The 70,118-nt window shown below is 46.6% G+C and overlaps 2 protein-coding genes across 5 annotated transcripts; one reads left to right on the forward strand and one right to left on the reverse strand.

The window, feature by feature from the left end:
- Window positions 1-6,126: 6,126 nt before the first annotated feature.
- Window positions 6,127-20,052, reverse strand: RWDD4 (RWD domain containing 4). Of its 4 annotated transcripts, XM_037055141.1 has the most exons (8): window positions 19,749-20,051; window positions 17,512-17,592; window positions 12,879-12,988; window positions 12,638-12,788; window positions 11,081-11,198; window positions 8,877-8,926; window positions 8,740-8,742; window positions 6,127-7,933 (listed from the first exon to the last, which is right to left on the reverse strand). In XM_037055141.1, the coding sequence occupies exons 1-8, from the start codon at window positions 19,770-19,772 to the stop codon at window positions 7,901-7,903; spliced, it is 570 nt and encodes a 189-aa protein (XP_036911036.1). In that variant the 5' UTR covers window positions 19,773-20,051; the 3' UTR covers window positions 6,127-7,900. The 4 variants fall into 4 exon arrangements, with proteins under 4 accessions (XP_036911036.1, XP_036911037.1, XP_036911038.1 ...); XM_037055142.1 differs by lacking the exon at window positions 8,740-8,742 and having other exon boundaries at window positions 19,749-20,052; XM_037055143.1 differs by lacking the exon at window positions 19,749-20,051 and having other exon boundaries at window positions 12,879-12,984; window positions 17,512-17,594.
- A 163-nt stretch (window positions 20,053-20,215) lies between these two features.
- On the forward strand, window positions 20,216-55,859 carry TRAPPC11 (trafficking protein particle complex subunit 11). Its single transcript, XM_037055144.1, has 30 exons — window positions 20,216-20,390; window positions 22,256-22,480; window positions 24,330-24,499; window positions 25,144-25,214; window positions 26,003-26,117; window positions 27,062-27,161; window positions 27,642-27,715; window positions 29,802-29,898; window positions 31,538-31,671; window positions 32,319-32,466; window positions 34,544-34,637; window positions 35,328-35,407; window positions 35,511-35,589; window positions 35,672-35,726; window positions 36,257-36,402; window positions 36,779-36,840; window positions 37,190-37,322; window positions 37,867-37,997; window positions 39,636-39,791; window positions 41,201-41,388; window positions 41,506-41,654; window positions 41,806-41,927; window positions 42,434-42,553; window positions 43,844-43,909; window positions 44,015-44,171; window positions 46,650-46,761; window positions 47,524-47,615; window positions 48,555-48,688; window positions 49,903-50,070; window positions 55,006-55,859. The coding sequence occupies exons 2-30, from the start codon at window positions 22,277-22,279 to the stop codon at window positions 55,048-55,050; spliced, it is 3,402 nt and encodes a 1,133-aa protein (XP_036911039.1). The 5' UTR covers window positions 20,216-20,390; window positions 22,256-22,276; the 3' UTR covers window positions 55,051-55,859.
- Window positions 55,860-70,118: the final 14,259 nt, after the last annotated feature.

The following is a 70,118-nucleotide window of genomic DNA, read 5'->3' on the forward strand; positions in this document are numbered from 1 at the left end:
ACAGTAAAAGTGGTCCAATCTGTTTCTTGCGATCTCTCAGACCGAACTCTCTAGGGGTCTGTCAGGTGGGTTGGTGTGAGGGACAGCCAAGCGCTCTCTGGTCGGCTGATTTTGCCAGAATCCTCTCCTACCAGCCCCTGCCCTCTTTGCTCTCATCTAAGCAGTATTCAGGTGAGACACGGGACTGTTTTACCTGAGTCCACTGAAATGCCAACACACCTTTAAGTCAAGCAGCGATTTAGGGTTTAGAAAAGTGATTTTCAGTTAAAAAAAAAAAAAGCGAAACCCACAGTACATTTTACATGGCAACCCAGCACATAAACACACACTGGTTCTAGAAGAAGCTGAGCTTGTTTCAGAAAACAGCGTCTACTCGAGAACAGACAGTACTGTGCTCTGAGCTCTTCTATCCTACACTCTTCTGCTCGTTAAAAGGAAAAACGCCACTGAAAGCACTAAATTGACTTTATACCCACTAATGGGTTTGCGAACCAATTTGAAAAAGACAGGTTTAGAAATGCAATTTTCCTCTATCTCAGTTATCTATATAGGGGCAGGATAGCTAGCCACGATTATAAACTGGAAAACATTTGATACTGATATTCAAGGACACCTGGTTGGAAAAAAACAGGCGACAAAGGTATTTATTTAAAAAACAACTACCACCTATTGCCTCCTCTGTACCCATTACAGTATTAGGCTCTTTACACGCTCTCCTCTGACCTTCAAAACCACCTTGTAATCCAGGGCACTCCCGTCAAGGGAAGAGCCCCGACCCCACAGAGCGTGGCGAGAAGTAACAAGGCTGCAAAAGAGATGAGGAAGGGAGCAAGCTGATCGACCTGTCTAGCTCCATAGTTGCTGGGCACGAACAAGACCCCGTGGGCCAGGGTGAGGCAGTAAATGACCCTCAGCTGCTCAGTGTGACAGACCAACACCCTGTAGAGGAGCCCAAGGGGCCCGTGGGTGCCCGAAACCGCGGAGGGTACCCAGTCCTCTCTACACTGTGCTTTTCCCTACACGTCCGTAGCTATGATGTAGTTTCATTGATAAATTAGGCACAGGAAGAGATTAACAAGAATAATAAGGAATGATTCTAACAATAGCATAAGGGTGACTTGAACACAAGCACGGTGCCACTGCAGTAGGTGATCCGGGCTCAGAGACCGCAGCTCCTGAGTGACCCTCGGGCAGGGAGCGGCCACAGCCTGGAGATGCTGGATGAAGGGAGGGGTCACTCCCCAGGTGGGAAAGAACGGGACATGAAATTGCATCACACTGCACAGAACATCATGCAATTTGAAAGTTATGAATTGTGCATTTCCGGAATTTCCCATTTAATATTTTTGGACCACGGTTGACAGCAGGTAACTGAAACCATGCAAATCAAAACCGCGGACAAGGGAGGCCTACCGTGATGGGAGGTATGGGGGCTGAACCCTGCCAAGGGCTCAGCACTCAGTACAGCAAGAGCTATCCAGCCAGCCTCCCACCTGTGGGGCGAGCAGAGAGCCCGGCAGTCCCCCTGCAGTGGCCCATGTGACTCCCAGCTCAGGGGCTGAGGCTGGGAAGGCCTGGCAGGTGGGCATCTCAGCAAGGATGGGCAGGGCCCCCGAACGTTTGTAGTTGAAGTAATTGAGGCTGAGAAGAATCATTTTCTTAAATTCACATGCCTAGTGTGGTAGGACATGCATTCTAATATGTTCAGTTGATTCTGTTGCAAACGCTCTTTTCATCGGCCGCCCAGACTCTCACTGGGTCCCTAGTCCCGTCTGGTGCCTTTTGCTCAGGAGAGAGGCCTGGACGCACTAACAGGTGCTGAGTGGGGGCCGGTGGTGATACTCAGGACATCACCCATGCTCACAGACACTTCCCACCCCAGCAAATACAGGAGTAGGAATGACTCCGAGCGGTGGAACCACTGGACCACACACGCCTGGGCAATTTGGGTAGACATTGGCAAACTGTCACAGAGATTGTATCAACGCACACTCAAAAACCTTGGTAGTAGAACGGGTTTCCTCACATCCTTACAAATAAATGGTGTCATCAAGCTTTCCAGTCGTTGTCAGTCTCATGAGAGAAAAATAGAACTTACCGCCATTTTAATTTATCTTGTGGGTGAACATCTTTTTAAGTCGAGTTTCCTTTTCTGAAACTGTCACATACTGTGCTCATTTTTCTATTAAGTTGTTCTTTTTCTTGATAATTTCCAAGAGCTTTACATATATAATATACTTATTGAATGTAATTTTTCTTCCAAAAAGAAAAAGACATTTGTTCTTATTTATGGACTTTTTTAATCCAGATTTTTTTTTTTTCTGTCATCAAGCTTCATATGTTTTCAATGGCCTCAGAGTTGAGGACAGTGGTCTCATCCTGAACGTACATGTTTAAGCATCTACAACATTTCCTTTTCCTTGATCTTCTGGAAGTGTCTGTTATGTGAAGTGGGAGGTGGGAATGCCTTTCCTTCCCCCCCCCCCCAACAGTGGCGTAGCAGTTGTCCTAATACCATGTATTGCAGACCTTAGGTTTTCTACAGAGCTATCATGTATCAAATGCCCACATCTATTTAGGTCTGTTTCTGGAGTGAAGATCTGAAGGTGAGAGAGTTAACCCTCTGACCATCTGAGGGACAGTTCTGGTGGAGGCCAGAGCTGGTGTGAAGGCCACCAGGCAGGAAGACGGTGGGGTCAGGGGCGGAGGCCACAGGCAGCAGCAGACGGGACCAAGGGCTTGTGGCCAGCTCAAACTGAACACTGTTGCAAGCAATTACCTTTTTGGGGTGGGAATTAGGAAGAAGAGCATGGCAGAGAAAATGATCTTTTTACATTAAAATCCTTGTAGAACTATTTGACGTCTAAAACTACATCTATGTATGACTCTGATAAAAATTAAAAATTATTAATTTTAAATTCCTTATTAGGAATTTAAAACATCGCCATACAAAAGAAAAATACAGCAACAAAGGGAAAAATGTAACAGATGGCATTTGTCAGCATGTGGTGGGAGTTAAGTTTTTCTTTCTTTGTCAGCAGATGGACGGACATCGTTATTACCAAACTCCGCGATTTCCCAGTTGCCACGAAGATGCTAAATACCCAACACCCCTCAAGTTAAAACTATCAGGAATATCTAGTTGGTGTGTTCAGCATTAACCAACTGAAATGGCAAATGGACAAATTCAAGGTTTAGTGATCTTTAGAGAAACAGAACAAAATAAGGAAAAGGTTTCTACAGCTTGTCATTTCTTTCACTTTTGTGTTGGGTGGAATTTGAAGAAAAGTGATTTTAATACAAAAAGAGACAATAATAAGAATGTGTAGACATTAATAAAGTGCTTCCACTGAAACCTCTGAGGGATTATTGTCCCAGGAGACAAGCGTCCAACACCCCCGCCCCCCCCGCCCCCGCTTCCCTCACAGATGGTGTGACAGTGATTTGGGATACCTATCGCCCCCTGCAGAATCCAGGGTCCAGGCCACCTTGCCGTAGGGGCAAGGCAAAGTCTTCACTCCAGCCACGTAGGGGAGGCTTATCCTCTGTAATTCCACCTACTAAAGGAAAACCTTGCTCCTTCTCTCTGTCTATATGCTAAAAACTGTCCTGATATCAGTCCTTTCAGGGTTGATTTCCAAGCACGTAATTATGAAGCGAAAATGTTTTCATCAGCGCCCCCTGCCCCGTGGGCAGTGTCTTCCTTTCCTAATTTGCGTTCTTTTTTGTTAAAGAAGGGAGAGGGCACTGGGCACAGGGGTGGGTTGTTCCTGAGACACCGATAGTGTCCCAATGGGCCAACTCTTTGCAGAAACCCCGGGAAAGGACACGGTGGCTCCAGAAGGCCTCAGAGGAACATACAAGGTCGCCTAACACTTCCCAGACGCCAGCAGGAAACTAGGGAGAAACGCACAGGGGAGGGGATGGTTCCTGTTTTATCGCCACCATCTGCCGATTATGACAACTAAATTTGGAAGCCAGATTTATACAGGAAACTCGGCAGGAAAGCAATTATTCCTCTAGAAATGGTGGGCTAATTGAGCTAATTTTCTTATTTTTGGTTCATATCAATAAGAAACTGAAGTCATTGAAATTACATGTTTATTCAGGCATTTGCTTTTCTATGTTCTCTTCAGGTCTCCGCGTTAGCAAAACCCGTCAGGCAAGGGTTTTCATCACTGCAAGTGCAGCTGTTGAAGGATCTGCCTCCGAATCAAATGTTCGCTCCTCCCGTTACACTACGCAACGTAGCTTTACGGAATCAGTTGACACGAAAACCACAAAATCAACGATGAATGTTCTTGACATTTTTAGTGGCATGTTGTATTTTTAAAAAATAAGTCTTCATACAACATTTTTTCCATCTTGCATGCTCTGATCCATGGCTTTCAAGCCCCTTGCTCACCGTTACTCCCTTTGAGACATCAGTTTTACACGGTACCCACCCCCACACACAAATACCCTGACCCCATGCAGAAGACACTGGCATTTTCTGTTAAAGCCTCCTCTTCTGTCCCACTAAGAACTGCTGGTCAAGTCCCTTAATGGCCTGGGCACTAATGGGTCACACACTGCAGTCTGACAAATACTTTGGGATTTGGGTCATACATCCCTTCCTTGTTATTGTCACACAGGGTTCAGGGCAGGAGGTGGGGCACATCTAGCGTCAGGCAGCTTTGTGAAGGCACGAACCACCCAACCAAGCTAAAATGTTGGGGTCTAGGCACCTGGCTCCGTTGGTAGAATATGAGATACTTACAATGTTGGGGGCCTGTGCCCCCTGACCAGTGTGGCTCAGTTGGTTGGAACATCGTCCTGCAAAGCAAATGGTTGCTGGTTTGATTCCTGGTCAGGGCACTTGCCAGGGTTCAGCCCCCAGTCAGGGCACATGTGAGAGGCAGCCAATCAAAGTTTGTGAGCACATATTCACAGCCAATCAAAGCTTCTCTCCCTCTAATGAAATAAAATGTTGAGGCTTGTGAAGAAATGACATGGAATGACTGAGATGCTGATACTATAATCAAAAAGAGAAAATCCACCCCAGCTGGTGTGGCTCAGTGGATTGAGTGCTGGCCTGCAAACCAAAGGCTCACCAGTTTGATTCCCAGTCAGGGCACAGGCCTGCTTGGCGGGCCAGGTCCCCATTAGAGGGTGTGTGAGAGGCAACCACGTATTGATGTTTCTCTCCCTCTCTTCCTCCTCCTTTCCCCTCTCTAAAAATAAAGTCTTTTAAAAAAGGAGAAAATCCAAAATCCAATTTCATTCCACAGGATATTTATACACTACAAGCAATACTTCATCTCTAAGTTCTTTGACTTTATTTTCCCCTTCGAGAAATTCTGTTGGGTTCTTTTCCAAATCTACTTGATAAGTGTGTTGTTCCTTAATCCCTTCTGAATGCTTAAGAGTCTGTGCAGTGTCGCTATATCCTGAGGCTCTCACTCCCTAAATTTCTTCTCCGCAGGCTCTCACCGCACCTTGCTTCCGTGTACTGAGGGTTTTGGCTGTGAATACACACCCCAAGATCTCCCTATCTGGGGCATTTTTGGAGGGTGGGTTTTTACAGAGCAAATCTCTGGTCATTCCCACATTGCCCAGGGGTACCACCTGCCTGGTGCCACTTTAAAATGCTGGCTTTGTTTTTCTTCAGATGGACCATATGGGGAGGACTTTGGCCCAAAGTCCAAGTCACGGCTGACACACTGTAAGTGGTCAGGGCAGTACGTGTATGTATGTTTACATTTTAACCCTCCAACAGAGATCAAGATAGACACTTCCTCCTTGGGGATGCTGGGGTCCCCACTGTAGATACTTACGCATGTGGGGGTGCAGGGTGTGTGTGTGAGAGGCAGACTACTTACCGGACCAACCCTGGACTTCACCTCCTGCCTTTTGGGACCCCTGAAGCTCCAAAACAAAAGCTGTCCTTGACCTCCACATTCCGACTTTCATCTTCCAGACTGGGGATTCCTTACCTTGTCAGCTCATCCCAAACACATTTTTTAATCCAGCAGTTTGAACTGCTTCTGGTTGGAGGCTATACCCTGCACCATAGACTATGCAGATTTATACGATAAAAATCAACGATTCTCCCTCAAGTCACTTGAAATAAAACACACGAAAACCACGAGTGTAATTCGGATTTTATTGCTTATTAATTATGTCATTCCATACAATTGTTAGTAAACAGAGCTTGAGAAAATATACTTGGGAGTGTTAACGGTGATGGCGAGATCAATGAGAGAACGTGCAAGGGACTCACAGAAGGCAGAGTCCCTGCCGCCACCGTCACCCCTGAATCTGTCATTTCATACAAAAGAGTAAAAATAGTTCATTGGCATCTTACTAGCATTACTCTTTGTAGTCTGTGAACCACGATAAGCCTGGACAACTACAGACTCTTCAGAGCAGAACAAAGCATTTCCCCACTAGCAGACAGAGCGGTTTATTCCTTTAAAAAGGACAAGTGGATCAACGTGACAAAAAGCACACACACAACCCCAAACGAACATCACCGTACTTTAGTGGGCCTGGATTTTAATGTTTTTATCATGTTATTTAAAAAATAAAATGCGACTCAGCTTGTAGAAATGAGAATGAACTTCTTCACCATAATTACACTGACTTTATAGTTCGAATGACTTAAGTGCAGGCAAGGCTGACTCGGTGAAGACCGTGACCACGAGCCCCACAGCGCTCGGGCTGAGCCAGTCAAGCTGCACGGGTGGAGCCGAGGAACCGCCGCCGCCTCCCCACCCCCGATGTCACAGCAGTGGCACTGGGTGTGTGGGAAGCTGGGAGCGGGCACACAATCACTACGAAGCCCATGAAGATGCCAATGACTCCCTGGTAAAACAGCACCGAGCGTTTCCTCCATTAATGACAAAAAAATCCAGCAGGTGCCACAGTTCAGCATTTGAAATACTTTATCTATTATTACAAAGATACTTGGGTTGAGCTATACACTTGAATACTTGAAGCAAAACTTGCAATGTGGGTTCAGGTCAAATCATTTAGAAGACCTCGGTTACCAGGCAACTAAAAATACACAGTAGCTGACAAACAAATTATTAAAACCACTGTCTCCAACCATACAAAAACGAAACAGTAAGGCACCTTCCCCCACATCAGGGCACCCGCAGTGAAGAGGGGGTTCCAGCAGGAACCAGCACACCTGCTTGGGTGTTCTCTCCTGTTCCCGCTGGGCGTGCTTTCCAGTGCCCCCGTCCACACGCCACGGAAAGTGGCCACGACCAGACAGCGTGACCCACACCAAGGGGAAAGCATACACAAGTACCCACTTATTAAAGAGAAGCCGCTCACTCTTGAAAAACGAAAAAAAGGAACTATGAAGAATATGGTGTGTAAAGCTCAATTACCAGTTTCTAAATTTCTCTGAAGCAACTGATGCCTCAGTGATTAGGGAAAAGAGATGAACACTTAAGACAAGAAGCCTGTTAATAGGGACCGTGCTGCGGAGTGATTGTTCATTCACGTTCTGTTCCCCTGGGGCACGAGATTCTTGAAAAGGGCTTCGTACTTAAAAAAAATGATCACACCCACCAGAACAAGATCACATAAATTAACACCGATTAATTATCCTCTGTATTTGTCCACTGACAAAGCTCAAAAGGTTTCCAAAGTACACTGAAGAGTAACATGTCACCTTTTATTAAGGCAAGTTTGTGAAAATAATTTAATACAACCAAATCTCTTCATGAACTTTCAGCTTAAAACATTTTTACGTAAGAAACATACAAAAAAGCTGTTTTATAAAAAGCCACCTCAATACCAGAAATAGGTAACAAAAACACTATGAACCCCGTTGACTGTGAAGCCTGTTGACTGCGAACCCAGTTTACTTCCGAAGGACGCTCTTCCCTCGTTTCGATTCCGAGCGCTACTCATCATCTTTGGAGCCGGTTTTGCTTAACTGTGAAAGATGACAGAAGAAATATTCACCAAGTTTAGGCTATCAGATCGAATTCATTATTTTCACTCCGTATCAACAGTAAACATTTATCGCCACAAGAGACAACGAGGTTCAGTAACTTACACCTCCCCCAGCTTCCACCACCTCTATCTGCACCGGGAACGGTCTCTCTGCAACCACCACCTGACAGAACAAAGGGGGGCACCCTGGAAGCTTTCTGAAGCACAAATTGGAACCAAGAACATACAGAGGCGCCGTTTATAAAATGAAAGATGGCTTCTTTTTTTGTCTTCCATTACAAACAAACTCTTTTTTCTAATTTCCAAAATTTTCTGTCGTAAAAACAATGTAAAATTTATCACCTTAATCAGACAATTCTTACAAGTATTACTTAGAAGTATTAATCGCTGGTGACAGTACCAGCACCCATCAGTACACAAAACTCGTTTCATGAAGTCCTACAAAGACGAGTAACTTACTGTGTTAAGCAACCATTTAATACGTTTGATGCTACAATTTGTGCAAGGAGAACATTGAGAGGAGTTGGCAGGAAAATTCAAAATGGAAAGTAAACAATTTTAAACAACACAACCAGAAAATCTTTCTTGATAATGATGGGAAACTACAACGAGGGTCCAAACCTAAATAAAATACTCAATTTCTACTAAGAAATCAAAGCATTTGTTTCTGTGACTTGTTTATTCACGTTCTGCAATGTCAGTAATTTACAGCCATAGGTAAGCATGTCTGTTCTTAAGATGAACTTACATACACAGGCAAACTTCATGGTAGCTACAAATACTTACGTGCTGAGGGCAAAAGAGGAAGCAGACATCCGGTGAAACCCGAACGTTGAGGGGGAGAAAATGAAAGATAAAATACTCGTTACTCAACAGTGACAGTCACAAGGAGTTTCGAAGGCCAGGACAGAAACGTCACGCACCTTCACCACGTCAACCCAGTTCCATCCTCGAGGACGTTCTCCTTTGTGATCTAGAGAACAGGAAACAGCCACTGTATTTTTAAGACCAATCAGTAATTTTTAAATTACTATTCCAATAAATAAGATTCACATTCTACCCCGCACAACAACAGAGACAAGTTGAAATGGCGCAGTACCAAGCTGAAGAACTAGTCTGTCGTCACCGTGACCGAAAGCACTGTTTGCCTGGGCCTCCCTGCTGGGGTCCCAGGCGGGCCCTTCCACACCCCTCTGTGCCCACGCCAGAGCTGACGTCATGGGAGCAGCACGGAGGTGAGCGGGTGATGCCAGGAAGAAAAACCAATCACCTACAAGGGTCATGCTCTTGCACAAAGATATGGTTTGTTTCAGCAAGAGGCTGTGTCAGTTCACTGATTCACGTGTTAGTGTTTCACGCTACGAAGTGAGGCTCAGGACAAGAGGCCTTACAAACAGATGTTTGGCTTCAAGATCAAAAGGAGACCTGGTCAACTGTTTATTAATTCCTGTGCTCTGATAAAATATTCATTAGTTAACCTGACATTTAAAAAATAGAGCTTTAATCTGCCAGGAGAGTTTGAACATAAGCTCAACCCTTCTATAAGAATTTATAATTTACAAAGTAATTTTGTTCTTGGAATAGAATACTCAGATTTAAATAGCTTAATAAATCCATACAACCAAAACATTCTTCAATTTAAAATGGCTTGATTTCCTTTATGTTTGATATATCTGCATATCTCATTTTACAAGACTTTCAAAATCTGTACTCAAAACAATACATTAATTTTACAGTAAGGGAAACAAACCAACTCCTTGTCCCTTACAGAACAGAAGCAGTATTACTGGAGCTCAATTCCAGATGCTAATGGCTCCTCTCTCCTTCCTGCCAAGAAGAACCTCCCCCACAGGTTACAGTTATGAGGGGCATGAAGGCAGATCGACAATCCCGGCAACTAAAGCCGGCCCGCAGTGCTGTCTAGAATACAGGCCCCACGCCAGACTCCCACGCCTGCACCTGCAGGAAGATAACGACTCTTAGGTGGGCACCATCAAGGACCCGGAGGCGGTAGTAGTAAAAGGGGACGACCTCGGGCCATCACGTACGGAAGCAGCAGGAAATGAACTGACGGATGCTAAGCATTCCAAAAAGCGATGAACGGAAATTCTAGAGCACTGACTGCGGTAGCGAACGATTTTCCGGTTCTGTTGCTGGCGCTGCACTCCGATGCTGCTCTGAGGCTGCCATAGTGGATTCCCAGACCCTACTGCACAGACCATTAAAGTTTCACAAATGTTCTCTGGGGGCCAACACAGGGCTGCTATCTTTTTATCCTGCCACGGACACTGAATAAAACAGACCCCCAGAAAACTGCCTACACCTCACAGAACAAAGGGCGTTATTTTAAGTCTCCTCACCAAAGGAAAAGCGGCGGTTCTCCCCAGTTAAGAGCAACCTGTAACTGCACACCAGTCACGCACACACATATGTAAACTGTATGTTTATGTGTACATGTACATAAACGTGTGTAGGCACACATGGTCATGTCCTCATTTTCCTGAACTGGGAAAAAGATCTCTCGACTGATACCAATTTGCAAATTTTCAGGCTTAATAAAGGGATAAAACTCTTTCTTTATTGGTATGAGCTGGAGTTTATGACACTCTCTTCAAGGTCTCTACCAAAGGACCCCGGTTTAAGAGACGTGGGAATTCTATTCTCAAGTTTTACTGTCCTTGCATAAGTCGGCTACGGACAAAAACGTTGAGAATATCGACTGTGCTAAGATCCAACGGCACACCACACCTCACTTCACGTGAAAGCTGCATTCCGAAAGGTTCTCAACAATCACGTCTCTGCCGCGGAGGCAGACAGACCGGAGAGTCCCCCCATGTCAGCGAGGGTGCAAGCAGGACACACATCTGGGCGCTGTCCCACCATTCCTGAGAGTCCACGCTCGTCCAGTCACTCGCCACTCGGCCTCCCCCTTCTTAAGGGGCGATCCCGTGCGGCAAAGTGGGTAACGTTTGCCGCAGACATCTGCGAAGAGCACGGCCTCTGATCCACATGTGTTGAGAATGAAGAGGAGAGACCAATCTTCTGAACACACTTACTACGCGCCCACATCGCAGTAACAAGCAGCGCCTCTATTTGTGTTATCAAAGGAAAAAACAAACCCACAAACCTGTTTTATCTGCCAGCTTCCGCTTCTGGGCTTTGGAAAGTTGTTCTCTTTTGTCTTTTTTCTTACTTGATGGGGCCGTATTAGGAGTTTCAACCGAGATGATATTGCTTATGGATGTCTGGGGGGGAAAAACAATTCTCAGACCCGTGCTTTAAAGCTGATAGAATGGGACAAAATATGGCTACGTCCTGAAACGAGCTGAAGATGCTGAGATCTGCGAAGGGAAGGAGCCCTGTGGTGCTATCTTCACTCCTCAGCCCGGGTGCCCTCAGCGCACTGGCTCCGTTTCGCCCCTCTCAGAGTCCGCGCCCTCCGGTGCGGGTTAGTGCCAATGGCAGAGTGGGTCCCTGGCAGAGAAGGCCTGACACCACCAGTGAGCCGAAGCTCTCGCATTCCGGGGTAAGTTTACAACGCAGCTCACTTGCTAGTGTTTGGAAGTTTAAATAAGCCTTGAGAAAAATCACACGCCTACTTAATGATCCTGGTTTCCTGAAGAACAAAGGAAATCTTTAAAATACGGGGCGGGGGGCATACATAATAACAATAATAAGCAACACAGGAGAAAACTCTGGTTTTGTGTACTTACAACTGCAAGCCCCCTTTTGCCCCCCGCCCCTGGGCCCCGTATCTCAGTTCCTGCCGTCAGAGCTTACAGCAGGCAAGATGTAAATGCTTAGGAGGTGCAAACATCCCTGTGCAACCCAGGCATGTGCCCTGACTGGGAATCGAACCGCAATCGTGTGGTTCGCAGGCCTGCCCTCAATCCACTGAGCTACACCAGCCAGGGCAAAGAAGAATCTCCCTTACTCCAATTTTATAAGGTTGATACCATCATAACTGCCACTTTATAGGGGGAGAGACTGAGCGCAGTGAGCTCAGGAAACCTGCCCCGAGTCACCCAGCACGTGGTGCTGAGGGCCAAACCCATGAGGTCTGGCCCTGGCCCTGACCCCCGCTGCCTCCGCAGCTGTTCTGTGCTCCTCCGGGCAGGTAGAAGCCAGAGCCGCTCAGGCACGAGACCTGGCCGTGGCTGTCCCTGGAAAGTTTTTAGTGCGGAACGTGGTGCAAAGGGGCCAATACGCTCACGCTTGTAAAAGATGATTATTTCCTACATAATTCTAGAAAATACATACTTTTCTTATTTAATCAGTCTCTTTAAGCTACAATACCTTCAAACTGAACTGTGTTAACACACTATTTATGAGTAAATAATCCTCATAAAATTTCATACCTATTTTAGCTCCACGTAAAAAGTCTTCCCGAGCTTTCTGAAGAGATTAATTAAACTTGGAAAAACCTTGTTTCTACAACACCTCGGTTTGGGTGGGACACGAAGTGCCTACTCTTACAGAAAGTGTAAAACCTGGAGAGCATGATTTTGGAAGTTACATTGAAGCTAAGAAATCTAAAATTCACTGTTCTCATTGAACTCGGATGTAACTCACGTTGACACAAAGTCTCCCTCTAAATGTTAGAAGATAAGAGCTGGTAAAAATTCGTGCCGAGCGATCAGAGCTGCACAGCACCAAAGGGGGTACGAGTGAGCGGCGCACTCACCGGGGCGGACACGGCGGGGCGGTGGTGCTCCATGAACTGCTCCCGGTGGTCCTTGGCGTACTCGAACAGCGTGTAGGTCATGGCGGTGCCCAGGTTCACCTCCACGGCCTCCTGCAACTTGGCCACTATGCTCTGCTTCACGGCTGAGGATCTACAGCACACGAGATAGGCACCGCTAAGAGAAAAGCCACAGGAAATGTTTAAAAAAAAAAAACCCCAATGACAACAAAGCATTACTCACATGGTGTTGTTAAAAAAAGCGTTCATAGATATGATGGGAGGCGTCTGGGGGTACGTGTCTGTCCAGGAAATCTCTATTAAGAAGGCTTTGGGGTCACCGTTTTCACCTATCTGAAGAAAAGGGGAATCTTAGGCTTGTAAACAGTGACACCGAGACAGAATATTAAGTTATGATCTTTCAAATGAGGAATTCTTTCTGGTGCTCAAAGTCAGGTCAGAACGTGAGCTTGAAGAGGGCAGGGCCACAGGCTGGGGCGCGGTGGGGGCGCGCGTGGGGTCTCAGCCCTTGCCCGCCCCGGCAGCTTCAGCGGCTGTCCAGGGCCTATGCCGCCGCGGGCCGGCCCCTGCAGCCGTTCCCAGTGCCGAGACTGCCTTCTGCAGACGGCCGCTGTTTCATCAGAGCTGCCTGAGGGCAAACATCCGCCGGGAAGGACAAGGACAGAATGGACGACAGGAATAATCCGCAAATGCACAAAGCCTCCTCTTGGTCTCTAGTTTTCCTACAGCTGAATCGTTAGGAGCATTAAGGACAAGGAAACTGGTATCAGCACAACTCTGACAGACTTGAAAATGAAACATAAAATTTAGAGAAAAAAGGAAAAGGCATAGAGATGAGGCAAAGTACAGTAGCACCTTAGGCTAAACAGCCAACTCCTGGATAACATTTACTTACTTAATTTATGTATTTATAATTCAGGTACAACTGACATAGAACACTGTATTAGTTCCAGGTGCATAACAATGATTCTGTACCTGTGCATGTTGTGAAATGATCACCATAACCAGTCTAGTTAACATCTGTCACCACACACAGTGACGTTTTTTTTTTCCTTATAATGAGAACTACTAAGACCTACTCTCTTAGTACCTTTCAAATACAAGATACAGTGTTTTTACCTACAGTCCCCACACTGTACCTTACACCCCCAGGACTTATTTTTAACTGGAAGTTTGTACCTTTGGGCCCTCCTCACCTGGATACTGTAAAGATGTCTTTTCTGTTTCTTTTGCTCTCCCCAACTTTTTATTTTGAAAATGTGTAATCTTACAGAGAAATTGAACAGAACACTGAACACTCACTGATGTGTATCTCATGTACTAAATGTACCTCACTTTTTTTCCTCTTATCTACTGAGGGGGAACCCTGTCCCACGGTATCCCCCAGTGCTGCAGATGAAATGACTGCCAACACGTGACCTGCTCGGGGAGGAAAGGCGGGCTCATCTCTCAGAGCCCCAAGCACCTTTTCCCCTGGGCTTTTATTGAGTTTTACTTGCACACGGGTGTGTATCAAAGAAAGGAGGATGGTTTACAGATAACATTTCTGGGACCTGAGGGTCCTTTTGAGTCAGGATCTGATAGACAGAGTGGCGCCACTTGGCCTTAAAACCTGGGGAAACAAACTCATTTTGGGCTTGGACCCTAAACATTCAGTATGCACAGCTTGAGGCATTCCTAGCAAAGCAGGTTTCACAGGATATTACTCATTCTTTCTCAGGCCTGAACACCCCGGAACCACCTGTTCCAGCACAGGGCCGCACCCTTGGAGGCATTGTTGCAGGCCTGAGTCAGGTGGGGAAGCAAGGCAGCCAAGAGATCAGGAGACTTTTTACAGACAGAGTGAGGAGGACTCAGGCTATAACAAAGTCAAGGGGTAGAGGTTCGTCATTCCTTCTCTAAAGTCCCCTAAGTCCTTCCCTGGTGGTCCCTTTGTGAATATGCCTGTCTTAGGTTGTTGCTCCCTTAAGGAATGTTTCCCGTCATTGGCTAACCAGTTCATCCACCCAGACCAAGCAGGGGCCTATCAGAGCGGGGACAGATTTTTGTCTCCTTAGCAGCTTACGTCCCGAAGTGCGTTCTGCTCAGCCACAGCTGTGGGAGGCTACAGCTCCTGAGAGCAGGCCAGGTGGTTCCCAACAATCTGCTTCTCTTCCTTCTTCTCCACTACAGAATCATGCCCCGCCCCCTACATGTGCGTGAGACTTATTTCTTTTGGTTTTTGTTGAACCATTTGAAACTGAATTGCAGACACTGTGAAAATGTTTGCAGATATTTACAGGTAAAGCTTCCAAACAATAGGGACATTGCTCTTTGTAACCACGACACCATTCTGTAGATATTTAACCCTGCTACAAAACATGATGACCCCATTCATAATCCACATTAAAAGTGCCCCAATCACACCTGAAGTATCCTTCATAAATCGCCTCCTCAAACCACAAAGCCAAACTCCACTGAGGACTGCGGACCACACAGTTCTGCCTTAGTTTAGAACAGTCTCTAGCCTTCCCCCCTGACTTTTAAAGGTCTGTTATGACAAAAGGAATCGAGGCGAGTTTTCTGGGGGCCTGAGGCCCCCAGACCAGGACTGCCCGATGGTCTCCTCTGTTCAGATCCAGATGACGAGGCTTCGGTAAGGAGGCCCACAGGGGATGGGGACCCCCCACAGCCGATGCAGGGGGCACGTAAGCTGCATCTGCACTTCAGCTGCCACGTTTGATCACCTGGGTGAGGCGACAGTCTCCGGATCTCTTCAATGCAAAGGCACCTTTTTCGCTTTGTGATTAAGAAAGAATCTGTGGGGCGACACTATAAATGTATGTGTGCGCCTTGTTTCTCAACAACTTTTCACCCAGAGGTTTTAGCGTACGTCTGCTGATGATCCCGATGGCGGTCTGAAACAGGCCTCCCACTGGTGGTTGCAGAACGGCGGCTTTCCACTCAAACCGTGGAATGATTCATGAGTCAGCATCTCGTTCCCACACAGGGCTATGCCAATCTCTTCTGTAATATTTTAGTATAGGTGCTGCTTCTTGAAATACTTATTTTTAAACAACAGCAATACAATTAAAGTTTTTTCACCCCCAAATTGTTACTTGATTCACCTTTATTTTCTGACAACTACTGTTTTATTTCCATCCCTCACCCTCAATCACACATAACGATGTAAGCTGGGGCTTGGAAATTATGACAAATAAACCTAGGCATTTGCCGCTATGCCCATAAGGGCCATCAATGGTTTAAGCCTGTATTTTAGTGTCTGCATTGACGAAGTGATGGCTTGAGCTAAAGACCATATGCCTGCAGTTTAAATACAGAGACGACCGGAAGATGACAGAAGCTACTTGCTGCACGCAGTCACTCGGTCCTTACTCGAGGTGCACGTGGAAAGCAGCTGCCCTCCTTGCGTGGTGCTCGGTACAGAAATCAGCAGAGAGAGAGACAAGGCTACTCCTGTCTTCAAGGGAGACAGAGCATCTGAGAAATCACTAAAACAGAGGAAGACTAAAAGCTCAAAAGTGGCGAACAAAGTACGAAGAAATGGGTACTGGTCAATTCTGTGTTGAAGTACACAGGAGACAGGAGACATGGCCCAAATGTCACAGAGGAGGCCTGAGTTAGGGACTGAAGGGGAGGGAGGATGGCTGAGGGGTGAGGGGTGGGGGGTGGGGGGTGGGGGAAGGACAAGCTAAAGACACAGGACACAAACATGACACTCACAAGCCATGGTGTCGAGTGGATGGCAGTGGCCGGGGAAGTTTGGAGGGGTGGCCCGAGTGTCAGGCTGAGGAATTTCACCCCCACTGTACAGATGAGAGAAACCCGGGGAGAAACCATGACAGGGAGAAGCATGGGGCATCTAACAGCATGTTCAGAGACTGACCCACAGTGGGTGGGGACTGGTGGTGCTGTGCATGCGGGCAGGCAGCTGCAGGAGGCCCTGGAGGAGGAGGATCACCTAGGAGGCCACTAACCTGTCCGCGCAGGAACTGAGGGGTCTGACAAGGACACAGCCAGAACTGCACCCCAGGGCCTCTGACCCCCCAACACACCTTCTCCGAGCCTCAGTTTCATTCCCTCAAACCCACTCTCTGGGTCACATCAGAGTGTCCCTCCCACCCGATACACACGCCCTACAGCATCCTGCACACTGCGCTCAGTAAAGAGCTGAGGGAGCATCACATGGACGCTTGGGTAGGTGCAGGGGCTGAGCCCTCCACCTGCTAGGTTGTGGCCGCAGTGGCTGGGAAGTCTGGGGGGCACCATCTGAGTCAAAGAGAAGGGCCTAGGACACAATTCTGCTACAGACTTGGACCGTCACAAGTCTCTGGTGGCGTCAACATGGGGGCTGTGGGGTGCGAGAGCGGAGCAGAGAAGGGAGATCCGGATGGGGCCACTATAAAGAAGCGACTTCCTGTGATCATTTCATAATAAACTATCATATAAATATAGTTCTATAAAGATCACGTCTCATACAATTTATCTTAAACAGAGGCAATGTTAATAACCACAAGTCTTTTACAGAAAACTTTTCTATCTATACCACTGTTTCTTGTAATCATTTGGATAAATGGTTTTTATCATTTGTTTGTAAAAATCACACAATTTAAAAGGTTCCTCTAATCTAACACTTTCTAATTCTGGTACAATAGAAACAAGTTTATCTTTTAAAAAGTTTCTGAATTATATGTTCAAAAGTTTCAAAAAGTGATATCATGGTGATGTGTCCTCCTTTAAATGCATCAGAAAAACCGGACACAAATTCAAACCACTAAATTTAAAGACAAAATTGGCATTTCTAGGAATCTTTAAGCCTTTTCTAGCAAAGCAGTCCTACTCATGCCACGTCTTACCCGATACTGGAATGAAACTGGACTTAATTCCCGGAAACTTTCATCTCCTTCATATATAGAACGTAACGCCTCCAGTTCCATCTGAAAGACATGAATCACAGGAGTTTTGTTCAGTGGAATACATGTAGGAGAAGTAGAGCATCTTTAGTTTCTGATTCAAGCCCACTCCACTATGTAAAACTTGATTGAATTATAAGGTCTTGGATGTTTATAATATACACAGATATAATTTACTTCAAAACAACATGCCAGGTACCACTAAGCATTTACAGTGTATTATCTCACTTAATTTTCACATGAATCCTGTGAAGAAAATCTCACTATTTTCTCCTTCCTACCAGGGTTGGGGGGGAGGCAGAGGGAGAAAAGATTTGGTTTGAAGAAATTCCAGAGCATGCATCCTTTATCACTCTGCTAAAGAGTAGCCTGGGCTAGAAAGAACATTACGTATCTCACCTTTGTGATCCTTCCCACAGAATGACACAAAACTTGAAAAAACACTTAAGGACAATAAAAAAGTACTCTGAAAAAATGAAAGTTAGAAAAAGGCTGACAAGCATCCCTCCCAAGAGGAAAATGACTGCAAATGAATATGCAACTAGTGACCCTCGCCTGGAAATATTTCCTAGAACACTGCGGCTCACGGAGGAGAAGACTCAATGGCTGCTGTGATTACGGACGAACACCTGCGAAGAGAAGCCAGGAATGACTGCCCACTTGGGTGTGTATTTTAATTTTAAAAAAAATGCATGTCATGAATTCTACCAACTGAAGATGGGTGGATTCGATCTATGTGGACAAATTTTTAGAAGAGATTATCAAAGAAAATGTTTGTGACAACCTGGGCCAGAGAGGAAGAAATAGATCCCAGGACCTAACAAGCACATAAAAACCAACGTATAGGTAAACTGCCCTTCTCAGACAGGTAACTTGATTGGCACGTGAGGGAAAGGCTTGATGGTGTCCACCTGGGCTCCACAGATTTCTCCGATTACTTTTACAGAAGTTCAAACTGGATTCAAGAATAACTGAGATCACAATGAAACAAGCAAACTGACTCAAAATACGGTGCTACTTCTACTGTCCTTAATGTTTTCCTATATTTTAATTAATGACCTGGACAAAAATTGAAGGCAGGCTTGCCATATTTGTCAATGACAATTTGATGGGACAGTGAACCATACCGGTGGCAGGACAAGAAATCAAACAGTCCTCAAAAAACAATCTAACATTACAGTACATGTTCCACGCATCCCAGTAAGAACTGTCCATGTCTTGGCTTAGAAACTCACCTAGCAAGAATATTTGAGAATGGATCGAGACAGCAACTCACTTGTTGGAATTTGGGGTCCTTTACAGGACCTTGGAATTACAGGACCTTTAAAGGACCTTGTTGGAATTTGGGGTCCTTCATAATCCAGAGATTCTATTACATCTACCCTGTAAAACTCCCAAATTTCAGGCAATATAGTCTAAATGAGTATTGAACCAGTTACCTAAGGAGACTCAGATTCTAGTCCTGATTCTACTACTGCATAGCCCTAGGCAATCGCTTTACCTGTTAGACCTTCCCTTCGTCCTCCACATTACAAATTAGAAGGTTCATCTCGAGATGACACGCAGCATCTCCTTCAACTTTACGTATGCTCAAAATAGACTTCGTATGCACTGGATACAAAGCATCAGGTGGGTGAGAAATTCTACCAGACAACATTGCCAGAGCCAGGGGACACTAGAGTCATTATTAAATGAGCTATTATTAAATTGGAGTTATTATTAAATCTCCATCAGAGATTTAACTAACTCAATTAACTTTCCCTACATGCCAACAGGTTTAGAATTTAAAGGTGATCAGATTCTAATAAAATATCCCACTTCACAAGCTCAAAAAAATATACGGCATTTAAGGCCAGCCAAGTCCACCGGTTCTCGGACCAAAGACACTCCTTCTTGCTATTAGAGATACCTAGGGGGACCCCGGGCAGACAACCAAACTGAAAACTGCGGAAGGTGGGGGAGGGGAGGCAGAGGCGGACGCGCGCCCGGCCTCTGCTCTAAGGGCACCGATCCACCTGTGCCACTCCAGCCAGGCTCCATCCGCTCTAGGAGCGATGGCACGTGCGGGGCCGCTAGTCCGAGAGCCGGGTCCCACCTGGGCAGGGGGTGGGACAGCAGCCCTCCTTCGGTTTCGGCACCGCGCCTGCGAGAGGACAGGCGCGTGCAGCCCCGGGACTCACCTCCTGGTCCTCATTGGCACTCATCGCGCCGGTCGCTGGGCGCCTCCCGGGTGGGGGGGGGGGGGACGACGGTGTTCGCGACAAGGACGAGAAGGCGCAAGCAGTGGCCCCGAGGGCGAGACGTCCCTGTTCTGCGCACTCGGCTGCCGGATGCACACCCTTCACACTCTAGACAACAGTCTCGCGCACCTGTGGCCCTTGAGCAGAGCAAAGCCTCCTGCTAAAGGGTTGTGGGAACCGAGCCCCGGGCCGCAGCTGGCGGGGCGCCGGCGCCTCTTTAGCAGAGCAGTCACGAGAGAGGCTCCACCTCTTCTTCCTCCTCGCTTCTCCTATTGGCTCCTTCTGTGTCTGCCCCAGCTCCTGCCCTTCTAGGAAATGGAGCGACTTCCCTACGTTTTGTGGAGCCGCGTACAGTTCCGGGGTAGCGATTGGTGCAGAGCCCTGTCACTCAGGACCGAAATGCACTTCCTGTGCCGGCGCAGGTGGGTACAGGGGAGTCTTGTTTGCTGGAACCGGCTCTGAGGCTGTGGCCGCAGGAACCGGGCCCCGGCGTCTTTAGACACCCCTGCTTGCTTCCCCTCGTCTTCCCCTGGCTGGGGGCGACCGGCTGCAGCTTCCGCGGGCCCTGTGGGCGCGGCCTGGGTGAGTCTGGGCCCGGAGACCTGCGGGGCCAGGCGACCCCGCCAAGGGAGAGAGCCAGCTCCTAATAAGCAATACCTGTTTTGGGGGCCTCCGTTTTCTGACGGCGTCAGCGGGTGCGATTCGGGCAGTTCTCTTTAACCCCTTATGCACCCATGGTTTAAGGTTCTAGGGCTCTAGGTTTAAGGGCGGGGATTGGGACAGAGATAAGAGTGCGCTTTTCGGGCTGCAGCGCTATTTCTCCGCCTTTTCTGATTGGCGCTACCAGGGCAGAATTCTGCGACCCTGGGACGGTGCCTTTTCTTAAATCGGTTATTGCTTCACATCCTCAACATCACCTTTTATTTTTCATCATCGAGGCCTGAAACTGTCGTTCCTCTGTTGGTCATTTTGTAGTTGAACGTCTATGAATCTTATCCTTACTAGCGTTGCCCTACACCCTGAACCTGTATTAATTAAAAAAATAGGGACCACATACATTATCTTCCACTTTGAGTAGGTCGTCTTTCTTTGCACTGTATAATCATCCTTTGCAAGAGTCTTCGTTATTATCTTCCATACCAACTTCCAGAATACTTCCCTGATACACGCATGCCCTCCAGGGTGTTCACTCACTGCTTCCTCACCTGCTTCCACGTCATTGGCTTCTTCCAGGGATGAAGAAGTTCCTCCTGTGGGCTGTCGTGACATCCTTACAACCTCCGTGCCTGGCCTTTGTGCCATTCCCATTACTTTCTTGCAGAGTAAGCACGACCCATTTCAAGTGCCAAAGCTTTTAATGTAGAATGTGGTAGGAATTTTGGAGACAGAATTACAGTAACTTAGAGCTGCACCATCCAGTATGGCAGCTGACAGCCAGTAGCCATATGTACTGGGCCACTGAGCGTTTGAGTTGAGATGTGCTGTGAGTGTACAATACACACCAGATTTTGAAAACTTGGAACCAAAAAGTGAACTACCATGTTAATAATGTTTATATTAATGTTGAAATGATAGTATTTTGGATATAATGGTTAGAGTATTATTGAAATGAATTCCACCTGTTTCTATTTTTTAGTGTGACTGCTAGAAGGTGCAGATAGATGCCACACATGGTTGAATCTGCACATGTAGATCCGTGGATGTATGTGCAGGGCTAACTCTGTTTAGATAATTAGCATATTATTTTAATAATTTCTCAGGATTTAAGAAGTCAGGTGTTAGCAATTATCTCTATAATTGAAATTACAGATAATTATACTTTATCGTATATCTAAGTCACTGATCATTTATAATTATTTTTCTTTATAGCTGAAGTAGCTCATGAGACCTATTTTAATCTGATGATGTTCCTCTTTCTTGGTCTGCTTGTCCCAAAGTTCTGTGCACATTTGGAGATGTTACTGAAAATATTGATTTGTCTTAAAGTTGACTACCTTTGTAATATGAAAGATTTAAAAAAAATCAATACCAGTCACTAAATTTCAGTAGGTCAGTATAGGAATTAAAGTTTTCAAAAATTTTGATCTTTTTTTGTGTTTGCTCAACAGTTTACAGACATTTCAAAGTGTGTTGCCTTTTTGTAATGTTTATTTTTTTAAATCCCTTTTTAAAATTAGAATTATTGTAAAGTATTTTATTTATTTATTTCTAGAGAGAGGGAAACAGAGAAGAACAGCAGTGCGTGAGAGATACATCAGTTGGTTGCCTCTTGCCCGCCCTCATTCGGGGACCCAGGCATGTGCCCTGATTGGGAATTGAACTGGCAACCCTTCGGTTCACATACTAGTGCTCAAAGTGCTGAGCCACACCAGCCAGGACTATAATGTTTCTTAAATGGAGATTTATATATTAGAAATGTAGATGGGCTTTTAACGTTCGTATTTCAGAGTTGTCCTCACGTCGTGATCATGAGTCCCACGCAGTGGGACTTCCCTGTGGAGTTATGTTGCCGGCCCATGGCATTTGTCACTCTGACTGGCCTGGATGTGGTTTACAACGCTGTCCACCGAACCGTCTGGGATGCTTTCTGTGCCAATCGGAGGGCTGATCGGGTACCGATTTCTTTCAAGGTGCTACCAGGTGACCACGAGTATCCCAAATGTAGACCCAAGGTAATGACGTTGTGATTGCATGCGGGCTCTCCTCCCTCTCTCCTCTGTGTGTGGGTATATTTTTTTTGCTCCTGTGGTCTGTGCTGGAAAACCCTTGAGTTTATCAAGGTGATGGTTACCCTGATGCATGGAGAAACCCTGGGCTTTTTCATGTCTGTAATACACTACAGGCATGTTTAGTACTAGTTATTTTTTTAACCCTAGAGGAATAAGTACTTTATAATTATTAAGCTTTTTATCCTATGAGCCTAGGGTTTCCTTTTTGCACTTGTTTAAAAAAAAAAAAACCACCAGGTCTCCATAAAGGCTTCCTGCAAGGAAGGTTTCATGTTCTCCGTTCATCATTGCCAGGTTCACTGTAGAATCCATGGTCTTCATACTCCAGCTCAGTTTCACACACATTCATGGGGTGCTTGCTTCATGTGAGGTACCTGCAGCTGTGTAGTAGGCTGGTGATGGAGATTTAAATAGGAAGTGAACAAGACATGCTCTCTGTCCTGGGGGAGTTCTGTATAAACTAAAACTGCTTATCCAGTATGGAGCAAGGAAAGGCATTGAGTTCAGAACTGACTTTTAGGGTGAGCATCATAGTAGAGACCCTTATTTACCTAAAAAATGATTATATAATATTAATTGCAGCTAATACATACATAGTACTTAGTATGTCAATTTACTTTTTAAACAAAGTTGTGTATGTTGATTGGTTATTTATTACAATCTTATAAGATTGATCTGAAAGTCAGTTAACAAGGCACATTGATCAGAATATCCTCCCCCCAGACCCTGACTTTTTTTCCCCTGCAGTATAGTGTTTCTGATGGGCTGGCCACCGGACCCAGTACCTTGCCATCACTTGGGGTATTTTTACTAAAAATGTAAACGCCAGGCCTCAGTTCAACTCTGGGAGGGTGGGACCCATGGCTTTGGTTGCCAGCTGATTCTTTTCTTATGTGTTTGAGAACCACGCATTGAGGACACCATTTCATGTACTGAGCCATAAAAATTGAGCTCTCTCTGAAATTGTGCAAGTAACCACACCCCTGGCCCTTACACTTTTTTTTCCCTAATGTGGTGTTTGTGTCCAGAAAGGCCAGTGGCCCACAACAACTCACGCATTTCTCCTCAGTTAATTTTCCAGTTCAGGAGCTTTTTATTTTCCTTTTCCTGGTTCTTTGCTGAGTCTTCAAGCTTTTTTGTGTGTCAGGGTTCCTTACTGTCCTGGTCATTCCTCACTTGAAGTAGTGATTGGAGCAACTTGAGCTGAAGTAGGCGGAGTCAGTGCTGGGTGTGATGTGAAATTCAGCCCGGCCTTGGGGGGTTGGGGGCTCACATCGCATCTGCCACTGCCCCTTCCCACCACCTGGCACTTCGTGCTGAGCCTCAGTGGCTGCGCTGAGCTTCTGTGTTTAAGAATTGTCCTTCATGTCCCTCTTCATCCACAAGAAAGGTGAAAATGCCATCCTGCAGTATGTCTTGAAACAAATGAAGCCATGTTCGGTTTTACATAATAGTTTATCTGAGCAGTTTTTACAAATCAGAAACTGGAATAGTGAGGAATAGAAGTCAAATTTACCTGGAAAAGGGCTGTTTGCTTCCAGGGTATTTGAGAGCCATGACATTGTTAGAAATGCTTGGCTTTCATCATTCTTTAAATGGGAATCATCGCAGCTCCAGGGTTGAGGTTCTAGTTGTTTCTTGATCTTCGTAAGCTGGGATTTCTTCATCTTAAAGATGGCTGGTGTGCCTACCCAGTGAGATCAGTGCCTGTCGAGGGCCTGGGGCCCGAGGACACGTGGTTTCTGCTGCTGTCGTCATCCAGTAACCCTTCCACTTCTGCCACCACTTGCAGAGAACTTCGTATGAGTGGTACATCCCCAAAGGGATCCTCAAGACGGGCTGGATGAACAAGCACCTGAACCTGGTGCCGGCCCTGGTGGTCGTGTTCTACGAGCTGGACTGGGACGAGCCTCAGTGGAAGGAGAAGCAGTCGGAGTGTGCCACCAGAGTGGAGATCGTCAGGTCCGGTTGCCCGTGCGCTGCGTTGGCCTCCTGGGTTGTCCGGGTCTGCTGTCCTCACACGTTGGGTGCAGGCAGCCAGCAGGGTGCTGCTTAGACTGCCTCGGTCCCTCTGGGGACCGCTGACCTCCAGGGAAACATGTGCGGCTCCAGACAGGAGGCTTTACCGTTAATTTACGGGATGCTAAGAAGGATGAAAGGGTTAGAAGACTAGTTGGTCTGAGTTTCCAAACGCCTTTTCCCGCATTTATAATGTGTTTTGGAAGATACAGTAATTTGATCGTGAGTTGCATGATACTTTTGTTGTGTCACCATTTCAGTTTCAAAATAATTCTTTTGACTACTCTGTAACGTGTCACTGTAAAGATATTGCATTACAACTTTTACATGAAAGTATGTATTAAACTTTTGCTCGCAAAATAGACTTGTAAGGATTAGAAGCTTGATGTGAGACTCTTTTAAAATTTAAATAACTCTGGCATTTATGTTCCGTACATGCAAGAAAAGATTTTCTCTGATCTTGGGAGTCTTTTAGTTGAAATTTATCTTTCTTTGAATTATCAAACTTGTATTTTATGTAAAGTTTTGGATATATTTTTTAAAAACAGTTTAATTATTTAATTAGTGTTACTATCTTTCCAATGCAGGCAAAGTTTACAAGGGAGAAACACAAAAGTGGCTGTGGTTCTGATTCAGAAAAAAACGCCTTTGCCTCCAGGTACCAAAAAGTTAATTAATAACTAGTTAATTGCTTTGTACCTCTGGTTCTTAGTACCACGAAGCATAATTTTCATGTTGAAATCTTTTGTGCGTTAAGTTATGAGAAATACAATGTGTTGCTTTAAGAGGTACTAATAGTGGGTGCGTAAATGCTTCTTGTAACAAACGGGAATATTCGAGAGTGCAGGTCTTCCTAAGTCCTACTGGCCCATTGCCCCTGTTTCCCGATTTAGGCGTATATCATTGACGAAACAGGTACTCACTGATGTTTAAAGAACGTTGTCTACGTATCTGAGATCTATTTGAAATTATAGTCATGATGTAGTACTTGTTTCCTTAATTTGCAGTAAGGCCAAGAGAAATGCAGAACAGTTTCCGATTTCCCATTAGAAAATGCCTGCTTTTCAGATGCTCGTTTCTTCTTCTCAGGCATTGCGAGGCCAAAATAGTTTTTGTTTCTGTGTTGAACTCGTGGCATCCCAAATCCACCTTCATGAATTAGTGCTTCCACTTTTAGTTACGGTTTGGGGAGCAGTTATGTGGCTTCCGTGCTGGCATCACTTGGCCTGTCTTGGCTCAGCAGGTAGTTCCACGGTGTGTTCCTATCAGATGTGAACCGTGTAACTTCCGAGAACCCACAGTGCTCTCGGGGACCCCAGGAGCCCTCCCGGCATGGTGGAAGTGGTTTGGGTTTTTACTTTTCATTATGGTGTTCAGATTTGGGGAGATGCTCATTGCGAAGAACACACTAATTACTTGCTTTGCCTTAATGGGTCTCATCAACAGGAGAAGATGTTATTGCTTCAGAAAGGGCTACAGCTCTGTGCAATGCGTGTGAACTCTCGGGAAAGTCTCTGTTTGTGCTGCCGCACACCGACCACCTTGTGGGTTACATTATAAGGTAAAGAAAGGTCTTGAAAATATTTTTTTTACATTCTTTTTTTTAGGCATTGAGATATTGGTAGTGTAGACCCATTTATTTAAAAAAATACATGTTCATGGGAAAGATTCAAGTGGAAGAAAACCCTTGCGGTACCACCCACTCTGTGTGACTACAAATTCCGCTTTCTCGGAGCCCGAGCCCTGGGGGGTACCTCTGAGGTCTGCCTCCTTCCCCGAAGGAGCTCTGAGTTGTTCAGCCCTCTGCAGCTGGGTTTTCTTTGTTACCGGGTAATGGCAAAGTTAAGGAGTGGAGCAGGATTTGAATCACACAGATGTTACTTCACCTCATTGGCCTGTTTTCTTTTTTTAGGCTTTTTCCCATTAGTTTTTTTATTCTTGAAACCCTAAATACTTAAGTCGTAGAAAAATAGTCAGATCTAATTATTAGATATGTTTCTTTTAGACTTCTTATAAAATGATAAAGTAATAAAGGTGGAAGTAATCTTAGAATTTACCTCATTGTTAGGAATTACAAAATGTGTTAATTGGTTACCGTATCTTGCCCTGTGTAGTGTGCTGCTGTGCACAGTGTGCATCCCCATGTTTGCGCATCGTGCACGGATTCTTGTGCCCGTTTATACCCATGGCATGTAATCACACCCATGTATAATGCGCATCCTTGTGTTTCCCTAAAGGTTTGGGCAAAACATGCGCACTGTACATAGCAAAATACGGTACTCTTTGGGTAGCACGTAATTTTAAATGGCTTTTCTGCAGTTTTAATTGTAGATTTTTTTGATCTAGAAATTCTGGTTATGTTTTGCTTCACTTTTTATCTTAGTCACGAGGTAAGCTAAATATCATCTCTGTCAGAATTTTACTTTCATTTCTTACAAATATGATTGTTAGTTTGTTTAAAAATAACTTTAGTGTTTTAATGTTGTTCTTATTTAAAAAAAATAGATTAGAAAACGCCTTTTATGAACATGCGCAGACTTACTACTATACCGAGATCAGAAGAGTGAAATCTCATAAAGAGTTTCTGAATAAAACAACACACCAGGTGCGTGTTTGTCTGTCCCTAAGGAACTAAATGCTAGAAGCACTCCAGGCAGATTGCTCTGTGCCGAGGAGTTTGGGGGAGGCAGTAAATGCCTCTAGTACATTGGTGGTTTTCAGTGGCTTCGGTACGTTTATTTATTTATTTATTTATTTATTGTGTGTGTGTGTGTGTGTTTTAAATTTTACATTATTTTTAATTGTATTTTTTCCATTACCATTTATCCCCCCATATTCTCTTTCACTTCCTTTTAGTTTTTCTAAAAGCACTTAAAAGCTAATTACTTTTTGTATTCTTTGCCCTTGAAGTTTCTAAAAATAGATTTTTATAGCCTTCTAGCTATACTTATTTGTTAGAATAATTCTTGAAATTTGATTTTGAATGTTTTTCTTATACTTATGTCTCTGCTTAATAAAACTTATTAAAATTTTTATAATTTTAAGAGGATATGTGAAATGATGATTTTTTTCTGTTCTTTTTCAGCTTTTATTTGTTAGACATCAGTTCAAAATAGCTTTCTTCAATGAGTTAAAACAAGATACACAGAATGCACTGAAGTAAGTTTCTAACAGCTGTCAATCTGAATTTCCCTTATCCTTGCGTTAACACCATCACATGTGAATGGCAGTTTCTGAATCACAACCAGACTAATTAATTTCTAAATGTTTATATTGGTTTAGGTCACGTATGCTCTGTTTACTTTAGATGGTCTAGAGATGAGTGGAATGTAATTTTTCAGACTCACAAAGTTCCATTGTCGGAAGTAAATTTCATGGTGTTACAAGGTTCTCTGGCTTTGATTAAACATCATGATCTAAAGATACGTAACATTAAAATGTTCCCACTTTCTGCTTATGTGCTTGTTCAGTAAAACGCTCGTGTTAAGACTGATTTCCAGAGGTAACTATACATTAAACGTTGTCTAAGTCAGAATGAATTTGAGGTATAGAGTACACTTATTCAATCCAACTGTGATTTTATTTCTAATTAAACTTGTGTTTTAGTCGGCAGTGCCTGCCAGCATCATTTTTACTCAGGGGCCCTGCATAGAGCTTCACTGAGTGTTTGCAAATGCCCCGGCCATGGTCAAGCATTTTATTCCTTTGCCACAATTTAGATAAAACACCATCTCTTTCTAGTTTTATCTTGGTTTTTAAAGATTGTAGTGGCAATGTGACAAAGGGATAAAAGACAGCGGTGTATCCTAAAGTCAGGACTAGCTGAGTGTCCCGGGAGAAAAATAGAGAAGTAAATGAAAGTCCGTCTAGTATTCAGAGGAATATTGCAGAAACCTCTGTGTGTGTGTGTGTGTGTGTGTGTTATTATTGAGGTGCTAGGTGCCAAACTGTGTTCTCTGAATCTCAGCGCCTTCAGGTAATTATAGCTGGCTTTAATGTAGTTCGTTTTTAATCCGTAGTATTCGTTAAAAACCTTCCATTCCAGCTGTGTTCAAACGTCGCTCTGGAAAGACAGATTTTACCCGCTGAAGTTAGGAGCACAGTTTGCTTTGGAGAAGACTTCCGAGATTTTACCCCTACCTTCCATGGTCAGGGTGGGTCTCCTTCAACCTCCTTTCTCCCACTGTCTCTCCCTCAGCCCCTGCCACCTGGAGGACGTGTCCCCTCTAGCCTGTGACCGGACCAGTGATAGCCGCTTAGCTTGCAGAGACACTGGGTTAAAAGCCTCTGACCTGTGCTCTATGATAAGACCTTTCCTAATAGAGTTTCTCTTTGTTTGAAAAGCTCATTTTGATGCTTTTAAAAAATACCATTTTAATACTAATTTTTAGATTAACTCTGGACCGCTGTCCACTTCACTCATTTTCCAATGTATTTTCTACCAGTTATTGACAGGTGTTAATGACATGGCGGTCTGCATGTGGTGGTGCTGTTCTTAGAAACTGGTGAATCTTTTTGCACGTTAATCAGTACAGCACTTTACAGGACGTCAGAGATTAATACATGTGAGGGGGACCTAAAACTATGGAATTATCTTCTGGAGGACTGGCCCCTTGTAGCACAGGCTTCCCCCATAGGTGGGTGTTCTAGGGACCCAGCTGTATCAGCGTACCAGCTGGTGTTGTGGTGAGAGGCTGCACTGAAGACTCTTTCAACTCACTTGCCCATTTCATGCACGATGGGTGATTTACGAGCGCGTCTGCCCACACTGCTATGAGTGTTGAGCAGTTTTTTACCCCAAACAGCATGATCCCCCTCTCTATTCACCTGACCTCGCCCCAGGTGACTTTTTTTGTATCCCTGGATGAAAAAAGTCCTCAAAGGAAAACATTTTGCGGACGAGGAAGAAGTGAAACAAAAAATAGCAGAAGCATGAAAAGGTATTAGAATTAATGAGTTCAAAAACTGTTTTGAGCAGTGGAGAAAATGTCTCAATGGGTGTATCGCATCAAATAGAGAGGAATTTGAAGGGGACTGAAGTTTAAACATGCAAGAATAAATACACAATTTTTTATAAATAAATCCCGGGATTTTTTGAGTCCCCCTCATACACGTTATTGAGCTGGTAAGTGCTAAGAAATGTTGACTCAGCATTGTCTCTTATTTTTAATAATTTTATTCTGAGTACTGTTTTCTTAAAATTAATTTATATCATAATTAACCACCTTCTTCATGTTTCTGTTAGAAATTATAGGACCGCCTATAATCTGGTACATGAATTGAGAGCCCATGAAACTAATATCCTGGAAATTAAGACGATGGCAGGATTTATAAACTACAAGGTAATAGTTATAATTCCAAATAAGGAAAATTTGTTTTTAATGATCAGATTATCTTTTTACAGTTTGAAATCCAAAATTAATTACCTGCTCTGAAAAGTATTTGATGAATTACGCTCCTTTTTATGCCCTTGATCTCAGGGGGGCCTGGTGCTTAGCAGCACCCTCGTTATAAAGCTTGGTTTTGTGTGTAGGGGTGCCAGCCTTCTCACTTAGAACAGTTCTACTTTTGTAAAACTCCTTGGGGGGGTCTTTTCTTTGTTTTTATGTGGGGGCAGGAAGGGGTGAGAAGAAAGCTGCCAGCTACTGAATTTAAAAAGACACGAGGTATTAGAACGATGTAAGGCTTCCTTGATTAAGTGGCACAGCCTCGGGAAAGGTGTCTCTGTTCACCTTCGGCAAACTTCTGTACGTGTCATTTCTGCATTTTAGGGCTATGTATGGTAGGAATAGATGCTCCCAGAAGGCAAGTGGTAGCCGTTTGTTTTGCTTTTAGTCTTTGCACACTCAGTCTTTAACGAGGGCTGGCACTGCATTGGTGGTGTGAGGGCAGGTGGCTACTTAGTTCCTTGTTTCTGTGAGTGGAAGTTGGTCCAGTCTCTGCAGAGACTATTTTTGCAATGACTACAGAGTTCGAGGAGCTAGACGTTCCCTTGACCTAGCAGTTCCATTTCACAAGATTTATCCGGCATGTGTGCTAAGACTTGCAAATCACACGTATGAGGATATTTGTTATATCCTGTGATAGGAAAAGATTGGAAACCCCCCAGAAATAAGGGATTGGTTAAGATAAATTATAATTCCAAACAATGGACTATTATACAACATTTAAGAATGAGGCAACTCCATCTGTTAAGGAATGAGGTCCAAGATGTATTTTTAGGTGAAGAAGTAAGGCACAAAGCATGTTTAGTGAGATGCTATTTGTATAAAAACAGTGAATGTGTGAATGCACACACACACGCACTTGTCTGTGCATGGAATGCGTCGTGAGACCCGATCGGGGCGCTGGCTGCCTCTGGAGAGGAAGCTGAAGGACGGGGACAGGTGAGAGGCTTAGCTTTTCAACTGTTTCTTCGTACCTAAAAAAATAAAACCAGTAATAACTTTTGGAAAGAAATTTAGGCTTTGTTTCTTCGTTTTTCCTTTTACCCTACACATGTATACATTATTACTGTTCTGAAACAGAATCCCCAGCCAAAGGTTGTTAAGGGTTTCGGCAGTCCTTGTTTGACGTGGAGTCCACCGTGTTCTCTTGTGCTGTAGAGGATCTTTAGCTTTCTGGTAGTTGCAGAGCCGAAAGTTGACCTGTTCTTTCTTAGTTATCTGTTGGAGATACTTTATTTTTGCCCATATTTATGTTCTTCGTTGGGTATATATTTTTTACTATTCTAGGCTTTTTCTAAGGTATGGAATAGGCCCCACACATAACTGAGTAACTGTATTTCATTTACCGAAGGGACGTAACCTGGTTTTCGCATAACTGTGCTGCTAGAGAAAATCAGTGCTCTCCCAGAGAAGGCCAGAGAAGGGGGCTCCGCAGTTTCTCCCAAGTTAGTCTCAAAGTTGACATGTTTTTAAATGAACGTACCTCTTGACTTCGATTTTCCTTTTTCTTTTGGGTTGATTTTATGTTCTGCAGATCTGTAGGCTGTGCTTTCAGCACAACACCCCGCTGGACGCCATCGCTCAGTTCCGAAAACACATCGACTTGTGCAAGAAAAAAATCGGAAGTGCGGAGTTGTCTTTTGAGCACGCTGCGTGGATGGCAAAGCAGTACGTTTCACGTCGCACTTTCAGGGGGTTTGAGGAAACACCTGGGGTTTGGGGGGATGGGATCAGTGTGGGCTTTGGTTCTAAGTGGAGCTAAGATATTGCCAGTAAGCAGGTCTTTAATGATCTTGTATAAGGACCTTTCCAGTAGTAGTAAAGATTGATTCATACAGTTCCTTAATGGGAATCGGTTAATTTGTGGTACTGTCTCTTTTATTCAGCTTATATTTACTGAGTTTCTACCATGTTTCTAGGTACTAAGAATATAGCAGTGAACAAAAATACCTGCTGACATGGAACTTTCTGTTTGAGACCGATGTTTAAAACTTGCTAAAATGAAATTGTTCCCAGAAACATGGACATATTGGAGTGGAGGGGACTATTTTGACATTTAGTTTGGGCATATATTTATAAAGGCTCGCCCGCACTGAGAGGTTGTCTTAGACATAAACTCTGTTACCTACAGTTAATTAGTGTGTATTAGTATTTACACAAGAGATCCCACTGATTTATAGTTCATCAGTAGCGTTATTTTAATACAGTCACTGAGGCTGTGGTTCCAGGTTGAATAATTACAGAACTAAGCATTTTCTTTCCTTTTTCTTTCTCACTCTTTTTAAAAAATTTCTTGATTTTTCCCCCCTGTTTAGATTCCAAGCCTTTGGAGATTTGTTTGATGAAGCTATTAAGCTAGGGTTGACGGCTATTCAGACGCAGAATCCCGGCTTCTATTACCAGCAGGCCGCACACTACGCCCAGGAGCGGAAGCAGCTTGCAAAAACCCTCTGTGAGCACGAAGTAAGTACCGCCTCCCGTGGGGTCTGGCCTTCAGGAAATGGGGTCCTTCTCTCTGGAAAGCAGAGAAAGCTAATTGGGGTGGGTAGTGTTTGCCAAGCTTTTGAATGGAATCAGTGTTTTTTTATTTTTCAGAAATTACAGTTCTTTTCAGGTTTAGCCCGAGTACCTCATTTTCACCTGGGTACTCAGTTTTCACCTGTGACTTAAGCAGTTTTTCCTTGAAGAACTGACTTAGGATTGTCAGTAGGTTTGTGATTTAGACAAGAGAAAATTACTTTAAAATAGAAGCTGTAGTGTGGTGCGTGCCACGGTGTAAATCTGCTGTTTTGTGTTGCAATCACATCTGTAGGAATTTGAAGGCATGTGCCGTGTTGGTTCACCAGCTTCTTCCTCTCCCTGAGGGTTTTCTCTATGGAAACGCTTAATAGTCTGTTTGAGACATGTTAGTTGCATGGTTTCTTAAACTTGACATTCCATTTTGCCTTTCTCTCTGATGATTGTATTTAGATACCAGTTTCCCCATAAGCACCTTTAAATAAGAACATGGTGTGTATGTGTAAATTCATTTTCATTCATATAGTTATGTCGGTTTATTTTCACGTAAAATTGGCAATTTTCTTCTCTGAAGATAGCTGAATATCTTCAATAGTGCGACTTTAAAAACTGTTTCAAAAACAGTTTGTATATTAGTACTTTAATGTATGGATTCTTTTCTTAAATCGTAATAAAACTAGATTATTTTTTACCACGTTATTTGTATATGACAACTTCATTGCATGTTTTATATTGTAAAAGTTTAGCATATTCTATTTTGAGTACAGTATTTAAAAGGTTTTAAAAGTAGGTTTTATAAGGATCTGAGGAAATGGGCATTAAAAATAATATTGGCTGGAATGTAAAATAATATTTCTGTCAAATAATAATTTAAGAAGCCTCAAAATCATGCCTATCTTTTGAGCCAGAATTTCATTTTCAGGAAGTCTAAAGCAGAGAGATTCTAAAAGATAAGTTCTAAGATTTATTTATGAAGTGGTTCTGACAGACTTACTGATTGTATGTAAAGTGGAAACAACAAGAGGAACAGCTGTGGGGGGTTTGTTCAAATGTGGACCAGCCGGCAGCCAGAAAAATGATGTTTTGGAAGAGTATCGAATGGCGTGGTGGAATGCACAGGTTACATAAGAATGAGAAAAGCAGGGTGAAAAGTCACTCCAGTTGATGGGACGAAGGAATGTTGGCACACAGATCTGGAAGAATCACCTGTGTATTGTTAATGGTGGCAGAAGGTTGATGGTAGTTTAAATTTTTCTTCTTTTTCTTTTGGATGCGCTCTGCAGTTTTTGACAACATACTTGTATTACATTTTGTTTTCAGGAGGAAAGTTAGGAAAAAGAAAAAGAAAACAGTATAAATTTATAAATTCTGGTGCCAAAAATACCCCTCCCCCATCAATGCCAGGACTTAAACACAAGTGATAAGTAAGGAAAATGGTGTGTTTTTAAAATTTCTTATAACATTTTTTTCATTTGCCCAAGAAGCACTTGTACATGTGGAATAAACACCAGTCATAGTCTGTAGTATTTTTTACTGGGTTATTATGGGGAAGGTAAAAAGATAGTGTAAAGAAATTTCAGCACACCCTCACTTAGCGTTGTCGACGGGGTGCACGGCCTTGAGCTGGCGGTGCGAGGTGAGGTCGGTTTCACCCTAGGGCGTCGGTACCGGGAATCGATGGGGGAATCCATGTGGTTGGCAGTTAGGTCCCTGCGGGGCCTCGTCACTGTCACCGTGGTGATGGCCTGAGGTTATTCGAGGACTCCCTGCACCTCGCACTGCTTTGTCAGAATCGGCTGGATTTATTTGATTCGATTTTTTGAGACCACCTGATCATTAAATGAAGTATTTTGGCTTAACCTTTGTGAGAATTTAATTTACGTGAGAATAGTCACATCTCTGATACTTGAATGTTTTGGTATTTGTATTTATGAACACTATTTTGTTCTGTCAGAATTGAGGGAGAGTCGGTCTGGGACGGGTTCCAGGGACTCGTCGTATTCAGGGCTGTTTTCGTTTCCAGGCTTCCGTCCCGTACCCCAGCCCTGACCCCTTAGAAACACAGACGGGCGCTCTTGACTTCTATGGACAGAGGTCATGGCGACAAGGAGTGCTAAGTAAGTCACCTTCCCTCTGCCCTTTAACCTCCCACGGTGGCGGCTGCTGTCATCATTTTGTCACAACAAATTACGTCACGGCGAAAATGTGTGCTTTGTAAACACTTTTTAAAGAGATTTTCAGTTTTTTAATTTTTACAGTGTTTTGTATCACTGAATCAGAATAACTTAAAGATGTAGATATATTTAAAATAATGTCTGGATGTCTTAAATGACACAGTTAATAAGCCACTGTGTTCTATTTAAATATTTTAATTCCAGTTAACTTTAATGATTTGACATTTTAAATAGCATTGGTTTGTTTTATCTTAAAAATAATTTCTCTGCATCTCTTTTGTGTTTGAAACATACTGACTTAATTCGGGCAATTTCTGTGGCACGTGTTGAGAAATTATTTCCTTTACTCTCCGGGAAGTGTATTCTATGTAGAGAATGATGTTGGCTCTGTTCTCCTGGTGGTTATTCCACCCAGCGAAAGAATGCCAAGCTCAGTGATGTTCTCTTTAAACAGAGCTCACGGAGAATTGCCGTGCCAATAAAGCTGTCTCCCGGAGCCTTTAAAATTCTAGAATGTTCGAGAAGTTTAAAAACAGCATATTATAGGATTCCAGGAGTGTACACAGCTAGTGTTCACAAGAAGGACTTATGTAAATGAGCCGTCTAAGATGGGTTGTGTCTTATCTGGTGCAGGTTTTGATCTTTCTGATCCTGAAAAAGAGAAGGTGGGAATTCTTGCCATTCAGCTGAGAGAGAGGAATGTTGTTCACTCTGTAAGTTTTTTTTTTTTTCAACATCAACTATTTTTTTACGGTATTCAAGGAAAATATTAGGTTATTTTTATTGGAATGTTTCACACTTTATCTTTTCTAACAGGAAATAATAATAACTCTTCTGAGCAACGCTGTTGCACAATTTAAGAAGTATAAGTGTCCAAGAATGAAAAGTCATCTAAGTATGTATTCATAACATGCCACAGTTTCATCCAAGTGCCAATCATCTTAAATTATGTACATAAAATCTTCTTTCCATTATAGTGGTTCAGATGGGAGAGGAGTATTACTATGCAAAGGATTATACCAAAGCTCTGAAGTGAGTCCCACCATTTATTTTTTAATTTTTACTTATTTATCTTTAGAGGGGAAGGAGAGAGGGAGAGAAACATCAGTGTATGGTTACCTCTAGTGCGTCCCCATTGGGGACCCGGCCTGCAACCCAGGCATGTGCCCTGACTGGGAATCGAACCTCGATCCTCTGGTCCGCAGGCCTGCGCTCAGTCCACTGAGCTACACCAGCCAGGGCCCACCATTCATTTTTACAAGTATTCTGATTTCCTTAGAGAAAGGTTAAAGTAGAATTTGTATTTATTATTTCCATACTTATTTCTGCTTCTAGTAAACTCCATTGCTGTGATGTTTTTTCAAGTACTATCTACGAGTACAGTCACTTCCAAAGTCTTAGGAGACCTCGCGTGTAGCTGAATGTGAACATCCCTCTTAAACTACTGCAGTGGAATTTTCAGGAGTTACGTAGAGCGAGCGAAGCACTCCATTCTCTCCCAGGACTCGTCCGCCCTCTCTCGCGCTGCCCTTTCAGTTTGTCTTGCCTCGTGCCCCCTCTAGGCTGCTGGACTACGTGATGTGTGATTACCGCAGCGAAGGGTGGTGGGCTCTGCTCACGTCCATACTGACGACCGCGCTGAAGTGCTCCTACCTCATGGCCCAGTTGAAAGATTACGTCACCTACTCCCTGGAACTCCTTGGAAGAGGTCACTTGATGTTCTTTCAGTGAAACTCTGAAGTTCTAAGATTGTGTACTGAATGTATTGGCAGGACTTTTAGTGTGTACAAGTCACTTGCAAAGTGAAGGGATTCGTATCTTCCATGGAACTTGGAATAGTTGAGAAACACAAAATTCTTCTGTCTTTTTAAAACGTGGCATAAGACCATTTTTCACATAGACTTGGGATGGAAGTACATGAAGTGTTGGGGCTGACTTTTAGGAAGCTATGCCATCTGTCGATTTTTTGGAATTGCGCTTAGCAGAGATATTTATTCTGCAATATTTTAGTGCCTTAAATGGGGGTAGTGGACGTACTTGCCTGTCTTACATTTCTAGTTTTTTTCCCTCTTCCTTCATATTAGCTTCAACTCTGAAAGATGACCAGAAATCTCGGATAGAAAAGAACCTCATAAATGTTTTAATGGTAGGTTGGAATCTTTTTTTTCCTTTTTAATTTGTGTTTTATTGATTCTAGAGAGAGGGGAAGGGAGGAAGAAGGAGAGGGAAAGAAACATCGATCCAAGGAACACTGACTGGTTTCCCCTTGTGCCCCATGTGGGGACTGAATCCACAACCTAGACCTGTGCCCTGATTGGGAATTGAACCAGTGACCTTTCAGTTTGCAGATGACACCCACCCAACTGAGCCACAGCAGCCAGGGCTGGAATGCTTTACATAAAATAAGTTCTAAGGCTATGTATCCTTAGATCTGTATCTCTTCATACATATTTTTATAACTGGCTGAGCGAATGTTTAACTCTGTGTTGGTGCAGAATGGAAGTCCTGACCCTGAACCTGACTGTGATGTCTTGGCTGTGAAAACGGCTCAGAAGCTGTGGGCAGACCGGGTTTCTCTGGCCGGCAGCAATGTTTTCACAATCGGAGTCCAGGACTTTGTGCCATTTGGTGGGTAGCCGGTATCTACACTATTGTTTCAGGGAAATATCCTTATTTCCACAAAATGAATAGGTACAGAATAATAATCATAAAAGTCAAAGAAGGCATTTTCAAAGTACAGTCCTTTTAGTAGGGAAACTGACCTTTTCCCCACCAATGATCAAATTTTAAATAGTTTATGTCGTAAGTTTACTTTGTTCATTTGTAGTTCAGATGTTATATGAAATACATTTGCAAAGACTATTGTTTGAAAGGTTTTTGCTTTACTCCCTAGGGCAGGCATTTTGAAATATTTTACAAGTAACACAATGGTTCTTTTTCCTCTGAAGTTCTATGTCAGTTATGTTTCCGGAGCCACTGTAGTTCATTTAAGTTTGGTTTGTCTCTGAAAGGTGAGCTGTGTTTGTGCCCGTTGACAGGCCGCAGGTGCAGACAGAAGTCGGTGTGAATGCCTGTGGTGGGTGTGTCCGTTCTGCAGAGCACGCACGGGGCGGAGGAACACGTGTGCCCTGCCTGCGTGGCGCTGCGACTCAGCCCATTCGTTTATTTCCAGTGCAATGCAAGGCCAAGTTCCACGCCCCGAGTTTTCACGTGGATGTTCCTGTGCAGTTTGATGTTTACCTGAAGGCCGACTGTCCACACCCCATTAGGTTCTCCAAGCTCTGTGTCAGTTTCAACAACCAGGTAACGACGCCTTTCAGCGCGTCTTCATCACGCGGGCGTCGTGTTCTGGCTCCTGTCGAACAGGGCGAGTGGGCTTCATCGATGTTCCGTCTCAGTGATTTCCTGGTAACAAATTAAAGGGGATGTATTTATAGTTCTCAGCTTCTGTGTCAGTAATTCAGATTTGACATTTTTCCTACTATTTTTGTTTTTCACTCCATGCTTATGAACTCTAAGAACTTTGTCCACGCATTTTTTAAATCTATAACTTGCGTTTCAGATAAGATACTCAGAATGAATATAATGTTCAAAGTAATTTGTTCTGTGATCTGGCGCTGATGCTAGTTTGTCGCCACCAAACTGCGTGTCTGATGTTAAAGTAACTGAGTGGGGTGGACCTACGTGAGGCGGGAATGTATGGGGGTGTGTAAACATGCGCTCCTCCATCTCCACTCCCCAGAGCTTGTCACCGCTGACTTCTCGAACAGTCGAGACATTTTTGATACCCACACGTATAAGCAACTTTTTCCTGCAGAATTGGGGTCATGCTATGCTTCCTGTATTTGAATACTTTTGTCGTGTGATATTGTAGTCGAGTGCTCGATGGCATTCCCACTGTTTCAGTTATAGGCTCACCTAATAGGGAGTCATCGTCTGGTCACCCGGAAAGTATATTGAGCCTTTAACCAACAAGCGCTTACGGAAAGTTACAGTGTTCTTAGTATTGTGGTGACCCTGAAAACATGGAGCATATGTGAACCCCATTAAAATGTCAGTATTTGGGGGGCAAGGGCAAGGACTGACTCACAGAGTGAGCAAGACGGTGAGTGAGGTCTGAATTACATGTTATCGGCTGGAAGTACAGTTATAGGATACGTGCTAAGGACAAGACAGGCAGTTTTAAGAATGGAGATAAAGTTACAACAAGGCATGAAAAGCTGAGCTTGGAGAACATGATTGTCAGTGAGAAAACCGAGGTGTCCCCTCTGTTTATGGGCAAGTGATGGCAGCAGCCTCGTGAGAGGAGAGGGCCAAGAGGGGCTTCGTGGGGTTAGGGTTGGTCCGTGTGATTACTTGGTCAGTGCCTCCAGGGGACAGATCATTTTAGGTGGAACTGGAGGTTCTTTGTGGGGAGTAGTGCGCCCAGAATAGCAGACATGGAGCGGCTTTGCAGCGACATGAACAGGAGGAGGAAAGAAGACCTGAAAGCCCAGGGCTGACATGTGGGGAACCTCTGTGTCTGAGGGGACAAGGGAGAAAGTGGGACCTTTGAAGGGAGCTGCAGTCAAGGAGGGTGAGAAGCACGAGATTCCATAGTGTTACAGGAGCCAAGGAAAAAGAAAGCTGTTTAAGAAAAGATGACAAAGATGACAGCACCCAGTGCGACAAAGAATAAGCCTTTGTTTCTCTCTCCGGGAAGGGGAGGGCCGGGTGCTCTTAGACCTCGGCTCCGGTGCAGCACATCGGCCCTTCCCTTGCGGCAGCAGAGCATGGATGAGTGCCTCCGCTGCGCCCAGAACTTGCCTTTATTAACAACCCTTCGTAACGCCTCAGTCTCAGTGGAGGCCGAACACGCGCCTCCCACTCAGTGTGTAGTGCAGGCCAGACACGAGGCACTCGCTGTGCGTCACCCGTGGCTCTTGCTGCCCTCTCTTCCAGGAGTACAACCAGTTCTGCGTGCTCCAGGAGGCGTCCAGAGCGAGCGAGGTGTTGGAGAATGCGACTCAGGGGAAGATGTGCTTAGTTCCCGGTAAAACAAGGAAGTTTCTGTTTAAATTTGTTGCAAAGACTGAAGATGTGGGAAAGAAAATTGAGGTTAGTTACGCAATTTATTTGAGATACGTTAAATGATAAAAGTATATGTGAATGTCAGAAAATTTTGAAGTAGTAGAGAACTTGGTTAAGTGAAAAGTGGAAATCTGCCACTTAGACTTTCCGGGGACACCGTTCGTAACGGCCTGGGAGGCTTCCTTCCATTGAGAACGTGTTGTGCATAGTACTCGGCAGGTGGCTTTTTCACTTAATGGTGCGTGTCAGATATCATGCCCTGTTAGCACGTAAGACCAACCTTACTGTTTCAATGGTGACACAGTCCCTTAAGGAATTTTAAACAAAATGCATATATTATATAGTGTAGCAGTTATATTTTGTATAACATGACAGTTCAGTCTGAAGATTTATGTCATTTTGATGTCTCAACATTGCTGATTGCATATTTTTGAAGGAAAAATGAAGATACATATTGGAAAGAATCCATGTAATGTCGGTAATTAAAATGCCTTTCAGACATACGTGATGAAAGTAATGTTTCTGTTGAGCGTGAGCTCCAGAGCCGAACCATGTGGGTTTAAATTCCAGGTCTCCAGCGCACTAGCCTGTGGTCCTGGGAGTTCCTTGGCCCCTTGGTGTCTCAGTTGATTCATCTGTACAATGGCGATAGTAACAGGACCTTCCTCTTAGTATTTCACGAGGATTGAAGGAGTCAGTGGGAACTGCTTCGAGCAGTGACTGGTGCATGCTGGGCACTCATGAAGTGACCGTTTCCGTGGCTCGAATGAGCGTGGCTGGCTGGCGCGCACTTGGGACCATGTTTCCGGGGTAGAAACATCAGACTGCACTGCCAGTATCCCCATAACATTTCTGTGCATCTGTTGAATTTATTATTAGCCAGTATCCAGAGTTTCTTGATTATTCATTTAAAAAAGGTCTTGGTGATTTTGACTAAATTGCATACCTTTTACAAGGAACCTAAGGAAGCCTATGAGATGTCAATCAGAATTAATACTATTTTGAGTAATTTGTTAATGGATTTAGTTGAAAGGACATTCATTCAACCAGCAGAGCCTGTCACTGCTGACACTAGATGTCTTCAGGGACGCTGTGGAGCGAGTTCCAAGTGTACGACTGGTGTCCAGACACCCGTGCAGCTCACTGGCGGCCTCTCCCCGAGCCCCGCTGGGGTCCGGCCCTGGGCCGGGTGCTGCGGCCCTGGCCACCAGTGTCTGAGCCAGAGGGCCAGGTCCTTGTCTCTGCTGGAAGGCAAAGCAGTTGAAACCCAGTGTGCCACGAGCCGGTGTCCCTGCTGAGAGATGGTGGGACAAGACCCGTGTCACCCCAGGGCTCTAGGTGGCCTCCACAGACCAGCCCCATGCGACGTGAGGCGTTGGGAGGGATTGGTGACACACAGGAGCGAGCCGGCATTTTTGACAGGCCCCTCCTTGTAGATCACCTCTGTGGACCTGGTCCTGGGCCACGAGACGGGGCGGTGCGTGGTCTTGAACTGGCAGGGAGGAGGAGGAGACGCGGCCTCATCCCAGGAGGCCCTGCAGGCTGCACGCTCCTTCCGGAGACGGCCCAAGCTCCCGGACAGCGAGGTTCACTGGGACAGTGTCGTCATCCAGGCCAGCACGATGTGAGTCGGCCTGGCCAGGGTGGTTGGGAGAGGTCGCTCATTTCTTTTAAATTCTGCGCGTCAGTAATTTGGTTTTCACAGCAGTCGGTCACTTAGCTACACGGTTTTCCCCTGAAGGATCATCTCCAGAGTTCCCAACGTTTCTGTCCAGCTGCGACACGACCCCCCTGCCCTGACGAATGAGATGTACTGCCTGGTGGTGACTGTGCAGTCCCACGAGAGGAGCCCGATCAGAGACGTGAAGCTCACTGCCGGCCTGAAGCCCGGTAAGCGGTCCTGTTGAGCTCGGTTGGTGTCAGCGTGGCGTGTCGGCCTGTGGAGGACACCGGTCTGATGTGGCGCTCCTTACACAGCACCGCTCGGGAGCGCGGCGCTTCAGTTCCCTGGATTCTCAAACTCCCGTGTGCACGCTTTCAGGCCAGGATGCCAATCTGACTCAGAAGACTCAGGTGACCCTGTGCGGGACAGAGCTGTGTGACGAGTCCTGCCCTGCCCTGCTCACAGACATTCCTGTTAGGGACCTGCAGCCCGGGGAGCAGGTCAGCTCAGTCGGCGGGGGCCTGTGGGGATTGCTGTCGGCCTGTGGTTTCAAGTGCGTGGCGAGCTGCAGAGCGTTTGAGTAGCGCTTCTCGAGACTACGCATGTGACTTAACTAAAGGCTCGTTTTACGTTTGACTGTGCAGGTGTCTTAAGCGGCTTTTATACAAAGGATTTTAGAGCAAATGACCCTGATATGGAGACTTGGTTGCCGGATAAAAATAATTAGATAGTACTGAATAACTGAATGACACGATGTTTATAACTCAGTGAAGTAGTCTTTCAGTAAACGTCTGTTTCCAAACCAGACACGCAGAATTCCTGGGAGGTTGGGAGTGAATGCAGGAAGATGGAGCGGTGAGGATCCCGCCCGTGCGCTGTGGCAGGACCGTCCTGTGTTTAGGGTGTAGCCAGGCGGTGCAGTCGGTTACACTGGGTGGGGCCGTCGTCCTAGAACGTGTGTCCAGCGGGACTCTGCAGCGGTGGTTAAAGTGCAAACTCGTTCCAGCTGGAACAGACGCTGTACGTTCGCTGCGGGACGGTGGGCTCCAGGATGTTCCTCGTGTACGTCTCTTACCTGATCACCACCACCATCGAGGACAAGGAGATTGTTTGCAAGTGTCACAAGGTATTGTCTTCGTCGCTACTTCCGGAAGCCTCTGTGGGCAGCGATCCTCACTGTACTCTTAGTTTACTTACAAAGTAAGCAGTTGGGGGCTTCTACTCTGTTACGAATTTCCGTTGAAATCTGTTCACTTTGGAGCACATTTGTATTGATTATAAACAATATAATAGGGCACTCACTGCTCCAGCGTTAGAAAGTTGGCCAGCATGGATTTTCTCAGAGAATCAGCAGGTCTGAGGTCGCATTCGAACAAGGCGTGAGACTTCAAACCTGTCCACTTCTTTCCGAAGGCACACATTCGATAACTGTCAGCTGGCTTGAAACGCTGTAGTATTATATATATAACAATACATAGTAAGGTGGTATTATACTTTAAAAAAGTTAGCTTGATGACCTTGTTCGAGGAGATAACTTGAAGCACATATGTAGTGTTTCGGGCGGATCATGAAGGGCTCTCTGTGCGTTGCCCCATTTGGTTGTCCTAGCGGCCCCGTGAGCGTTGTGGGATCGACTTAGATCACGTGACTTTCCCAGGGTCACACCACCACGCCCACAGGCCACGCGGCCAGTGTGTGTCCAGCCAGGATTGAAGCCCCTGCCTGTCTGGCGTCCCAGCCTGGGTGTTTTACCCGGTGGGGAGGGTTCTTTGTTTCAAGGTGTTAATGGCCCCACTGTTGTTTAAACAGACTCTAGAGAGGAGACACAGCATGTCGGCTTTAAGTCGGGCTCCCGGGTCACATTTGGTTCTATTTCTGCCTTTGTCACTCACTGGCTTTGTGACAACTTCATCTTCAGATGGTGGTAATAATGGCATGTGTTGGCTTGAGTTAGGAGTGTTACATAACATGGGTGTAGTGGTTGTAACAGTGTCCCGTTGCAGCACTGTTATCATCGTTGTTATTTTACTCGTCTTGAGTCGAGGTGACGAAAGGAGGCCCAGAATCTGGGCGCCACTAGCTTTGTGGCCTAAGGCCAGTCCCTTAAAGTCTTCTGCACCCCCCTCTCCTCTGCTGTGCCCTGGCAGCGGTGCCCACCCTGCCCACTTTCTCTCGATCCTGAGATAAAGGCTGTATCAGGAAGCACTTTGCAGGGGGGTGATACCATAAAGGAATCAGAAAAAGTAGTCTGGTCTCTGCATGGATTTTGACGAGTATCTAAGGGGGAAGTCCTAGCTTTTTACTCTAAAATTGGGATTATTTATGTAAGTTGTTTTGAATGCCTTCTGTGTTTAAAGCCCTGTGTACCATTACAATTGAGAAAACTGTTGCCCGTGCCTGTCGTGTTTCCCTGCAGGATGAAACTGTGACCATCGAAACTGTCTTTCCGTTTGATGTTGCCGTTAAATTTGTTTCTACGAAGGTACGTCCCTGTGAAGTGCGTTGGAAGTCGCTTGGGGAAATCAATGGGAAAACGCAAAACGGATTTCCGTCGTTCCTGACAGACCCTCTGTCTCCCTTGTGACAGTTCCAGCACCTGGAGAGGGTCTACGCCGACGTGCCCTTCCTGCTGATGGCAGACCTCCTGAGCGCCTCGCCCTGGGCCCTCGCCATCTCGTCCAGCGAGCTCCGGCTCGCACCTTCCATGACGCCTGTGGACCAGCCCGAGGCGCAGCTGGACAACGGTGAGAGCGGAGCCAACCCACGTCACCAGCGGAAGACAGTTGCAGGCGTGCCTGCGCGGGGGTGGCAGCGTGAGAGTTGGCCTTCGGTGGCGGGGGGCGCTCGGGCTCGTGCTCACAAGAGCAGAAACGTTTTGAATTGAGATGGGATTGGCATCATTTACAGTTTGTTTGAGGATGCCTTGTTTTAAAAAATCAGATTTTTGCTGCTATAAGGAAGTTACTTTTTGAAAAATGAACTTGAAACTAAAATAATGCAGCAGGTCCTCGAATAACATCGTTTCATTCCGTGTTGTTTTGGTACATTGATGAGATACCATGGAACTTAACCTTTGTGTGTATCCGTAGCCGGTGGTGAATCGGTTTGGCCACATGTCCCTTCACTAGAAGTGGCTGCGCTCCTGTCTCCGTGTCCCCGAGTCCAGCTTCTCACCTTCATTCTCGCTGCCATTCTCACTGGTCCTTCTCCACCTTCTGAAATAGCTTCTTAGCTCCTCGTCTCCTGGCCATTTCTCCCTTTGTCTGCCTTTCATGTTGCTCCAGAGTTTGATTCTCAGAAAACTGCTGGGAACTTGTCATTCTTTCTTTAAAAACTTCCGCGACACACCAGACCCTTCCCAGGCAGGCTCTGCTCCCCTTTGCAGCTGCTTCTACACCAGCCTTTCTCCTTCCCTCGGCTCCTTCCCAGACTCCAACCTCTGCTTCCCCAGCCTGTGGGAGTCCCATCGGCTCCTAGGTGTGCGGGTCAGCTGGGCCTCTTCTTCTGCAGAGCTGAGTGCCCTGGGGTCGTGGGCGCACTGCTGTCGCAGCACTTCCCACCACGCTGTCGCTGTGTCTGCACCACCGGCTGCCCGCCGCAGTGTGTGCCCCTTGAGAGCTGGTGCTGTGACTGCCGCCTCCTCTGTTTTACCTGCCTCGTGCTAGTTCGTCAGTCTTTGTTAAATTCAAGAGTAATGTCCAGTTGTTAAGATAAAAAAAGCCAGGTTTTGTTATATTAAAATCCTCGTGGTCGCAAGTCCTCAAATCAGGGTGCTGGCAGGGCTGCGTTTCCTTGGGCTGCAGGGGGTCCTTCCCTGGCTGGCTGCAGCTGTGGGGCCACTTGGAGGCCTTGGCTCTGGCTCCTCCCCCGGGCCCATAGCCAGCTGTGTGGCATCTCCACCTCTCCTTCCATGACCTCTGCTTCCATTGGTCACTTTTTCTTGCCTCCCTCTCTTTCTTACAACCCTTGCGACTGACTGCATTGGGCCCAGCTAGATTATCCAGTGTGATCTCCCCGTTTTAAGATCCCGTCTTCATCACATCTCTGAAGTCCTCTTTGCTGTGGGAGGCAGCGTGTGAAGGTCCTGGGACCGAGGGTGTGCATATCGGGGGGAGGGGGTGGCGTTGCTTTGTCTGCCACCTCCAAGGACACCAGCAGCGACGCGCTGTGAGCTGCCTGTTTGGCACATTGAAAACCACCACTCTCCGAGGCCCCTAGTTAACCCTAATGTTAATTGTTCAAGTATGTGATTGATTTGGTTGGCTTCTTATAATTAGGGAGGACTTTGAGGGGGATTTAATGTGAACACCCCAGGTTTTTATAAAAGCTACTCTTAGAGGTTTGAATTGATGTGAGTTTTACGTACTGCACTACATTGTCATTTCCTAGTCCTTCGAAGTGACTTACAAGGAGTTAATTCAAGTAAAGTTTAATACAGCTTTTTTCCCTTTTTCATTTCTGGTATATACCCACAATCATAACCATGAATTTATCAAAGTCTTCTGCATTGGAAAACCATAAAAACAGCTACTTAATGTTTAGAGACTTTGTTGTTATTACAAGGTTTTGCTCAGATTTGCCGAAGCTTATATCACGTAGGCACTATTGCCGGCTTGCATTTGAACGTGTGACCGGTACCGCAGGCCGCCACATGCTGAGAGTAGGGAGGGTGTGGTCTGGAGGAGCGTTCACCTGGCCATCAGATTCACCGTAAAACTGGCCAGAGGAGTGCCTCCTTGCACAGGGGTACGAGCCCCTCTGGGCAGCAGTGAGGCACCACAGGGTGTATTTCATTTGGGGCTGTCAGTGCTTCGTGTTTATTCAGAAAGTCGGTCGTTTTCTAGAATGACGTTTTGAGTACCTTAAGGGGTAACACGAAAATTATGGTTTTTTTCCTTACTGTGAAATGCTTTCTTTGGAGACATGAAATAATTTGGAAAAATTAAAATAATCACCAAAAGGTATTATTCTGACTCCGGGCTCCTCCCTTTCGTGGGTTCCCAGTGGAGCGTGTGGGAGACGCGCAGGTGCCTCCCCCGTTGTCATTGTGCTGGGGTGTTGCCAGATCAGCAGACACACTGGGTAGGGACGCTGTGACGAGGGAGGCGTCGGGCGTCTCCGTCAGTAACGTGTGGGGAGGTGTCCTTTTCCTGGGGTGCCACCCAGAGGCAGGCGCCCTGGCGCAGATGGGGGGCGCAGGCTGACTGGGCCTGCGTTTGCAGTTGTCTTGCAGACCGGGGAGAGCGCCAGCGAGTGCTTCTGTCTGCGGTGCCCGTCTGCCGGGACTGGCGAAGGCGGAGTGGCGACTGGGCACTATGTCGTCTCCTGGAAGAGGTAAAGCCCGTCTTCACGTCTGTGCCTCTCTGACGCCTTTGTCACCTGTCACTGTCATTTCACAACGGAGAGCTTCCCTTGGTCCCCGAGAGGGGACTCATGCTGACCCGTGCCATCACTGACTGTTTGTCAAATAAACAAGGATTAAATAGGATAATTAAACTTTGATTTGTGTGTTGTCACAGTGAAAGTGACCTAGATTCTGATGACATCTTAGCCAAACTACTTGTAATGATAGGACCATTTTAAACATAAGAGAAACCGCCCTTGTTTGTGGTCAGTGGTTGTCCCCGCACGGGTACCCGAGGGACCCGCAGAGTATTGGAACTGTCGGAGTCACAGCGACGTCGCTGTGTGCCCTAGCCTGGTGGTGATGGTGCACTTGGAAGTGCTCCAGGCTCCTCCGTGAGCTGTCCTCGTGTGACACTGTTAGTGTCATTGTGTCAGTCACTGCACTGCCCCCTGCGTCGAGAGCGTCTTGCTGCCCTGTGCTGTGGTCATGGGTGGGCGAAGGCGGGAGCCCCTCACTTCCCCGCTGGGACCAGCCGGCAGCCGGGCTCCGGAGTGGCTGATCAGAAGTGGGCAAACAAAAACGGGCATCTGAGGGCTCTTCCTCCCGCCCAGCCGCTGCGCCAGTGCCGTTGCAGGAAGTGCAGGGTGTGTGTCCTCGGGGGCCAGTTGGTGAGCCTGCGTGCTCCCCGTCTCTGATTCACTGACCTCTCCCGTGAACCCTGGGTGTGACAGACGCCCTTCCCACCGCAGGGCCTGCGCCAGGAGCGACATTCCTGTCGTCAGCACGGTCATCACCCTGCCGCACGTGATCGTGGAGAGCATCCCCCTGCACGTGAACGCAGGTAACAGCCCGTGGTCAGTTCGAGGGGGAGACTCCAGGCAGGATGTTCGTCGTGGCTCCTAAGACTTCTGGAACCTTTTTATTACGGAAAAAACCTGGCGTGCGCCAAAGCACGCGGTGACCAGTCTCATTCCACTGGTGCCTCTCTCTATGCGACCTGCTCCCATTATTTAGAAGTGGCTCCATGTGTAATTCCGTCCCTAAACATTTCCGTGTATCTGTAAGAGGAGTGGTTATTTGTCTAATCCTGATTGTTATTCCATTATCGTGACTTTAAAAATTAGCACAAGTGTCCTGATGTTACCAGGTTCCAGTGTTGACTTTCTCCTCATTGACCCTGTCTGTGGCTTGTCCTCCGTCTCTGCGTAGCACCTGATACTTTGAAATCTGTAGGCAGGCCCGGTCCCTCCCAGCGCTGCCTCCGCCCACGACCTTCACCCTGCCTTCCTCTACGCTCGTTTTCCTGCAGAGCTGGCTGCAGTCTGGGTTTTGCTGATTGCATCCCATTGTTTTTAAGCGTGTCTTTGTCCCTGTAAATGGGCAGCTAGGTCTGTAGGTGTGGTCAGACTCAGGCTGAAGTTTGGGAAGAATACTTGTGCTCCCGTCAGGAGACACACAATGTCTGTCATTCCTTTTTGGAACATGGTTGATACTTAGGGAAACCTGTAGATTTTAAAAATTACTCCTAAAATATAATTCAGCCCCTGATAGTGCACACCCTAAGTCGGTTAGTTTCAGAAGGAGACTTGGGTGTTTCCTAACCTCTTCTGTCGTAGTCTCAGGCTAATGTACAACCAAAACATTTCTTACTTAGCGTGAGTGCGGTAATATCATCCATCTAAATGAGCCCCCGTCTCGTAGAATGAGACTCGTTTACAGAAGGAACGTGTGCAGGGTGACTTTCTCTGTAACCGAGAGAACTGTGCCACTTTCTCCGCAGACCTGCCGTCCTTTGGACGCGTCAGGGAGTCGCTGCCCGTCAGATATCACCTGAAGAACAAGACCGACTCGGTTCAAGATGTGGAGGTTTCCGTGGAGCCCAGCGATGCCTTCATGTTCTCCGGTCTTAAACAGGTGGAGGCGCGTCCCCTTGGGCTGCGTGGGGGGCACAACGGTGTGGCCAGGAGGTGGGAGCCGGGCGGCTGGACTGACGGACGGGCGGTGGTCCCTGTTACTCTGGTGGTTGTGAAGTTTTTAAAGTCACTTGTGTGGATTAAGGACAACTCGTCATGGCGGTGGAATGAATGGGCAGACCTCTTCACCTTATCACACGTGGAGGGGCTTTTCCCTGAAAATCTGGCATTTCCCTTTATTGCTAGTGAGTTTGTGTGTGTGTGTGTGCCTTTTTGGCTTTTAATTTGAGGCCTGGGGGTGTAACTACCTGTATTGAAAACCCGGTTCTCACCCGGTTCTCCTCTGAACTGTCAGTGAAATTTCTCAGAGGTGTTGTGGTCAGCCAGTACCTTTTATTAACAAGGAAATAATTAGAGGAACAGACAGGTCGTAACACCTAGAAGTCCCTGCCCCGACCAGTCACCTGAGCCGTGCGTGAGCCCAGTGCTGTTTGCTGAGAGATGTGAAAGGTGACTCGTTGTAGGCGCGGTGGCTGTCCGTTCATGCGCTCATGACGGGGCAGGGGTGACATCAGCTCTGGTGTGTCGATGCACATGTGTGCGTGCACGTTGCCTCTGGTGCGTCACGGTCCTGCGAGCGCTCGTTTGCAAATGAGCCCCTTGAGCTTTTCACCTGTTAACTTAAAGATAATCAGATAATGTGGGATACCAAAATCTTACCATTTTGTGTTCTTTTTGAAAATATTGTTAAAAATTCCCAAGCATCTTTTTGCCCGCGGAAATTACTTAATTTACCACAAAGGTAAAATCCCTACAAGAAAACACAAGCAACAACCGGTTTGTCATGTGTGGACACAGTGTTCACAAAGGTACCCACCTACAAAGTACCCTGTAACGCGTGGCGGTGAAATCTGCCCGCTGTATTTATTGCACAGCATATACCAATCTGTCTGGTGTTCTCATTTGCAGGCTGGTATGTTGCCCTTTAGATGTTGGTAGGACAGAAATCATGCACATATTTCTATCCATGTATTTGTTACCTGTGTGGTCCTGGCCTCTTACTCATTCAGCCCTCCATTTTGGAACCTGGGAAGATGCAGTAGGAGAGAACGTGTCACCAGCGAGATGCAGGTGTCCGGTCACTTGTCAATTAGCCGGGGTAGCGAGACAGACACTGCGAGTCTGCCTGGTGACCTGTCACTTTTCGTGATTCAGATTCGATTACGTATCCTGCCTGGCACCGAACAGGAAATGTTGTACAACTTCTACCCCCTCATGGCCGGGTGCCAGCAGCTGCCGTCGCTCAACATCAACCTGCTGCGGTTTCCGGACTTCACACACCAGCTGCTCCGGCGGTTTATACCCACCAGCATTTTCGTGAAGGTGAGGCTTCCGAGTTTCCTGCTTCTGCATTTACTGTCGTGAAAACAAACAAAAGATGGTGTTTTTTATGTAAACATCTGAAAACAATAATTTGAGACCAACAGTTATACTTTTGACTTTCATTGTATGAATTTGGCAATGTTGCTGTTCATTTCTGTAAGTTGCTATTGTCTTACACAATTTCATTCCACAGATTTTTGTTCCCTTAGGCAAATGATTTATCCTTTTTTAAAGTATATTTTATTGATTATACCATTACAGTTGTTCTATTCCCCCCCTTCATTCCCCTCCACCCGCACACTCCCTCCCCCACCATTCTCCCCCCCTTAGTTTATAACCACGTGTCTCAAGTTCTTTGGATTCTATATTTCCCCCACTATTCTCGCCCTCCCCCCTATCTATTTTCTACCTACCATCTATGCTATTTTCTGTGCCTTCTCCCCCCTTCTCCCCCTCCCACCCCCCTGTTTCTAACCCTCCATGTGTTCTTCATTTCTATGGTTCCACTCCTGATCTAGCTGTCCTCTTGGTTTGCTTTTGTTTTAGGTGTGGTTGTTAATAGCTGTGAGTTTGCTGTCCTTTCACTGTTCATATTTTTCATCTTCTTTTTCTTAAATAAGTCCCTTTAGCATTTCATATAATAAGGGCTTGGTAATAATGAACTCCTTGAACTTGACCTTATCTGAGAAGCACTTTATCTGTCCTTCCATTCTAAATGAAAGTTTTGCTGGATAAAGCAATCTTGGCTGTAGGTCTTTGGATTTCATGACTTGGAATACTTCTTTCCAGCCCCTTCTTGCCTGTAAGGTCTCTTTTGAGAAATCCGCTGACAGTCTGATGGGTACTCCTTTGTAGGTGACTGTCCCCTTATCCCTTGCTGCTTCTAGGATTCTCTCCTTCATTTTGGTCTTGGCTAATGTAATTATGATGTGCCTTGGTGTGTTCCTTCTTGGGTCCAACTTCTTTGGGACTCTCTGAGCTTCCTGGATTTCCTGGAAGTCTATTTCCTTTGCCAGACTGGGGAAGTTCTCCTTTATTATTTGTTCAAATACGTTTTCCACTCGTGGCTGTTTCTTTCCCCCTTCTGGTACCCCTATAATTCGGATGTTGGAACGTTTAAAGATGTCCTGGAGGTTCCTAAGCCTCTCCTCATTTTTTTGAATTCTCATTTCTTCATTCCTTTCTGGTGGGATGTTTTGTTCTTCCTTCTGGTCCATTCCATTGATTTGAGTCCCAGTTTCCTTTCCATCACTATTGGTTTCCTGTGCATCTCCCTTCATTTCAATCAGTCCAGCCCTCACACGTTCCTCTAATTTGTAACTTTGTTCCTCTAATTTGTGACTATAATCAACCAGTTCTGTGAGCATCCTGATAAATAGTGTCCTGAATTGTGCTTCTGAGAGGCTGGCAATTTCTCGGTTACTTAGAGTTATTGGCTCTGGGACTTTGAGTTTTTCTTGTGCCATCTTTCGGGTTGTTCGTGCCTGTTCCATAGCAGGATCAGAGCCCTAAAGTGTTCACTAGAACAGGGCAACTCAGTCGCTGGGTTGTGATATTGTATGTGGGGGCGGGGTCAAAGAGGGAGTCTGGCGTCCCTCCTGCCTCCCCGGCCCTCACCGGTGCCGCAGGGCAACTAAGTCGCTGGGTTGTGACACTGTATGTGGGGGCGGGGTCAAAGAGGGACTATGGCGTCCTGTCTGCTGCCTGCCGCCGCGGCCCTCACCGGTGCCGCAGTTGCTGCCGTCACCGGGCCCACGCGTTTCATCCCACTGCACGCGAGTGTGCCACCGCCGTCAGCCCTCGCCCCCTGGGGCCTGCGTGGTCTGTCTCACTGTGCGAGAATGTGCGCCCGCGGTCAGTCTGCCCCGCACCCCAACTGGTTCCGGGCTGCCTGCACTCCTGGGTCGGGGGACCTGTCCTGCACGACCCTGCTCGCTGCTGGCTCCGCCCCTCTTACCGTCCCCATTGACCGGTTAGATGTAATCAGACTTCCGTATAATTCAATTTTCTGTCCTTTGGTTGTGTCTTTGTTTCTCCATACCTTTGTTGTATTCAAACTTGGTTGTGGGAGAAGGCACAGTGTTTCCACCTATGCCTCCATCTTGGCAGAAGTCCTGATTTATCTTTATAGTATCCTTAAATGTGTTTTTTTCTTTGGCTTCGGTGAAGTGTGTTTTTAAGTTGTAGTAATTTTGTAACTGACTTTCAATCTTGAACTTCCCTAATTCTCTCCGTTTAACTGTGCGGTACTGGATTTAGGTCTTTTCTGAAAATGACAACCTGTAGGAAACTATATCCAGTTCAGTGTTTTGACCTTTCCCTCTGAGACCCTTTAGGGGCCCCTGTAATGAGAGAGAACACGCAGGTGGCCATGGTGTGTGACAGCCCATTGTCCGCAGGTGGTACTAGCAGCCCGCGCTTCTCCTCCTTGTCACCTGCTGGCGGGGCCGCAGGGCCAGGCTGTCCCTCCACACAGTCTGGTTCCCAGGACCATCTGGTAGCTCGGTATTCATGAGCACACATGAACCCTCTTTTTCTTTTCAGTTCATACCCCGCTTTGAAATGGCAAGTTACATTATGTGCTGTCTCCTTTTTCGTGTCTGTCAAGTTTGGGGACTGTGCCTTGTTTGTGTTATCTGGGACTTAATGTTATAAACTAGTCTCTGTTGATGTATCCTTCATAATTCTTCCAGCTTTTTTCTTTCCTGACTTAGATGCTATTTTGTATCTGCCGAAAAATCATTTTATCAACCCGAAAAGCTCCTACATTATTCCATACTTTAAATTGTGAAAAAAAAGGAAAGGAAGAAAGCCGGACTCGTGATGTTGGATGTGTAGTGTTTAAACAGTGGGTCCAACCTGCTTCGGACTCACAGCACAGTTGAGGGGCAGGTGCAGAGATCTCCCAGGCACCCGCCGTCCCCACACAGCGGGGGCATGTCCCGCCTGGCCATGTTCCGCAGTCGTTTTCCATTGCCCTTTCACTGCTGTGTCTGGGGTCGCCTGCTGGGGAGACGTCCTGCCGGGGTGGGGGACCCTGGGGCGTGGTCAGCGCCCAATGTCCTTTTGGCTGCTGGACCTTCCAAAACTTGCTGTTTCTCGGCCAGAAGTGCAGCCTCCATTGGTGTGAGCATCTGTGTCGGCGTGGGGGCTCGGCCACACCCCGCCGTGAGACAGCTGGTGTGGGTGTGGCCTGTCAGCCATCTCCTCTGCCCCTTTCCCGCAGCCCTGACCAGCTCAGGCCTGGGCCCCTCTTGCACAGGAAGCCTCTTTTGGGCCGTGTTTGAATCCGTGAGGGAAGGTTCCAGGAAACAAACACTCGTGCGTTTTAACATAATGAGCATTTCCCTTTCTCACAGCCATGATCTCTTCTCAAAATGCCACCGTCTGGTCACCTGACTACTCCCAGAAGACAGCCTGGGCCCCTCGGAACCAGCCCCTCTGTCAGTGGGGGGACTTGGCTTTGCATCAGCGGTCACACTGAGGCCGGGCGTGAGCGCCACCCCCTTCCTGCTCGCGGAGCTGTCATTGACCTCAGGGCTGCGAGGTGTGGTGTGGTGGCCACCAGCCCTGTGTACCTACAGAGATCCAAACGAAATTCGTTAGTTAAAACTTAACATAACTTAGAAGTTAGATACTCGGCTGCCCCGGCCGCACTCAGGTGCTCAGCAGGTCCGTGGACTCGCAGACGCCCCGCTGGGCGGCGCCGGAACAGCAGTTCCACGGTCACAGTCATTGGCCCGTGCCGCCCTAGAGCGAGGCTGGTGCACCCTCCTTCCTCGGAGGGGACGACGCGCTCGTCCGTAAAGTGTGTTTGGGGGGTTCGGCCAGGCGGAGCTGGCACCTCTCCCTCAGACGGAGCCGCCTCCATCAGTGCTCAGCGTCACACGGGGTGCGGAGAGTGGGAGCCTGTTCTGCTGCTTGCTCTCTGCCTGCCTTGAGTGTGAGAGGCCGAACATACCTGCGCGTGCCTGCATGTGTGTAGACATACATCTATGCACACACGCACATGCCCACGCACGTGCGCACACAGACAGCCTCACAGCAGCCGCCTGGTGCACTGTGGGCGGGAGGTGGCGCTGTGCTCATCGCAGGCCCCTGCAGGAGCCGTTCTGCTGGAGGCTCAGCCCAGGGCTGCGGGTGGCGACTCCTTTTCCAGTCCTGGGCCCCACCCCTCTCCGCTCTCCCCACAAGGCCTGCCAGTGTACGTGTGTGTAATAAAACACGACCATTTGCAGTTACTATTTTTTTTAGCTATTTGGCTCTGGGGTGTTGCTGACCTGTCGGAGACTCTACATCTAGACAGTTATGGTGCCTTTTACTCATTTCTGGCTCGTGCTTGTCTGATGTGATGCTTTACATTTTTTCACTCTGTGGCCTTGAGCAAGGGAAATGTTTGTCCTTACCTGCTGCTTGTGTCCTTGCAGTGTTCAGCGTTAGGCAGCCCAGCGTCCACTGGGAATCACTTGTTCTCCAACAGGTTATTGGGAGACCGAGAATCTCCAGGGAACTTGTCTGTCAGGCTGAGACCCAGGTGGGCCCTGAGCAGGAGGGAGGGAATGAGAGAATAATAACACTTTCATCGCTGGAGCAGGAACGGTCCTCGGGTCCCTGTCCCCACCCCCGCCTGCGGTGGTGGGTCAGCAGTAGCTGCTGCAGCGCCCGGCGGGGAGAGCAGTAGGGACTGAGGCGGACTCAGCAGGTGGGGGTGTCTGCACAGGTGGGCGGCGACAGGGACCGAGGCACACAGGTGCCGTCCGCAGATGTGAGTGAAGAGGGAGGCCGAGCACGAAAGGCGGATACATTTTATTTTGTTATTTGCTCATGTTTATGCTGTTTTTGTGAACAGTCTGAAGAATTCCAAAATCTTTTCAATTAATAGAGCTTATTGGTCACTATTCTTCTGTGAACCCTTTTCGTTTCCCCTCTTTAAAGCCACAGGGTCGGCTCGTGGACGACGCCTCTATTGCTGCCGCATGATGTCCCAGACGGGCCCTCGGCTGAGACTGCGCAGGATTTGGACAGAGTCCTAGGAGGTTTTCGTTCTGAACTGTAGCTTTGATCGTGGTAAAAGTTGATTTGTTCTATTTTTTCATGGGTGTTATGCCAGCTATTCAGAGGACCTTGTGCATAAAATATTAGGAAGTCCGTTTCCTGTCGCAGTCTCGCAATATCTGACGCCCGTCAGTGTGACACGGACAGGCTGTCAGCCCACCGTTATCGTTGAAAGTCATTTTGTGAATTGTAAGTGCTTTTAAAAGTGAGTGACTTGCATGCGCAGTCTCAGAGGAAAATTAAGCATCTGAGTGTGACCGGACGGGGGGAGGGGATGCACCAGCGGCTGCCCCCGCCGGGTCCTGTGTCCCCAGGAGTCCCCTTCAGAGTTGGACAAACTGGAGGCTGTCTACCCTCATAAATTCAGCGTGTGCTCCTGATACCCACCCAAGAAGGTAGAGTGATGGTGGGACTGGTCCAGAGAGCTTCCAGAAGGTTTAGTCGCAGCAGTGTGAGTTGTCGAAAACATGTCTTTGTTTACCCTCAAAACGTGGTGGGTGGGCTCGGCTCCCGGCCGGGAGTGCGGACTGTTTGTAGAGCGGGTCTGTGTGCATGTGCTTGTCGGGTCCTCGTCTGTGAGCCTGGTTTCCCAGATAAAAGGTTTTGAAAAAGATACAAGGTCTAAATAAAAGCTTTTCGCTACCTTGAGCAGGTCGAAAAGAACCATTTAATGCTCTTAAAAACTCGTGTAAATAAAAATCATATTGTGAAAAATTTCTTTGTTTAAATATTTTGATTGAAAACAACCTGATTTTCTGGAAACTGATTTAAGAGTGTAGGAGTTGTAAAAAGGAAATAAGGATGTAAATAAACATGTTCTCATTCAACTACGCCTGTGTACATCTTTTATTTACTTTGAGCCTGTTTGGTTTCAGTTCCATGAAACCACTTTTACTGAGAACACGTGTGTGACGCGAGAAGCGAAATGGACAACAGAGGACTGAACTCTCTCTCGTTACTTCTTACTTTAGTTTTGATTCAGTCTTTTCTCTCCTGGCTCGTGTTACGTCTCCACCCAGAATATTGAAGTCTCCCAGTTGATATGCTGCCTAATAACCACTGTTAAGAATTCTGAGCTGGAATTTCCACATTGGCATTGCAGTGAGAGACAGAGTACTTTCAAGGGAAATCACGGCAAATGGAAAGGTAAGCTCGTACTTTTCACGGGGAGGGTCCATGCCGCCCCCCTCTGATACCTTTCAGAAGCTGCCCTCGACCTAAAACCCCAGGAACGTCCACCGTAGTGTCCTGGCTCCTGGTGTAGAAACGCTTCAAGGTGGGCTGTGTCATCGGATGCTAAAGTGGATAAACAGAAATGACTGCGACTTTCAGAAGCAGGTGTGACATCGGTGATCAGAGATGGCGCTGCGAACCCAGGGTTCCGAGTACAGACATGCCCCACCTTGCAGTGGATTTGTTTGAACCATTCCTGACAAGGAGCACGCTCCAGAAACACCTTCCTTCGTTACAACAAACAGCGCCATTTTCAGGCACCGCTGCTACAGAATTGGGTATGATTCGAAGCTCAGATTGGGGGCAAGTCTCCCCTTTCATGTGGCTTCCTTATACCCCAGGACAGAAGAGAACGTTACCTTGAGGCCTGATGGCTCCTGCTTTCTGAAGCCCGTTTCACCAGAGTGGGTGTCAAGCCCGAGTCCAAGCTGCCACGCACGCTGTGTCCCAGGCTGTGTACACCGTGTGAGTCACAGGCCGGGGATTCTGTGAACTCCACCCCCTCCCCAGTCGTTGGAAGAAGGCAGCACTCACAGCAACCTTGAAGTTGATGTTGCATCTGTGACATGCACCCTGACCCCAAGTCAGCATGCCCAGCAGATGAGAACTTGGAAATGCTGCCCTCGTTAGGCTGGTCGGGATTTCTAAGCCGGGTGTTTCCCAAATGATACTCGCCCCCATTTACTGAGTGCTACAGTGTGCCGGGTGGTGATGTTCCTCCCTCACACAACACAGTGAAGCCCCCTGTGCTGTAGGTGCTGTTATTAGATGCGGAAGCTGAGACACGGAGAGGCAAAATGACTTTCCTAAAGTTCTGTATTTGTTGCTGCAAGACAAATCATCTCAAAATTTAGGGGCCTGCCCACAGTCATTCTCCTATGGTTCCAGTGGGTCAGGAATCCAGGTGGCCCTAGGGTGGTTTTCGGACTGTAGCTGGAGTTTCTCCAGTGCCCACCAGGGGCCAGTTTCAGTGCTGGGTGCTGAGGCCCTGGAGGACCCTGTTCTTGAAGACCCATGGCCCAGTAGGAGGCGCCACCATGTGGACAAACTCCACTGCAGTGTGTTAAATGCACCGGAAGCTGGTGTAAGACTGGTGCTCTGATGGAGTGTCTGGGATTTGCTTTCAAATGCTCCAGAAAACAGACATGCAACAAACAAGCAAAAACAAGTTGGGGAGAAATGTGTAAAACAGGATCTGGAAAATGCTGACCATTGTTGAAGGTGGGGAAGAGGCACGGGCAGCCTCATTGCACTCTAAAACGTGCCTGAATATTTTCATGATCCAAACATAGTAAGGGACACAGGTGGACAGGAGCCAGAGTGGAGGGGTGTCTAGGGTGCGAGCGAGGAAGCGGCAGTGAGGTCGGGCTTCTGGCGAGAGGGTTGTTGGAGCTGTTTTCGTATTTGTAATGCAATTATTCTGTGTTTTTCTCGAATGGGAGTGTGTGTCTGTCATCCTTAAACAAATAAGGTGTGTGAGCTAAGTTTTGGAGGACACATAAACGTTCGTAAAATAAACAGAGCAAGGAAGAGCCTTCCCGGAGATGATGACGACTCTGCTGGCTGGCGATGCCCTGAGCGCACAGCACGCAGTGCACGCACTGCGCATGCCTGGTGCTCTCCGCACAGACCGACCTGAGTCCAGCTGGTGGCGCTTTCCCTCCTGAGCGGTTCCCGTGCAGGGATAAGAGAATTAGACGGGGTGAAACTTGCTTCGAACGGCAAAGGTGCTGGCTGCTGCTGTCGCCACCTCTGTTTCTGGAGAGCAAGCATTTCTCTGTTGGAATTTGAGGATTTGCGGGTGAAGCTTGTCGCTTATCTAGCTGTATAACGTTCATCAGGTTGCAGAATTGTAGTTTGAAAATGTTTGGTGTTGGGTGATACGCAACTATCATCGCCTCAACAAAGGATTGAATCTCCAAAGCCAAATTTAACAAAAAAAGCCCTCTATTCAAGATGAAATACTGAATTATTTCTTTAATCCTCACCCAAGGATATGTTCATTGGTTTTAGGGAACAGAGGCAGAGGGAGAGAGAGAAACACTGGTTGCCTCCTGTATGTGCCTTGACTGGGGATCGAACCTGCAACAACTTGGTGCGCAGGACCAAACCAACTGAGCCACCTGACAGGGTGCGGCACTGAATTATTTGAACACAGGGCAGGAGGAATACAGATAGCCGGTGATTTTTATCAGAGGTGTTAGCTGCTCAGACAACTTACATGGTGTTTTCTCCACTCTGCTTACCACCATCCTTTATTGCATTTTATTTTCTGTTGTGAAAATCTCCAAACATACAGAAAAGGACGGACTATACACCACATTCTCGACGAAGCAGTCGTTTTACAGTTTGAATCAGCATCTACACAGGGCCCATTATTATGTCTCTTAAGTTCTTTCCAAGTTTCATTTACCGTGAACAGTTCCTTCCCCCCCTTTCTCCCTTATTCAAGTGTTGACAGAACAGGGCAGTTACCCAGTGAAATGGCCCACATTCTGGCTGGCTGGTTGCTCCCAGGGCCTCACTGAACTGGTTCTCCTCCCCTGTAGTTCCGGTGCAGCAGGAACCAGAGAGCAAAGCTTGTCCCCGTCCCCACTTGGCACCTCCTGCCTTTCTCTTTTTGTAGTTACATCTAACGGGTGACATGCTGCGTGTCCTGTCGCCACACACGGTGTCTGGATGCCTCACCTTGAGCGATGCTGAGATTGCTCAGTGGGTTGAAAGGAAGACAGCCTTTGTTGTCCCTTTATTGTAAGCTTTGGTTAACATCCATCTGGCATGACTGAATCGGTTAGTAGCTGCAAAATACAATTTTAAAATGCTGTTCGGCATTTATTCGCTAGCATTGTTTTGTATACATTGTTTTGCATTGTTTTGTAACTTTCTCTCTTTTTCTTTAGGTCTATTAAATTACCCCTCAAATAAAGTTCTTACAGGAAAGAGAAAATTTTTTAATAACTAATTATTTCCATAATTTTCAGAACAATGAGTTGGTGCCTTCATCTGTTGTTAATGTTGTACAAGTGCGTTGGTAGTGGCTTTTGTTGGTGTGTTTCACTGCTTTCTCCCCATTCTCATAAAGGAATTGGTGAGAGTAAAGGCCGGGCCGGGAAATGGGGGCGTCAGGTCTGTGTGCCGGCCTTGACAAGTTTGGGAGCGGCTCTCAGAGCCTCTGAAGGGGACCACCTGGCTCCACCTGAGCGGAGGGATGCAGACGCCGGTGCCCCCTGTCTACAGCCTCCACTTGGAAAAATAAAGTTCACTAGGAGTGTCCAGCGGCAAAGCTCACACCAGGAAGACAGCTTCTGCACACTCGTCAGACATTCCCTCCAGCAAACCTTTCTCAAGTGTGCACTTAGATCAACGTGACAGGTGTATAGATGCTCCGAGTGATGACTCAGGAAGTAGTGCAAGGGCCTGAAGGAAAGATGTGATTATGTTTAATCAATTATTTTATATTCTCTTAAAAAATACTTTGTTTCTTTTAAAATTGATTTTAGAGAGGAAGTGGGTGGGAGAGAGAGACAGAAACACTGATTTGTTGTTCCAGTTATGTATGCATTCAGTGGTTCCTTCTTGTTTGTGCTCTGACCAGGAATTGAAGCCCCAGTCTTGGCGTGTGGGAAGCCCCAACCGGTCGAGTTACCCAGCCAGGGCTAGATTAATTCTTTAAAGACAGGAAGTTGGCTGATGGATCACACTCACTCAGGACACTTGTGAAGGATGGGGAGGCGGAGGGGTTCCTCCAGTGGGGTTTTGTAGGGAGACATGGGGCTCGCCCCCCAGGATAGCAAGGGCAGCTGGGGATTTACAGCCTGGGAGCAGCGAGGGGTCAGGGGGTGGAAATTGCTGAGACTGGAACAGTAGCAGCAGGGGGATTCCTGCCGAAGGCAGACCTGGGGCTCAGAGACCAAGGATTCTGGTTCAAACAGACCTCTCCACCAACAGGAGGGAAGGCCAAGGTCAGGCCTAGAGGGGCAGAGGGCTGAGAGGAGCCTGATTCAAGGCAGGTCCAAGGAGAGAGCCTGTGTCGCTGCACAGAACTATGGGCCACATTGCCTTTTTCAGATGAGCAATCCCTCCTCCCCTATCAGGCAGTGCAGGGCCCTCTGCTCTCAAAGTCCAGTCTGAGCCCCCTGGGTGAGCAGAAGCTTTCTTTTCCCTGTTGCTTCCGTCTCCCTCCCAGGAAAACAAAGGCCACGCCTTCAGAGCTGGGCTCCACGCGTGGTGGATGGCAGTGTGCACTGCCTGCCCGGGACGCACGGGATGGCTGGCTGACTCCAGGTTCTTGGTGTGGAGAGAAATTCCCAAAGCTGTCAGACAGGCTGGGCGACTTCAGGACAATATGCCTTTATGCTTTAAAATTGGAGCCCAGCGGGGAAGAAAAAGGGTTTCCTGCGCTTAGCTGAAACAAAGCTTCAGGAGTCCCTACTGGTTGCACGTGGACCCCCACTCCCATCCCCAGGGTGCAGCTCTCAGACCACAGGTCCCTACGCACCCCACCTGTGCCTGGGCCTCGGCGCTGCAGTGACCCAGCCCCCCGCCCACGGTGGCAGCCCAGCTGAGCTGCGCAGATCGCAGCCCCCAGGTGGACGTCTGTGTCTGCACTGCTGGTGACCACCTCTGTCTTACAACAGGGCGCAGCAACTTGGAGGAAGCCAGCCCAGGGGCAGTGCTCAGGCATCACCTATGTTTCTTCTTGTGCAAAATGCCTTCTGAGGGTTTTGCAAAGCCCACTTGGGAGATGAAGCAGCATTAAATGTACTGTTCTCCTGAGAAGGGCACATGGTCCAGAAGGGAAAGGGTATTGCTAGCTGAGAGTTCCCCTCCGTCCTGAGTCCTGACGGGCCCGGTCTGCAGGGGACCTCTCCCAGCCTGTGTACTGGCACCCTCCCTCTGCCCCCAGCTTCAGTGGTCCCACTGAAGGCACATGAGAAACTGCGTTCCCAAGGACAGCCACTACCCCCCAAGAGCTGGCAGTGGGATGAGCAGCAAGGGGCCAGGGTTGGGGCAGGCAGGGCCTCCTGGCAAACTGGGCGCCCCTGGCTGTTCCTCTCCAGGGAAGCTGCCCCACCCACATTCCTCCCCCTTCCTCCTCCTCTCCAGTGTGGTCTGGCAGGTGCACAGAGCTCTCAGCGGGGCCTGGGCCCAGACAGACCCATCTTTCTGTGTAAGAAGGACCCTCCTGCCTGGTGAAATCACCTTTGTTCCCAACATATAGGCCTGGGCCCAGAGAAATATTTTATAACACAGGGAAATGGTCACTGTATATCATTAAGGGGGAAAAAAAGCAAGTTCAAAACATTGCGTGTGCTGTGACCTTGTTCTGCAGGACAGACCAAAGCACCTCCTAGGGGACACACCCCCAAAGAAGACAGACCACAGGGGGCACACCCAACTCTGTTCGTGGGTGATTGGATTGTAGGTGATTTGATCTCCATCTTCTCTGGTTTCAAGTGTTTTCTACAGACACTGTGCTCTCTAACAAGAAAAAGTGATGAATGTTAGTTCTAAGGGAGTGGTGGACGGGTCCCATGCAGGACCCTGCTCCTTAGTGGCCTAGGACTGTCCCCCGGAGCTAAGGGGTGTGACGGCTGGGTGTGTTGCAGACGAGATGGGATTATGCTGTTTGCACCCCCCACTGAGCGCTTGCTTCCTACTCGGGAACATCCGCTCGGAGGATAAGCACCAGCAACAGGACTTGAAAAGCCCGACACGTCTGCAAGTGGGCCCCTGAAGCCCCTTCAGGTGAAGGCATTGTTGGTGTCTGAGACCAGTGAGGTGTTACTTCATCCCTGGGCGCAGGTACATCTGCGTGAGCTGCGACCACAGAGACGTCTGCCCTGCCCCCCAGAAGCTTGCCCAGGGGCAAGGGCCAAGGCATGGGGGTAAGGGAGAGAGACCCACAGGGAAGAGACACAAACATAAATTTTTGAGGGCTCATTATTCCCCCTTCTAAAGGCCAAACCTGGAGTGTCCACACATATCTCAGTGGCCGGAGGAGGCAGGGACATGTGGGCCCAGCAGCAGGAAATAGTGTGACAGACCCTGAGCACCGTCTCTTTGAGGCCCCACAGCCTTCGGGGCGCCTTCCGTGGCCCTCCAGACTCCTCTCGCATGTCCCGTATGGGCTGTTGGTCTTGTGACACCGTGCAGGGTGCGTTTTCTCCCACCAGACAGAAGCGCTTCGTTCTTTGGTTCTGTCCTCTCCAGTGCCTAGCCCAGGGCTCGGGGACGCAGCTGTCAGTGGTCGCCAGGTAACTTAGATGCGTGTGACCAGTACAAAGGACAGTTATGTGGTGGATGGAATATCAAAGTTAACAACCAGTTCCTTGTTAACTCAGAGACTGAGCTGGGTATGGAGAAGTGAGAGAATCCTAAACCAGCTGCCTGGTTGGTTTAGTCTGTGGGGAGAAAGCCCTCCGGACCAGAGTGTCCAGACGTCCTGCTGGCCACTTAGAGGGATTTATGTCCTGGAAATGGATGCATGGTAGATGAAGCTATTCTGACAACAGAGTGCTTCATTACGTGTTTGAGTTGAGCAAGGATATATTTACTAATCAAGCAGACTTTTAAAACAATGTGTATTTCCTGCTAAGAACGGAATTAAAAGGCAGTTAATTAAAAGGCAGCGGATCCCATGTCTGAAAACAAGAAATATGAAGATGAGTCTGGAGCACGTTGTCACACCAGAAACGGGGGGAGTTACGGAATAGGCTGCAGCCATGCGGAGGTGGCCTCGAGCCGGCCTGGGCAGCGCCTGGCGGAACAGCGACTTCGCCGTGGTGCTCCGGAAAAAGGACACACGGGATTCATGAGCCGCACTGAAAGGTTTCTAAGAACCCTCTGATTATGCTGAAAACTGGTAAATGGAAAAATCAAGCATTTTTCCCCTTGCCTTTCCTGAATGAATATGAATTATACTTTGAGGCAACTGAATAGGCAAAAGAATAACTTATCTTCATAGGAGCGTTTTAGCGAACGAGGAGCCTTGGCAGTCGGTGGCCACCAACAGCTGTGGCATCACAAGATCAGAGACCGCCTGACACTCCGTGCCTCCTGGTGGGAACACGCCACCCTGTGAAGTCATCTTGCCCCAAACTGAACGTCCTTCTGGTCACGCTTCTCTAACTACCAGTTTGCAGAACACGCAGGGAAATATTCAGAGACAGTGTCAGGATGCTATCAGCAAAACCCGTACTACACGTAGCTGTAGGGGATAAATGTTCGACTCTGGTCTGAAACTATTCCATGGAAAGTTCTAGAAAGAAACTGTTCACAAGTTTCAAGTGGCTCCCTGTTCTGAGTAATGTGATGAAATCTTGTGAGTGCCATTTGGTCCCACCCAGGATGTGGCCTTTCCCTTCACCCAGTGTCTCCGCACTATCCTGGCGGTGTCCTTCCTTTGGGTGTCTCTGGGCTACACTGGAAGAAGAGGAGTTGTCTTGGGCCGTGCATTAAATACAGTGTGACAGGTACTCACAAAAAAAATCTCATCATGTTTTAAGTAGATTATGTTTTTTTTTGTTTGTTTGTTTGTTTTAAAGATTTTATTTATTTATTTATCTTCAGAGGGGAAGGAGAGAGGGAGAGAAACATCAATGTACGGTTGCCTTTTGTGCGTCCCCTGCTGGTAGTTAGCCTGCAAGGAACCGGCCCACAACCCAGGCATGTGCCCTGACTGGGAATCGAACCGCGATCGTCTGGGTCTGGTTCGCAGGCCCACGCTCAATCCACTGAGCTACGCCAGCCAGGGCCAGTAGATTATGTTTTGTGTCGGGCTGCATTCACAGACGTCCTGGGCTGCATCCGGCCCGTGGGTCACAGGTTGGACTCCCCTGGAGACGCTTCCCACCTGGTAGCCACTCAGTAGCCGTCTCTGTGATCAGACGGATGATCTCAGGGCTGTGCTGAAGCCCCCCTTATTTTACTGAATAATGGCCCAGGGTGCAAGAGGAGTCATGCTGGTTGGCCCTTGGGAGGTGCCAGAGAGAAGCCACCAAGTGCTTCCTTGAAGGGAAAGGGTGAAAGTTCTTGACCTGAGAAGGGAAGAAAAGCATCGTATGCTGAGGTTGCTAACAAGGTCGCTATGAGGTCGCTAACTAAAAACACCGCATGCTCAGGTGGTGATCCTACATCTTCAGGAAGGACTAATCTGTGGTCCATGAAATCGTGAAGAAGGAAAAAGAAATTCCTGCTAGTTTCACTGTTGCAAACTGCCACAGCCACAGTGCGTGAGGGATATCCCATCACCGCGGGAAGGGGGTGAAATGTGTGGGCAGGGACGTGATGTCATCATAGCTCCGTGGTTCTCCTTCTCAGGTGTCGTCAGAACCCCGTAGTCACCTGACATTGCGTCCCCAGCTGCGCCGCCCGCCCCTCTCCCTCTCCTCACGGAGGCCTGGTGTCACAGCACGTCAGCACGGGCAGGGTGAGTAAGGACAGTCGGATGCTTGGGAAAGTCAGACATTCTCAAAGACAGAAAGAGAGACCACAGTCGCATGACTTTATTAAGGCATATTGTTGTAATTGTTCTGCTTTATAAGTAATCCTTCATCTCTGTGCCTAATTTATAAGTTAAACTTCATCCTAGGTATGGGTGTGCAGGAAAAAACATAGTGTATGCTGAGTTTGGTACTATCACGGTTTCGGGCATCCACTGGGGGTCTCGGAACGTACCTTGGGAAGGCTACTGTAGCTTTTTTTTTTTTTAACTTTTAAGTCTATGGAGGTGGAATCGCCAAAGAATTTGCATGCTCTTGACATTTGTTTTAAAATTATGAGTTCATACGGACATTTCCAGTTCAGATGTAAGATGATAGTGTTTTTATTTAAAAATTTTTTAGATTCTCTTTTCTTTTATACTGAAAATTCAAGTTCCTAACAACATTGAAACAATTACTTACTTGCTTTACCCTACAATACCTACAGCAGTCTAAAAATAAGAACACCAATATGACCAAAACACTAGTAACTGTATTTTACACATTTCTTTGTGTCCTTAGATTGTATGATTCTAACAATACATAGTGACAGTGCTGTTTAAAGTTTCACTTAAATGCTTGCTTTCTCTGTATTGTTACACCACAGCTTAACAACACATATACAATACCTATGAGCTTATTGCTTCCAGTGTTTTTCCCATTGTTTGGTTTTCCCTTATACTTTGTTTTTTAATTAATTTTAACTCATTTTTCAATTATGGAAGCCATATACTGTTTGTAAATGATCGAACGCAGTAAATTTCACTTGTCTCGCCTCCATGCTGGTCGTTCCCAGTGAGCCCACCTCCACCCCGATAGGGAATCATTTTTATAAATTTGGGGTTCTTTCTCCCATGACTTTTGTATAATGTGCCTAATTATATTTGCTCCCCTTTCTTACACAGTGTATCCTATTGCTTTTTAGGGTATAATATAATAATGTAATAACAATTATATATATATATATATATTTATATATATAGTTATAAATATATATATATATATATATATATATATATATATATATATCCTCAGACACTGGAAGGAACAGTGAAGAACCTTGCCAGCTCTCGTTTGTTTCCAAACATTCTTTACCAGGTCAGCTGCTTATTCCCGATCTCGTTAGCTACAGCCGGGGCCAGGGAGTCCTGTGTTTGCCTGTGAACAAACCCGGTGCCAAGGCGAGGCAATGGGGACAGAGCGGTGAATAAAATGGAGAAAATGCCCTGCCCTGCTATATATATATATACATATATATATATATATACACACACACACAGACAGATTACAAATTGTAATATATATACATCCATATATATATGGATATATTTATGTGCTCCCATAATGTGGATCTTTTTCTTTGCTTTGCTTTTGGCCTACCTGTATGTCTGATCGTTTAGGAAGTTTTGCAATTTTTCCCAATCGTTAACTTTGTATAACTCCTTTAGGCTCCTCTTTTTTGTATATTGTGCACGTGCTCAGTTAGAGTGTGGGCTGTCTGGCTGAGTCTCCCAGGACCATAGTCTGACCTCCCAGTAGATAGGCTCAAATGTCTTTTATTTCATGAAAGATTTCTTGAGTTAGCATGTATAATTCTCTTTTGTGGGTGAGAAAACTGAGGCTTATCAAGTCAAATGACTTGTTCAGTTACAGCTAAAACTTGGCAGAACTAGAGTCTGAACTTGGGTTTTCTGACTCAAATCTAGCGATCTATGTTAAAGTAAACACATTTTCCTAAAATGCTTAAGGTGAGCTAAGATGTTGCAAAAATTGCTGACCTCTCATGGACTAAATATCCAAATATTGGACTGAACTGCTTCCTGAGTCATCCTCGCACTGAAACTACTTCTCCGGTTGCTGAGTTTCTGTGAACTGCACTCTCCTGGGCCCTCAAGCTTAAAACCTTCAGGGAGTAGGTTGAAGACATGTTCCTTCCACATGGAATTTGAGATTGCCAGAACATTCCCTTCTCTTTGCCTCATGCCCTCAATACAAATTCCTTCTGGTTCAGATACCTGAGATTCCATAATTTATTGGTTTGGCGTAAAGCCAGGACAAGGAAAATACATCTCTTTTCTGGTGCTGACTCTGTGCCAGGCACTGTCTGATTTACTCGCCCATCAGCCCTAGGCATCATCGTACTCTTTTATAAATGATGGGACTGAAAATCAGAGAACTTGAGTAATGTTCTTCAGGGTCACAAAACAGGTAACTAGAAGAGTTTATAACAAAACCCAAGCTGGGTTCGTTCCAAACCTGTGATTTATCTTCTGCCTTAGACTCATGTTTATGTGGGTCTAGCACTGAAATAAAGATTTGTCTCACTACTTTACCTGTCATACCTGTTGCAGGTACACATCTCCCCATACTTTCCCACCACCACCCACTGCAGGACTTCTGACGTCTGAGGTCTTTCTTTGGCCCCAGAGTCTGTCTCCCCGAGAAGGTCACTTTGGCAGACCAACGTCCTCACCCCAATCCCAGCAACCCTTAACCAAGGGCTGATAGAAACGGTACACAAAAGCCAAAGAGCCTTTGCCCTTTGGGTGGGACAACCCCACACCGGCTCCCAGAATCCTCCCCTGGGTTTAAGGTCCAGTTGTCCACACAGCGATGTGCTTGTTCGCACACCTTTCCCTGTCTTAGCTTCACACTCGACTGCAGTGTTTCCTGGGGTCCTTTCCAATATCAACCGCTTGCCCTCGAATCCTTATCTTAGGGTTTCCAGGGTCTGCTTCTTTGGAAAACAAACGAATACAATCAGCAACTGTCCTAAATACAGATTTTTTAAAAAAAGAAAGTAGGAGAAACAAGTACTGACTCAGCACCTGGCATCTGCGATCACTCTGCTGGGTGCTGGGACACAACGATAATGATAGAACAGGTAGATAATGATAACACCGTCCCTCTTAGAGCTTACCTACCCTCTAGTGCAGGAATTGGGCACCAGACAAACACACCACACAAAGAGGAGCGTATACTGCTCCCTGACCTAGACAAAAGGGAAAGACAAAGCCTCTGAGGAAGTGATTATTTCTTTAATTTAAAGCGAGATTTTTTGATAAAAAGAAGACCCGGCAGAGCCTGAGATCCTCAGACACTGGAAGGAACAGCGAAGAACCTTGCCAGCTCTCGTTTGTTTCCAAACATTCTTTACCAGGTCAGCTGCTTATTCCCGATCTCATTAGCTACAGCCAGGGCCAGGGAGTCCTGTATTTGCCTATGAACAAACCCGGTGCCAAGGCGAGGCAATGGGGACAGAGCGGTGAATAAAATGGAGAAAATGCCCTGCCCTGGTAACCAGATGGAGGTTATATTCTAGGGGCTGCCAGGAGATTTTTAAAAAGAGCCGAATCGATCTCCTTGAATTAAATGAGACGTATCTGAAGTGAAACATTTACTGGAGGCACTCACCTGCAGAAGAAGGGGTCAGGGGTCAGGGGTCAGATAGATAGAGGCCATTCAAGCTGAAGTAAATGGAATAAAAAGACTTTTAAAAGAATGAGCAGAGCCTCCCTGCCTGTGGGACGATGCTGAACGTGGGGCCCCAGAAGAAGAGGGATGGAGAAGGTGGCCCAACAGTTATTTGAAGAAACTAATGGCCCCCAAATTTCCAAGTTTGATAAAAAGTATTTCAACCTATAGACTCAGGAAGCTCAACAAATCCCCAGCAGGATCAATTCAAAGAAAAATACCATCAGGCAAATCATTGGTCGGCAAACTGCTGAAACCCGAAATGAGTGGCCGAAGGGGAAAGGCATGTGACGTATTGAAGACCAAGGATAAGAAACAGTGGAGGCTGGAGACAATGGAAATACATCTTCAGAAGTGCCTGTAGGGGGACAAAACCCATTACTTTAGTATTTCTTGTCCAGTAAAAGTGTCCTGAGTCATTTTAAATGAGGCTCAGTGAATTACCGGCATCATCTGATGTGTGGGAACACTGCTCGGAGGGTCTAGGCTGTTCCAAAGCCCGGCATTCGGACGGCGAGTCTGCAGCCAGCCTGCTGAGCCCAGCTTCTGACCCTGGACTCACCAGCTGAGTGACCTTGGGCCAGCGCCTTCCTCCCGTATGTAATAACTGTGTAATGAAGGAAAGGTATATAATAAAATATATAAAATACGGCATTACAAAATATCTAATAAAAAGATGCAATTAATATATGTTTTACAATTTGTAACTGAGAATAATAATATCATAATATCTACCCACAATGGTGATTGTAAGGATTAGGTGGATTATTTAATTTCCAACTACATGGGGCTCTTCCAGATATCTGTCTTTCTGTCATTGACTGTAGTTTAATTCCATTATGGTCCAAGAGGGTATTTTGCATGACTTCAGTTCTTTCTAACTGTAAAGGTTGTTCAGTGGCCGGGGATCTTGTCGGTCTTGGTGAGGGTTCCGTGCGCAGTGGAGAAGAGTGTGCTTTCGCTGCCTTTGGGTGGAGGGTCCTAGAAGGTGTGAAACTGAGTCCAGCTGGTGGATGGTGTTGTTCAGTTCTTCTAAGTCCTTGCTGATTTGATGACTACTAGTTACCTCTGTTACTGAGAGAGGAGTATCAAAGTCTTCAGATAAAAATGGGCAACTGTTCAAGTCTCTTTTAAGTTCTACCAGTTTTTACTCCGTGCATTTCGAAGCTGTGTTGTTAGCTACGTATCCTTCTAACCTCACCGTTGCACGTAAGCTGTCACTGGAAAGATAAGATGCAATTTAAAATATGCCAAAGGCGGGAAGAACATTCCAGGAAATAGAGATAACTATTGCAAAGGCACCAGCGAAGGGCTTGAATGGTCAGTGAGTGAATGACGAGCACCGTCTACTGCTAGAGTAGGAGGCACGTGGCAGAGAATCACCAATGAGCCATCAAATTCACTGCATTTGGCTTTGCCAGCGTTTGACCTGAATTATCCACAATGCAGCTAAGTGAATTATTTGGATCACTTCCCCTCTGAAAACAACCGATTAGGATGATGCAGTGTGCCAAGTGTATCCTATGGACGGTGGAGCGTGATTCTGCAGCCAATCAGCTCGAGTCCAGTTTCTTATTCCAACGTGCACTAGCCAAGTGGACTAGCTTGGGTGGACATGAGCAAGTTTCTGTATTTCCTTCTGCCTCATCTTCTCATCTGTAACAACACTCAGAAGCTTCTTGTAAAGATTGAGTTGACCATTACTCAACAGACGACACCTATTTGTTTCATAAGCAGCTCTCTAAATAAATGGAATGGACCAGGCAGAGCAGGACCTTGCATTATTTTCCTGGGGCTGCCAAA

Source organism: Sturnira hondurensis, unplaced genomic scaffold, assembly GCF_014824575.4.
Source record: "Sturnira hondurensis isolate 20B ecotype Veracruz unplaced genomic scaffold, ASM1482457v3 Scaffold0008640, whole genome shotgun sequence".
In the NCBI taxonomy this organism is placed as follows: Eukaryota; Metazoa; Chordata; class Mammalia; order Chiroptera; family Phyllostomidae; genus Sturnira; species Sturnira hondurensis.

Bases quoted from the DNA above. Each gene is read 5' to 3' on its own strand.
- TRAPPC11 (XM_037055144.1), top strand. From the start codon at position 22,277: ATGAGTCCCACGCAGTGGGACTTCCCTGTGGAGTTATGTTGCCGGCCC. The intron at 41,389-41,505 runs GTGAGTCGGCCT...TTTCCCCTGAAG, and splicing joins GTCATCCAGGCCAGCACGAT to GATCATCTCCAGAGTTCCCA. The intron at 50,071-55,005 runs GTGAGGCTTCCG...CCCTCTTTAAAG, and splicing joins CCACCAGCATTTTCGTGAAG to CCACAGGGTCGGCTCGTGGA.
- RWDD4 (XM_037055140.1), bottom strand. From the start codon at position 19,772: ATGAGTGCCAATGAGGACCAGGAG. The intron at 17,593-19,748 runs GTGAGTCCCGGG...CATGTCTTTCAG, and splicing joins GTGCCAATGAGGACCAGGAG to ATGGAACTGGAGGCGTTACG. The intron at 8,927-11,080 runs GTTTGTGGGTTT...CCTGTTCTCTAG, and splicing joins GAAGCTGGCAGATAAAACAG to ATCACAAAGGAGAACGTCCT.